Below are 60,948 nucleotides of genomic sequence, written 5' to 3' on the forward strand. Positions count from 1 at the left end.
TAAATTTGAGTGTTTAAACATGCATATTTTTCTGGGAAAGTTTGGTTTGAAATGACTTGAGCCGCACTTTTTCTCGTCTGTGGAGTCATTTTCTTGGAGTAATTGAAAACTACAGGAATACTTAAATATTGTCCTTTCTGACCCAGAAAATTTATTTTGTCCTTTTGAGTGCATTAATGAAAAGTGCTTAGTATTTTTTAAAAAATTCTGTTATTTTATTCTTTTTAGTGTAGATGTATTTCAGAAATAGAATAATGTTACCATCACAAAATGTCACCTCTTTTTTTCAGATTAATGCTTCATACTATAAGGGAAAAAAAACTAAATATGTATCTAAAGCTTAAAGAATTTGGGACTAAAAATTAATCCTTGTTCCCCTCTAGGATTTGTTTGTGTGCTAATTTAATTAGAACCATTTAAATATTAAAGGTTTGCTAAACTAATTCATATTTCCCAACATACAAGTTACTTGTGATAAAGATATTAATATGTGCCTTTACTTAGCCCTGTTTTCGACTACTGGGGACTATATGAAGATAAAAATCCTAAGAAAGCAATGATAGAGGATCAAATTCATGCTCCAGAAAAGCCTTGATTAAAAATGTTTATTATGATTACTATTAACATTGCTGTTGTAAGCATAGACTAATAATAAGAATAGACCGAGTTATGGCAACGCTTTTGCTGCTCATGAACCAAACCATGTGACTGGTGGATATCCTAGCAACAGCAGGCGTTGATCGTAGCAGATGATCAACGCTCGCAAGAAATAAAATAAATGGAATTGATGGAACCCGGAAGAATGATCTTTTATTTAGTCCGATTTGTAAATTTGTTACTCTAAGTTGTAAATATTTTGTTAATATAGTGAGTTTTTCGTTTAGATAGTATTGTGCATTTTCTTTAGTCAATTTCAATAACTCTCTAAGCAATTAAAGATGCAAGCGCCGAAAAAGAATCGGCAAACGGTAAGATTTTCACTTACAATTTCAATTTAAGATACCGATTAGTACATTTTTGCGTTAACACAAAATGTTTACGCCATTACGTTCACGCTAACGCTGATGTAGCAGTTCCGAATGAAATAAAAGTTACTGAAAACTGTGATCAAAAACTAATTACTAATGTCAAAATAATGTATAACTAAAAGAAAAACAGTTCAATCTCTGCACCTGGAAAAAAAAATTATAATGAAAACAAATTACGTCTTAAAATACATGTCGAGTGCCAAACTATAGATAATGTTGCTATCTAGCAATCATGTTGCCAAAGTTTTCGCCAAGCCTCCCACCAGTCATAGATGTATCCATGAACCATTTTTTTCATTAGCAAGTCTGGGAAAGCTCGGTCTACTCTTATCATTAGTCGACGGTGGTAAGGCAACAAACTTTGTAACAATGGGTTTTATATTTAAACATTTAATGGAGAAATTACATGAAATTTGCCGTTTTCCATCCTAACCGAAATAATAATTTTGTTTTAGAATTGCATTTTTTTTTAGCATTAAGTTGTACCTTAAGATTAAACATATTATTTAGTGAAATCTCAAAGTCTCTAAGTTGTGTAGTTGCTGAGAAGCAAAAGCAGGCCCCAGACTTTTCCGTGACAATCAGGCCAAGCAGGGGCGTAGCTAAGGGGGAGGTTTTGGGGACAAAACCCCCCCCCGAAAAGTTAGTCTCAAAAAAAAAAGAGAAAAAGAAGAGAGAAGAGAAAGGAAAAAATTCCAAGCGATTACACACACACACATATATATATATATATATATATATATATATATATATATATATATATATATATATATATATAATATATATATATATATATAATATATATATATATATATATATAATATATATATATATATATATATATATATATATATATATATATATATATATATATATATATAATATATATATATATATATATAATATATATATATATATATATATAATATATATATATATATATATAATATATATATATATATATATAATATATATATATATATATATATATATATATATATAAATAAAAGAAGTAACCCCCCCCCCCCCGAAAGTCGGGTCTAGCTACGCCACTGAGGCCAAGTATAATAAAAGTGCTTAAAAATTTGGCCAATTCTTTACATTTAATAACCATTTCTTAAAATACCAATTTTCATTTCTGGTAATATTTCATAGTGAAATCAGTTTAAGCAATTGGAAAATTTTGTTACTTTTTACACTTTATATTTTAAGTTGAAGTTGGATTTTATTCGTTTGAATCATTTATTCTTTCATACATCATGTTGTTTAAGGAGTCTAAGATCCTTAACCTTCAAAATTTTTGATTTTCTGGAAAAAATATATGTTATGCTTAATCTGAACAATTTGATACCTTATTTATTACCCAAAAAAGTTTCAAGTTATCGTTAAAATGCTTACACTTTCCCCATAGAGATTTATGTTTACAGCAGCTGTTTAAGCCTCTTTTTCTCAGGTGTCGGTTTTTCGTCTTGCGTGCATGATATTTCAGAAAGTTTCTTATGTATTTCCGTAAAACTTTTCATGCATGTTTGTCTGGTTTATTTTTATGATCTGAACCTAAAATTTAACTAAAAAGGAAAGTTAATATTTAAAAAAAAAATATTTTCACCCAAAATTTTGAGATTAACTAAAATTTAAAAAAAAAAAAACCCTAAATAATTTTTAAAATATAGATTAATTATTGATATTTTTAAAATTATTTAGTTTCTTTTTTTTTTTTTTTTTTGAAATTTTATAAGTTAATCTCAAAATTTTCCAAAATTTTGGGTGAAAATAATTTTTTTTTAAATATTAACTTTCATTTTTAGTTAAATTTTAGGTTCAGATCATAAAAATAAACCAGATAAACATGCACAAAACGTTTTACGGAAATATATAAGAAACTTTTTGAGATATCATGCATGCAAAACGAGAAACCTGAGAAACCGGCACCTGAGAAAAAGAGGCTTAAAAATCTGCTGCTGACATAAATCTCTAAGGGTATACGAAGGTTGTATACGATTTTTTTCGATAACTTAAAGTTTTTTGTGTATGGTAATAAATAAGGTATCAAATTGTTCAGAATTAAATTAGGCATAACATATTTTTTTTCCAGAAAGTTGAACGTTTTGAGGTTAAGGGTCCTTAGACCCCTTAACCTTTTCACTGCAACAGGCGATCATAGATAACGTGTGTCTTGCTATGCTCCCTCTGGAACAGCGAAAGCCAAGTACAGTATATTCACTGAATTAGGGGCAGATCTTGGGATTTTTGGCTTTTATCTTGTCTTATAATATTTTAAGTTTATTAAATTTGATGGTAGATGGGTATTGAGAAAGGATAACGTTTAATAACAAATATCTCAGCAGCGAAACGGTTAAGAACTGTATGAGAAAAAATAGCTTTATCTTGTCAAACTACTAAATGTAAAACATATGTTCTTAAAATCTTCTCTGAGGGTGGAAAAGTTTTTGAAGTTTTATAATGTTTAAATAAAACTGTTCAAACATCTTGTTGAAAAATAAATTAAGATAAGTTGTTAACATTCATGGTATATATTTGATTATTTTCTAATTTTAAAAACTACTGTTAACAAAAACTTTTTGCAATCATGTACTAAAAAATCATGATGACAAAGTTTTATTAGTTGATCACATAAAACTTAATACAAATCTTGCTGAAGAAAGAAAAGTTCATTCATAATATATGGAGAACTGTTTTAGAATCATTTACAGTTAGCACAGTTTTATGAAAAATGTCCTACAAAAACACATGAAATACAGTTTGTTAGCATACTGTTGTGATTGCAATGCTTTAAAAGTTTTTAGAAGAACAAATAAAAACGTGCTAAACTATTAAAAATTAAGCTTTTCCCATACTTGGAATTTTAGAGAGATGAATTATTCATTCACTTAGAATTTGTCAAAAAACAGAAACTATAATCGACTTACTTCATTCATCGACAGTTACTTCGTTTAACTGACATAATATTCATAACATGAATGAATAGAGAACAGATTTTATGTCAAGACAAAATCTTGATATAAAAATAAAATGTACACAATCATCAAGGATTGCTTGTATTAATGAGTTATTTGCTTAAAATTGAAAAAAAAAAAAAAAGAAAATGAAAGCAATAAAATTGCTGAAAAGGTTGATTGCCATATTCAATATTTGGCTCAATCAGTATTTTGCTACATCCCCCCATGATCAATTAAGTTCTGAGTAATTTTATCTTATAAGTTTTGTTTTTTTCCTTTTACTTTTATAGTGGAACGCTGCTATGATGTCATTGCCCATTGTCCAGTTCACCTCTGATCTTTGGAACAGAAAACTTATGGCACAAAACTTTAGTATGTGAATTAAAAATTTTAATAACCTTGTCTTGGCATATTCCAATAGTGAGCAATGGTGGCTGTTCTTTGAGTTCAGCAAGCCTCCTATCAAAAAATTTTGTAAGTTAAAATTTGAAGAAGTCCAAATGCACATTTTGTGGATCTATTTATTTCTGATACTACTCAAGAGGGACCATTATTTTCAGAAAAATGCAACTTATTGGAAAAGCATGTGGAGAACTAGAGCAGGAAAACTTCAAATTTCATCAAGGTCTTAGGTTGATCATTTCACACTTTACCAAATATTTTTGTTGTATTTTAGCTATGCATCAATTCATTTAAATATTGTATATTTTTACATGCAGTTTATGTAACACTTGAGACTTGTTTGTATGCTATTTTTTATTTACTTTAAAACTAATTTATGCACTTAAATACTACGTAAATATGGTACAGCTCTTTCTTCACAAGGCATGAAAGAGAAATGAGACTTTCTTTGACCTGGTTTGTGTTCACTGTGCAGTTTAGGACATCAAACTACAATGAAGGAAAATTCAAAATTAGGAAGCATGCAATTTCATAATCATGTCACTGATGAAGGTTACATAAAATATTTATGTCATACATACCATAAGGTACAATGTTCGTAAGATACACGATATAGTGTGATACATCTACAATATTAGTAAGATACAGATATTAGATAGATATTAGCCAGTCTGACCACAGATTATATGGAATTGGTGAACGTCCAGCTCAGGTGAGTCTATCTGAATGAGAGGGAAAAGTAAAAATATGATGCATGTGTTCCACTCATTTGAATGTGGCTCTGCTTAATTTAGAGGCTAACATAATCTGCAAAAGCTTGCATTCTTGAAAATTAAGATAGATGTATCTATTTCCGCCAGTAAACCCAAAAATTGCCTTTCTATCTAATCAGTAGTCAGACTACACAAATTTTTTTTTTAATGTTTTCAAACCATTTAAAATATTTGGACAATTTGGTCTTAGATTAATTTTTGTCTCTAAGGTGTGTTAGATTGCATGATCAAATTAAGGTGTCTAGTGGTTTTCGCTATACATCTCCGATATCTTACTAATATGAAGATAGTAATATAACGAGCATTTTGATGTGAGTTCCTTCAGCCATTTATATGCCACATTCTGCAGTCAGAAATAAATTCTGAAAACTTTTAAACTAAAAGTCTACTACAGTGGAACCTGGGTAAGTTGACCGTTTACGGTACACTACTTTAGTGGTCAACTTATATGATATAGGACTAATTCTGTACCTCAAAAAAGTGGTCAACTTACAAAGATAGTCAACTTTAATGGTTTTACTGTATCTGTGTCTAGGAAGTATGTGAATTGAAACAAATGTATATATGAAAAATACACATAAAGAAACAATCATTTATTTCATTTTGTATATCAAATAATCACACTATTCAGTCAGAATTTGGAATCTGCTCTTCATTGCTTCCACTTGGCTGCTCTGAATTATCAACTTGATCTTTACAATCTTGTGAATTTTCAGAGTTTCCAGCTATAGCTTTTGATAGATTATACCTTTTGTAGTCCTCATACTTTTTCAAAAATCCTATGCAGCACATATGACGTAGAACTTCAATATCAAGAATAATTTCTGGACCAAATACAGTCTGAGACCATTGTGGGAACTTTTTCATTGACTCTCTCACATACCATCGTATATGAGATGATGTCATAAGAGTGTTATGTCGAATATTGCATTCAATTTTATACGTTATACATCGATTTCCTTCTTTTTGAGAGTACTCATATAAAACTGCATCAAGAGCCTTAGCAATATCAGTTGGATATGCTTTACACGTTAGGGATATAGGCTTCACCTTCTGAATGAATCTAGTTTTTCTTCTTTGAGTTTTGAGTACACTTTCAAACATAGCAGTAACTAAGTGTGCAGGATCAAGCAGCTAAATTTGGAAAGAAAGAAAGATAAATAAGTTGCATTCCTTTTTTCAATAAAATTACAAAATATTCCCTACTAGTCTAGTTTTGTAAAATAATTAGTTAAGTAGTTGCCCACCTAATTGCAATTCCATATGAGGGGAATTTATCATATATCTATGCATTAACAAATAAAAAATAAGAAAATTCCCAAATAATTCTTGACAAACTGATTAACACCAGGGGTTCTCAAACTTTTCCTATTCGGGGTACGAATTAGAACTTTTACATCACCCTATTTTATCTCTATCATATACATATCGCAATTCCCTCGGGGGTTTGGAGGAAGCTATGTTGAAACAAACATATTACCAATACAGCAACAATGCTGACTTTCCGAAATATTCGATATATGGACCTTTCGTATTGCGACAGATAAATCTAGGTCTAATTCAGTCTAAAGTCTAATTCTTGTTTCACTTGTTGTAGCATGTCACTATCAATGGTAGAATATGCCACTGTGATCTTTTGGCATTAATCTTGTAAATCATGTTTGTAAATCATGTAACACATGGGGCACGAACTTTTATGTAACTCTATAGAAAAATCACTTGGAGTTGGGTTTGGAGAGCACGCTGGTCACTAAAGAACGTTATTGTTGTCATCATAGTCTCATCCAATTCAACAATTACAAAGCTTGTTATTAAAGAAATGGGGAGCATCTGTCAGATAATGGGGGTGCCCCATCGTGTTGGAAAATGAACGACCATTGCCTTGACATTTTACAGCGAGTGAAATAGGAATTAGTCTTTAAACTTGATATCTGCGGTTATACGAAAGGTGCACATGTCAAACATTTGGGTCACAAAACTTGCACAGCAAAGACACACAAAGATATTTGGGACACAAAGCTTAGAGAATTTCCCCAGTAAAGTCAATGCAGGGTTCATACTCATTTTTAAAAGTGAAATTTAATATATAAATATTTTTAATGACTCATCGGAAATAATTAGATAACTTTGGGTACACCACTTCAAAGCTTTCCAGGGGGGCAAAGTACTTGATTTCATTTTGACACATACACAAATGCATAACATTGTTCCCAAAATGCAGGGAGAGGTGCAATTGACTGCAATGCCACATTATCAGTGAATTCTATTTTTTAACATCATACATCACAGGGATGAGAGTGGTCAAAGAGCAAAAAGGAGGAAATTCCAAAAAAAAAAAAAAAATTAAATCATGCAGAAAAGGGAAAAGATTAAAATAGCTCCTGGAGTCCATGCCATACCAAGATTCAACAAAAAAATGGCTATTTTACCAGTTTCAAAGATAACACAAATTTTTTTCCCTATTAATTATGTTTGAAATAATTGGGCAGTAATTAATACAATACATGGCACACATTGTTCTTAAAGCATAGTATTTATTTTTTAAAATTTAATTATAAAAAAGAACAGGAAAATGGGGATAACTAGAAAATTATTTGTATATTAAAGCATTATTTTTTTAAATTTTAGCATACATTATTGGAGTGAGAGGCAAATTGAGGGAAAAGAAATAAAATATCTTTTCTTCGAGATGTTTAAACTATGGTATTCTTATTATTGCTTTTCATTTATTATTGTTACTAACATCCCCTTTTGTACAAATTTGCATCATTGCACCATTTCTTGCAAGTTGGTTTATTTATATATAAATTTAAGTTTTTCAAGAAAGGCAACAATTTCTATCCCTCCCCTCCCCGAGTCCTCAAATAAAGGGTTGAGGAGCCAGAGTTCAATCTCCGCTGTAGCATTCAATAATATCAATTTTTCATATTTATGCGAAAAAAATATATTTTTTTAATTAAAAACATTTGAATTAAAGATATTGAAAATGAGAACATAAATTTTAAAATTATGTTTATTTGTAAAGTATGAATTTACAACAGAGTGTAAAATCTAAGTTTTCCTTATGCCGTAGAACATACTTTTCACAGCGAAAATTCAAAATTTGGCTCTATAAGCTTCATAATACTATTTCAGGATCAAAAGAACTTGAAGTTGCTTCATTAAATTATAAAATTCCAAAAACAATATACAGGCTATAAAGACTAAACAATTAGAGGTTTACCATAAATATTTTGAACACTTTCTTAAATAAAACGTAAGCATGCCAAGTTTCCATACAATCTGAGACTGGGAGTTGGAACACTTTTTTTTTTTTTTGACCGATTTTTGCATTTTTTCTAAAATAAATTTAAGAAATAAAAATATTATTAAAATAATGAATAAAATAAGCAGATAAAAAGTAGCATATGGTGAAAAAACCGTCTAACATTAAAAATGATTGAAATATTTGCAGGATGCAAAAAGATTGAAAGCTCAAACAAGGCATGCAATTTTCGACGAAACATGTGTTTGATAGTGTTAGCAGCATGTTTCCCAAGCATACGTTTTTGGCATATATCGCAGAGGATAAAGATTTAAGGGGGGAAAATGGAAAAAAAAAAGAAAATGGGGTTCAAAGGGACCTTAATTTTGCTTAATGAAATTAAGGGTTTTTTAAGGAAGTATGAACCCTGCAATGTATAGGAACATTGGTAAAGTGATTGTTTTAATAAGCCTTCCAAATCCCAGAGGAAATTGCCACACACCCAGACACTTTGCAGCACCCAATTTGAGAACCCCTGCTCTGAACACTATAGTGCATTCGAAATGTAATCCCCCATCCCACCCAAGCATTGTCACGGGTGATTGCATGGGTGCAAGACCTTCCTTCTCAAGACGGATTTACGTCTTGGACAAAATTTCCGAGACGGAGGTCGGGACGGAAAGAAATTCGAAGATTTTCCTTCCGTTTTTACTTAAAGATGAAAAATTTAGTGCTTGAAAAATATGCTTTAATTACTGGACCAGTCCATAACCACGATTTTACATCGACATTCTCTCGATTTTCCGCCATGGGCTTCATTTGTTTGCAATGTGCTTTAGAAGGAGTGGCTTTTAGACTCGCGCCGCCAGTGGCGGATACACACGGCGGGCAACCGGGCATTTGCCCGGTGGGTCGGTCATGTTTCGGGCCGATCAGTTGCCCTGTCTACAAACAGTAAAATGTAAATACCGCTACGTAAATTCTCTTTCTTCAATCCCTTACGCATGGGCTCAAGCCCGCGGATGGAGGGTGCAAGGAGGCCGTAGGAGTGCTACACCAGCCCAGTTTTTTCAGAAATGGGGCCGCCAATTTCATTTTAGTAATGCAATAAAAAACAGAAAAACAAGGGCAGTATTTAAAAGTTAAAATACTTTTGTCCATTTTTCAATTTCCTCTATGAATTGCAATTCACAATCACTTTACTTATGAATGGCAATTCACAATTGTTATGAATTGTAGTTCATAACAATTGCAATATAAGTGACGATTGCAATAAGAGTTTTCCAATAAAGCTTTAACATAAAATGCAATCTTAAAACACAATTTGGAGCATCCGAAATTCGGTATTATAAAGATTATTTAAGTAAAGGCCTCCTAAATGTGCGTTTCTAACTTTTTTTTTTTTTTGCGAAAAATAAAATTCAGTTTCTCTCACTCAATATCCCTCGAAGGGTTTAAACCCACGGTTGAAGACCCTTCAGTTTAAAAATAATTATATAAAAAAATATGATTCTCAGGGGCCGCCGGCACACCGACCTTTTCTACCATTTACCTTTCCTATTTTTTAAAACTGAAAAATATCATCCGGAAAATCAGAGTTATGCATATAGAAAAATACACAAGCCCCCGAATTATGGTTTAACTAGGAGAAAAATTAAAATATAGCGAGAGAGATTGGAAATATTGAAACTGATAGTCACATTAGTAGTTCCAAGTGTTTGAATGCAAAAATCGTGTATAAATTGAAAATTGAAACAAAACTTTATCAAGAGATGAAGAAGGAATGATATTTAAAATAAAATAGAGTGAAAAAAAGACCAAAGATCATTAAGGTTATTTAAGGTCACCAAAGCACCAGATCAGTTCAAGAAAAGTTTTTTTACCTGGGGCCACAGATAGCTTGCATTTCATACAAATAAAAATACTAGGCTGGAAATTGAAAATTTTATTATGGGAAATCTAAATGTAAATGGTTTTAAAGAAGAACACTGTTGGTGGGTGTTTCATATTTTTTACCAATAAAATAAATAAAAGAAGTTTGGGATGTAGCCAAAAAGGAGGGAAGAGAGGGATCTAAAAGCTTATATCTTCCTTTTTAGTCACCAAAGTTTGCTTAAAGTGCAGTTTTGAAACTTAGCTTTTTAAGGAATTCCCTGGAAAAACTCCCGAACCCCATTCCCTAGTTTAACGTCATTAAAGATGGCCTATAACAGCGTATTTGAGATTTCAGCTTAAAAAAACTTCGAGGAGAGTATATCCGCCGCAATCGACCTTGAAACGTCCCCGCCCCATTATTAAAGAGCGTCAAAAATCAGTGTCGAAACAATTTCGAAGGGCCCCTTAAGCATCTCCTTCCCATCATATCATCGAAGATCGCCTAAAATTACCTTTTTTGGGATTCATTCTCAAAAAAAAAGAGGAGGAAAACCTCTAAATCCCCAAATTTTCCTTAACATCATGACAGAAGATTTTTTGACCTATTCCCAAAAATTAAATTAAAACCTCAAATTTAAATCTAAACACCACACACCAAGCAATTTTTGGAACTGGCCGTAGTCCTTTCCCTTTCAATCTACTTGGTTTCTTACTTTCAGGTTCTGTATCATGTAAAAGTCCATGTCATGTTGTCATGGACTCACAGGTACACCGGACCTTTATATCTTCCATTGTCTACTTACATCATCTTTCCGCATTAAATATTACCCCTCTAATTTCTCTTTCCGAAGTTTCGATTGTTTACCGGGTGAAAGACCTCGATCCTCTCTTGAATCTACATTCTACAGCATCGAAAAGTTTCAAAGAAAGTCTCCCCTCCCCTCCCCCTTCGTCATCATCAGTAAAGCACGTCAGAAATCTCGTTTTTAATGCTTCAATTTCGAAAAAATTCCAAGGAGAGCCTCGCCATAACTCCTCCTCCTAAAATCATCGAATGTCGCTAAAAGTTTCGTTTTTGGAACTTAACTTTTGAGTAAATGTCGATGTCCTAGTTTTTAATAAAAAAAAAGAGCTTACAATTACCTTTTTTAAGATTTCAATTTCAAAAAAATTCTTGGTGGATGTTGCTCGAATCTCTCCTTTCTCTAGCTTCACCTTTTAAAACTGCGTTTTCAGAGCTAATATTTTGAAAGTTTCCCGGACCCCATTTTCCTAACATAATTGAAGATAATATATAAATGCAAGTTTGAAGTTTCACTTCCGAAAAGTTGCCGGAGGAGGACTTTCGAACCTCCGCTCTCCCTAACATCACCAGAAATCATCTAAAATTTTTTACGACTCAATGTTAAACTTACAATTAGGTTTCTAATGCTAATATTTAATAACTCCCGTATGCAAGAAAATCAATCTACTCCCTATCTCTCTCTGTATTGATACATGTGTTTGGCAAAATTAAGGGGTCACACACACCCCTCGCCTACCTAATAACCTCCCTATTCTAACTGAAGTAATGTTAAAAGACATCATTACGGAAATGATCAATGCAGCACCAGGCAGCGTAAAAATACTTGAAATTATCATAATCACCTCTTTTTTTACAAACAAAGGTTTAGCTTATCTTGTTACAAATGTTCACCATTAAAACACAGAAAAGAACCCCACTGGTTAAATTTTATTTAAAAAAAAGTATTTTTATTTTTTGAATAATTTCCTCATATTTAAGTGATATCGTTTCCCAATCATTTTTGTAAAAATTAGTATCTATAGAAGCTATGGGGTCGCGACATCCCTTTATGCCAGGGCCGATTTCTTTAACCAATCCGCCACTGCTTGACTTTTTTTACAGGTAGCTCTGTTATTTCTAACTCACTGCATTGCAGACCGCGGAGTTGCTCGCTATTCTCCTTGATTTTTCGAATTAATCGTCTTTTCTCTTGCTATTTTCAATCATCCTATAGTTTTTTTTCTTGTTTTTTTTTTGCGAACTTAACATGCATAAATTAAAATTAAGTGCTCTCTTAAATTGTCTTAGAGTTGAATCTGAATCACCGATTGAGGGTGATTGCTGACGGGATGAAATGTTTTCGCCACAGCAAAGGGCGTCCACATACCAGGTAAAACTTGAACAATCAGGGATTGTGAAGATTTTAATAAAAATGGAAATTTTGGGAAGAAGCGGGGTAAAATTTCAAGCTGATTTGAAACACAGATGGGCCACTGTTCCTGAATTTTTGACATGTTTCTAAGACTTGAGGAAACACTAAATTCCAATTTGTTTCAATCTAAAACTCGCTAGAATGGAAATAGGGGGGGGGGGAGGAAACGAGAAAAATAATGGCAGCATGAGTTTGCGAAACAACACTGCTCTTGCAAAGAGGGTAAGTCTGCAAATCAACCCACAATACAGAGGTCTTTAAAACATTTATATTTTGGACAATCTAGGGGGGGGGGGGTTGCCACTCAAGGGCTAAAGAATAAAATATCGAAAAACCACTTTTGAAGTTAGGAGTGGTTCGGGATTTCTCGTCTGCAAACTCTTAAAAATTTATAAGTCAAAAATGTTTAGCCTACCTTTAATGATTTAAAAGTGGGGAGGGGGAGGTTCTAAAAAAAATCGGAAACTGGAGTCTTAAAAAACACTAATTTAGGCAATTTTTGGTGAATTTTTGAGAAATGGTTTCGGTGTTCTAACTTGAAAATGTTTTATAGCTAATGTATTAAAAACTATTTGAGGCTATACTTAAATGACTTAAGAGAAAGGGAATTTGGGAACCTCTCCCGAAAAGTGTTTGTAATCGAAGTCTTAAAACTTTAGGCTGTCTTTGGCAATATCAAGAGGGGAGAGGGGGCTGTCTTTAGGCGAAATTCCGAAACTGGAGTCTTAAAAGAGCAACTATAGACCATCTTGGGGTTCCCCTTCCTTGAAAAATATTCAAAGCTGCAGTATTCAGAACGAAGCTTTAGGGAATCTTTGGGGGACTTAAGAAGGGGGAATTCGAAGGTTTTCTCTCTATAAATTTTAGAAATTAAATTCTTAAAACTTCGGTGATAAAAAGGTGGAACCGCAAATTTAAGTCAAATTTAGTGAACTTAGAGGAAAGAGTTCGGAGGGCTCTCTCCCCCAAAAATTTCTCTATGCTGAAGTATTGAAATGCTGTTTTCGCTGTTTTTGAGTGCGTTAAGAGTTAGGGAATTCGGGGATGTTTCTTGAAACATTTTCGAAATTGAAGTCTTAAAACTATGAGTTGTCTTTGGCCATGTGGGGAACAGAAAAATAAATCTTAAACACAAACTTACACTGCCTTAGTAAACTCAAGGACAGGGGGGCATTCTGCCACCCAGCCAGAAACATTTCAGTTTTTGAAGAAATTTTAAGAACTCTGTTTTGGGATATCTTTGGATGACTTAAGGGGGAAGGGAGTAGGAAGTTTCTTTCAAAACGTTTCTGAAATTAAAGTACTAAGATTTTTAGGCAGTCATAAGTCATGTATAAAGGTAAGGGCGTACTGTTCCTAGAAAAAAAATTTAGAAAATCAAATTAAAAAACTCATTTGTGGTGAACTCAGAAGAAGGGGTTTGGGCGTTCTCCTCCGAAAATTTTTAGATGCTGAAATATTTAAAACACCACTTTAGGTTATATTTGAGTGCCTTAAGAGGAATGCGATTTGGGGCCCTCCTTGGGGTGAGGATTCAGTTCCCCTATTGCTTTTTTTAATTAATGAATATTGGAAAGTGTACCTCGTTTAAAAAATATATCTACTTCACTGAAGCGATTTTTTATTGCTAATTTCACCATCTCCTACCTTATAAAATAATTCTTTTTCAAATGAAGACTGTATGGGGAATGGTGCCACTTCATTATCATTAGTCGCCCATACCTTTCCTTCTTTTCTGGTTTGTTGGCGCTACCTTGGGTAAAGGTCAAGATTCAGAAAATTTCTAAGTGGCCAGTGGCCACTAGACCCAAAAAACTTGGTGGCCACAACTCTCGCTGAGTGTTGAAGAACAAAATGGGAGGAGTTTTTACTAATTTCATGAAAAAACAAATGAGTAGAACTGAACAGAATTACATTTTAAGAGCTAGAAACATGCATTTTGGGGGGTTTTTTTCTCTAAAATAAAAAGATAAAATAAATCCAAGCCTGGATCTGCATACGCGCAGACTGCTCAATTCGAGAGGGCCCACCTCCTTAAGGGGCACAACGGCTCAAGAAATTGAAGAAAAAATGGAAACAAACTAGCACTAAGACTTATTAACGTTACAAATATACACTGCTAGCCTCTGGGTAGGGGCCCTACAAATTTTGTTGCTAGGGAGACCATCTTATAGATCCGGGCCTGAATAAATCGATGCAAAGTTGGCAGGAAACTGCATTTTAGAAAAAATACAATTTTGCTGACAAAATTTCACTTTTCCAAAAAATAACTAATTTATTAAAAAAAAAAAAAAAAAAAAAAAAACAATTTCTGGCCTTTTTAATGTTATTTTCAGTAGTTTGCATTGAGATAGGCATCCAATTCTGTTTTTAGAAACTTAGGCAATCAAATAGTCTTGTCTGCTTCCATCTTGCAAATGACCAAACACGGCGACTAGCAAAAAATTTTGGATATGAAAATAATTTTAATAATTAAAAACCCCCAAAAAACAATAATTTAGATGAAAGAGTCAGTTTATAGCACATTAGCGTCTAAGCAATACGGATAAAGTAATATTCTGAAGATAAAATTTGAATGAAAAAAATTTTGCTTTTTTCAAGAAAATATTTAATTATCCAGGGGGTGGGGGGGAAACGCGGCACATTTTACCGAATGTTCAATAGTTTGCATTGCATTGCAATAGACATTCAACTCTATTTTTGGAAACTTAGGAACTTAAAGAATCTTGTCTACTTCCATCTTGGAAGTGACCAAATGTGGCGACGGCGCTAAAAATTAAGATTTAAGTTTTTGAATTTGTAACAAAAAAATAATTATAAAATGTAAAATCTTCATTAAACATCAATTCAATTGAACTATTATAGCTTTTAGCACATTAGTGTCCAACACAATAAGGATAAGATGAAATTTTAATTACAAAATTTTTCATTTCTCAAGAAAACTGTTTTAAATAATAAAAAATAAATAAATAAATAATTAAAATGCTTACAGAACATTTTTGCTTTATTTTTGCAAACTTAAGCGCTTAAGTACTTTGCCTACTTCCGTCTTGTGAGTGACCAAATATGACGTCTATGTTTCAGACACAACTATTGCAGTTCTGGTTAAAAAACGATCTTCCTTGATGTGTTTATCCTCAGGCATATGCTTCCAAAGCAATTTATTTTCTTCCACCCTCTTGAGTTTGTACATAATTCCTGTTCATCCCAAGATTTTTTTTTCTAGGAACAACGGGGGGGGGGGATGGCGACTGAGGACGTTTTTTTAAGTCACTACTTGTTCAAACTAGGTCGCCACGTGGCGAGTGGCGACCATGAATCTTGACCTTTAACCTTGGGTAAACTTTCCGATCAGAACTGATTTATGTGGCAAAAGTGAAAATCTTGTGCGCCAAGCGATTTTATTGCTGCAATAAAAATGTTTAGGATCGGCAAAAAAACTAATGGAGGGGAGCCTCGAATGCTTTTACCCCTAACGTTATCCATCATTGTCTAAAATTGCGTTTTTAGAACTTCAATTTCGAAATACTGCCAAATTAGAGTTCCGGAACTCCGTCCCTTCAATTATGCATTCAAAAGGGTGTAAACATTATGAAAGATGAAGTACAAGTTCGTTTTTAAAGTTTCAATTTCGGGGAGAGCCCAGGGCCCCCCCCCCCCCCAGGGCTCTTTCTCTAATACTTTTGGGGGTCGCCCAATATTGTGATTTTAGGACTACAACTAAAACTGAAAAAACTGATGTAAGAGAGTCCCTGAACCCCTCCTTTCCTTGAACTTTACCAAAATAGCCTACGATTGCATTTTTTGAACTTCATTTTAAAAAAGATTCGGGAGAAGAGCCCCCAGACTCTCCGTTATGTGTGGTTTTAGGTTTTTGGAATTATGATATCAAAACTCTTAAATATTACAATTTAAACTAAGGTTCATGTTGTTAGAAAAGTCAAAGCCTTGAAATTCAAATCAAACACAGATTCAAAAACTAGCGTAGTTCAAATCTACAACATTTATACACATACATTTTCTTTAAGCTTGCATGCATGCGGGTGGAGGGGGGGCGGAAAATATTTTCTGTCTTGAACACATCACCAAACTTGCACCCATGGGCGATTGTGACTCCATGAAAAAATACCTGAACTTTTTTTCCAAGAAGAAAAATTGTTTTGATGGGTGTATATTTTCACATTACGTGTATGTACACATTATATTATGTATATAAATAGTTTATATACATAATTATTTGTTGCGGCTAAAACTCGAAGTTTTAATTGGACTTAATACGTCCATGTGCAAGGTGGGAAATAAATTCTTTTAATTTTTCTCATTTCTTAAAAATTTTCAAAGAATGTTTTATTTTCCTCCTTTGTATCTGAATCCTTAACTATTAATTACATTCATTTATTAATACACTAAAGCCTAATACAACAGCATTTTTTAATGATTCCCGGTTTCTTTTATGAGTATTTGTAGGAGAATGTTGCAATAATGCCTTCACACCATCATTAGCATATGTAAAGGGTTTGTTGCAAGAAACACAAAAACAAAATCCAGCCCTATCATTTTTTTATACTATATTTCCATCTTTTCATTGTAGGAATCCATTCTGTTTAACCATTCACAATTAAACTTGGACTTCTTTCTTGTATTGATGGAGCCAATATCTTCAGATGTATCCAGATACCTCATTTTTTAAATGAGAACATGCAAAGTTCAAATGAATAAATTTATCAAGCAAAAAAAGTAGCAAAATGAAAAGTAAGAGTAAACTAGTAAAATTTAATTAAACAAACTAATTTATATTTACAAGGAGCATATTAATAACGATAAAGTATAGTTAGAGTTAGTTCAACAACAACAGAACGCACGCAGATAAAGATCATAAACCAGAATATAAAATAAAGAAAATATTTGCATACGATATTTGCAATTCCTCCAACTGCCATAAAGAACAAAGACAGGAGTCGAAGCTCTTATCACTTTTCTCTTCCTACTTTCCCCAAAAGAAAATAAAACTGGCCACCTATTTCACCCCTTCCCAGTTTGACCTTGAAGTACATGTGAAGGCATCATCCGAAAAATACCGCTTCTTTTGCAGAAAAAGAAGAAAAATGTTAGGAGGAATTCTGATGAATCTTTTTCTTTTAGATACACGCGTGCCACAAGTTAGAACAGCTGACTTCAGCAGGGGAGGAAAATTGTTTACTGCAACCCTTCCAGCAGGGGAAAAATAATCTATCCAGTAACCCTCCTTCCTCTTCTTATCTAGCCTTTATTCCATCCCCCACCCCAGCTGTTCTTCAATAATTACCATAGAGTTTACAAAACATGACCGTAGTTTACTCTTTATACCAAACAAAACGTCTTCAATTTGGACTTTTGGCGTTCCTTTAAACATCGCCCTAAATTTTACAGAAGTGGGTTTTTCTGAAAATATAGAAGTTTCAGTATTTTCGTAGATGAAGATACCAGAATTCAAGATGAAAATACCGGAAATGCGGTAAAATACCAGAACACAATCACCCCTGAGGGCTCTGCCTCAAATATTGTTTTTTTCAGCTACTTTGCATTTTCATTTCACTCCGCGCAAGCTAACCTAAAATGTGCTCCTCTCTCCATTCCTTTTAAAAGAATTAGCCTCCCCCTCCCCTCTCCACACATACACAAATACAAAATTTCCAACAAGTTGACGATTATGTTGCTGCACACTTGGTTGTTCTAACTGATATGGAAATCATAAATTAGACAATTATAAGATTGAAGATAATGATCATAACATGGGGTTGTCCACAAATTATGCGGTAAATACAACAACTAGACAACTACAATTCAGTTTTTTTCATACTGCTTTAAGAAAAACTCAAAGAAACCATATTTTCCATGTTTTTTGGAGAATGTGAAGAGATGAATTAAATGTTATTAAAAGTACTATTTTTAAATTTTGTTTGTGTATTCTTTCACACAAATTTATGTCTTCTTTATTCTTCTTTCTTTGTGTCTACTTTCAAACAAAAATTTAGAACCAAAGTGAAACATTTTACTTTGCCCAATAGTTAACTAGTTCTAGTAAGCCTATGAAATGTCATGCTTCGAGGAGTGGGGAGGAATTCATGAAATTTCAACAGTTTGGGACAAGGAAGTAGGGGGGGGGGGGGGCAACAAGAAGTTGCTTTACTCTTGCAGGATTTAAAAAAAAAAACAGGTAACAACAGTGATGCACTAGTGGTGACAGAAATTGAAACCATTTTCAGCATGATTATGAACGTTTTATAAATGGCTTGCTACGTAAAAGTAACAGGCAAACAAAAATTGACGATTTCTTTTCTGCAAATCAATAGTTTACATACTGTATTATTGGATATGTTTTCCATGCTACTGTAGTTTATTCCCATTGGTGCATTCATTTCATTACCAGAACACATGATTTAAAAATTAGCCACAGAAAAGAACGTTCAGTGTTTATTATAACCAATTGGTTATCGTTATCAAATCATTTTTTCCCAAATGTGATAACATAAAGCAGCACCTACTGCATATGTATATGTACATATACAAAGGGGGCCATAAGTCAAAAAAATTAGATGACTTGTTAATCTAAATTTAATGTTACAATGAAAAATAAGTATTATTTATGAATAAACTACAATTTAATTAATAAATGCGTAAAAAAATCCTTACAGTTGTGCTGATGAACAAAACACCTTTCAGCATTGTACGAACTTTCAAAAATCTTTGGTTTGATTGGACAGTTTCTATCTCTTTTGCTAACTGCTCTTCTATGTCAACTTCATCTGAAATAGCATCCTCACCATTCTGAAAAACAAAAGCCATTGATTAAATTATAAATAGTGCTACCCTCAGGCATTTTTAAGAGACCCTCAAAGTTAATGTCCCTTTAAGTTAATGTTCAATGTGTCTATTTTTACATTTCTCAATATGCCCACTTTGCTCTTTTGAAGTTTTAACAAAACATCCTTACAAAAGCAAAATTTTCTTCGAAAGATACAGATCAAAGAAAGCCTGGCCTTGCAACGTAACTACCTTGCTTCCCTAATCCTTACTAATATTATAAATAGGAAAGTGACTTTGCTTATTTATTACCTTTTCATGCCTTCTCAACTGATCATGAAATTTTTTATGGATGTTGTCAGGGTTGCCAGGTTGAACATAGGGTACCTTTCATATAGAAAAAAATATTCCAATATTTTTTTTCCAATTTTAAAGAAAATCATAGATTTGAAAGTATCTCATCGAAAAAAGATCATATTTGTTAAGTTTTTGCAGCATGTTAAAGCCCTTAAAATGCTGCGCAATGTGAACTTTGCATGAAGTTCGAGGGACAGTTGGAATGCCCCCTAATTCTTCATTTTAACTTGATTTCATAAAACGAGACTTATTTTCATTTTTAAATTATCATCTGTGATTTCTGGTCATGGAATTGCTCCGAGGTCAGTTTTAATTAGCGTGAATAAAATCATAGATCTGTTACAATTTTTTTCTCAAGTGTAAACAAATAAAATTCTTACTTTTGGTTTCAGGATTTTCCTGTGATCGGGAGATTTGACAACACATACAAATATTTAATGCAGAATTTAAATGTACTTAATGTTTGCTGTTTTTTACTTCAATTTTCTAGTTTAGTTTTAAAAATATTAAACTTTAAACATGAAAATAAATGCTTATTTTTAAAAAATAAAATTGAATTTGTAATAATTTTTCACAAATTAATTACGAGCATGTGACAGTAAAGCATATAATCTGGTTTTTTTAGTTTATGGAACTGTAAGTTAGCAACGACTAATGTAAGAAGTCAAGCTTCGCACTGAATAAGAAGCTATAATGTAAAATAATCCGCCATATACAAAAAGAATTCGGTAAATAAAGTGAAAATCTCAATTAAAATAGCACGCCATTTAAATGAAACAATATTAAAAATTTCAGTAAAATGTTAAATTATCTGTCAAATAAATATTTCATAATAAATTAAGAAAGACATTATTGCCAAAATGTAAAATATTGGCTAAAAAAATGACTTAAAATATTGTAATATTAAAGTAACTGTACAGAAAAGGGTGTTGAAAACATTAGATCTAGCTGAGCCACATCAGTTAGATCTAACACATGACATTTTCTGGCTGCAATCATTGGTCAGTTCTCATCGATAAGTTACAATAAGGCATTCATCATCCACCAACCAGTTTTAGAATATAATAATAACAATAGATTAGATTGTTTCTGAAGTCATTGTATTCAAAATGCACAACAGATTCTCAAAAAACTCACTTTATCAGGCCAGTGGCTTTTTTCAAGCAGGCTTAACCAAAAAAAACTTGGGTGAATTTTCTCGGGCTGGGCCCAGTTTGGTCAACCTTGTTAGCCTACTTTCCCAGTAAAAATCAGAGAAAGAAGAAAAAAGCATGAAAATATCACAAAAAAAAAAAAAAAAAAAAAAAAAAATCCAAAATAAATAATTAAATAAATATCAAAAAATTAAAAATTGGAAAGTAGGGTATTGAGATAGGGAAAATGTCTGTCTGTCTCACCCCCACCCCCAATAACTTTTAAATGAATGGTCTGATTTGAACTTTTTTTTTTTGTTCAAAAATTCTAGAAAAGGACACCTTATTCCCATGTTTCCCTTTTTGATTTGAACAATTTTTTGTTCAATTTTGAACTGTTCAAAAAAAAACTCAATATTAGCACCTACGGGGAAATTCAAGGCAATCCCAAACATAGAGGCGAATTTACTTCAAAAAACTTGATTGAAAAAAGCTTTTAATGAAGAATATGTATAGAAAATATCTTTTTGATTTGAACAATTTTCCGTTCAGTTTTAAACAGTTCAAATCTCTTAACATTAGCGTCTACGGGGAAAATAAGAAGTCAATATAGATTTTGATCTTAAAGGCGGATTTACTTCAAACAAATTTTGTTAGAAATAGCGCTTGACTAACGACTCGGACTCCCGACTCCTGTGTTGAAAATTAGTCAGACTCTGACTCCCCGACTTGAACTCTGACTTCGTAGTTTTGGCAAACATTTTTACAGGGAAGAGAAACGACTGACTCTGACTCTCGAAAATTGGACTCCCGACTCCTTTATCCCAAATTAAGTCTAACTCTGACTCCACAAATATTGGCAGAGTTGCGGACTTTAGGGAAAATGATGGATTCCAACTTCGAGCCTTTGAATTAAAAACCTGTGGCTTCCCGAATCTGACTCTTTTGTCCAAAAATGAGATTGACACCGATTCCACAGCCATGGTTTTTACATTGAAATAATTATTGTTAATATGATTTGTTTTTATTTTCATGATAAGGTTTTTATTTATCTATTCAGTGTTTGGCAGAGAAATTCAGGGTCCTTTATGTTTCTATATAAAGATATGCGCAGATGATTTTTATTTATTTTTTTATAATGAAAATTATTTCTTTAAGTTGATATTCTGTCATGTTTTATTTATTTTGAATTAATTCTTTTTTGGCAACGGGAAAAGCAAATGATTTTCTTTTTTTTTTTTTTTTGATATGATGTATTTATTTTAATGAGCTTATTAATTTTAACTCCTTTTTTTTAAGTGGTTAAAGATTCTTTTTAAATGGAAAAGTGTATTGTAACGGATCCGGCGAGACTTCCAACTTTCTTGAAAGGACGACACAGTTCTTGATAAAAACACAGGAGCTTTATTTACACTATGTACAGGAGAAATCGTTAACAACTGCTAAATTAATCATCAGCAATTAAACAAGTATCACTCAACACCGTAACTCAACGGTTACACACGTATTTACTTCCAAATACGAAAACAACACAGCGAAATGCCTTGCAATAAACAGAGCTAATACACTCTCAGTACAAATTCTCAATCGAAACTAACTTTTTATCATGCCGGACGCTTTTATAAACATCGAAAGAAATCTCTCAAATATTCCACAAGATTCCAAACGCTTCTGGAAAACAGTTGACCGTTATCAAATTTTATCAATGAACAAAAGAGAAATAGGGGGGGCGTATACTTTAGCCGAATGTATAGGGGTTGTATATTCATTACGGGAAACTATTTACAGGTTACGTTACTACAATAATTACTATTTACAGAATTTGTAACATTGCCCCCTTCCCAAGGACTGCACGTCCCGGGCAGTACAATCCTCAGAAAGGGTGCCAAACTTCTATCACAAGTTCACAAATACACACATTAAAAAATAACCAATAATGGATAGGAAACACAATAATAACAAGAAATATTACTAAACATTAAAAGCAAAAAAAATTATCTACAACTTTTATGTTATCAACCATGGTTGTTTACGTAATACTCATGAACTATGGCCATAGTATGGGGCTAACCGATCATAATGTACAACCCTAGGTTTTGCATTAGGTGATTTTTGGATCCTCACTACGACGTCATTCAGTCGGTTAAGGACTTTATAGGGTCCATCCCAATGCGACTGCAACTTGGGTGAAAGACCTTTCCATCGGATGGGATTCCATAACCAAACCTTGTCGCCTTCGTTGAATTCATGTCCAGTAGACCTTATGTCGTATCGGGTCTTCATCTTCTCCGCCGCGATGTTGATTCGCTCTCGTGCAAAGTTATGAACGTCTTCCAACCGGCCTGGAGATCCTGGATGTACTCCTCAGGCGATGAAGGCGCATCTGGATTACGACCGAAGACGAGATCACAAGGTAGCTGAAGCTCTCGTCCGAAGAGCATCTGAGATGGGGTAAATCCAGTAGTCTCGTGGACAGCACTGCGGTAGGCCAGCAGGAACAAAGGTAGCTTCTTGTCCCAATCCTGTTGATTTCTGGATACCACAAGCGAGAGATTATTCAGGATTGTGCGGTTAAATCTCTCTACCATGCCGTTCGATTGTGGCTGTAGTGGTGTTGTCCTAGTTTTCTCAATTCTGAAAATTTGACATAGGCCCTTAAACACAGCAGAGATGAAATTCTTCCCTTGATCGGAATGAATCTGCAAAGGTGTTCCATATCTCGAGATCCAATGTTCGACTAGAGTCTCTGCTACGGTGGTAGCCTCCTGATCTGGAATGGGATACGCTTCGGGCCATTTGGTGAAATAGTCGATGGAAACAAGAATGTATTTGTTCCCATCAGCAGTTCTTGGTAGAGGACCCAGGATGTTGATCCCAATTCGTTCGAAAGGAGCTCCAATGTTGTACAGATGTAGCTTCCCTCTGCTTTTTTCTTCGGTCCTTTACGAGCAGCACAGGCGTCACAAGAATGGCACCACTTCTTCACGTCATCCTTCGCCTTGCTCCAGAAGAAGCGCTCCCGAACTTTAAGGGTTTTCAAGACACCAAAATGTCCTCCAGTCGCACTACTATGTATTTCTTTCAGAACATCTGAAATCCTTGATCGGGGAAGTAGTAACTGCCACCTAGACGTTTTGCCGTCATCAGATTCCCATTTTCGGTACAGCACGCCGTTCCGTAAATGGAGCGAGTTCCATAAAGCCCAGTATCTTTTTGTTGCAGGACTGAAGATGGAAATGTCCTGCCAGCTAGGTTGCCGACTGTCACTCTCCATGAACTCCAAAATTGGTTTTATGTCGGGGTCTTCAAGTTGATCTTTCCGAACTTGGTCGTCACTCCATGGATCAGGTTCTGATGATGTTGGAGTCACTGTCACCTGATAGGCAGTAGGGTTAGTCGTTCCATACTGTTTCTCGATTCGGGAACAATAGTAGCAGTTCTCAGGGTCTCCTTGATAAAGCGTCAGCATTACCGTGAGAAAACCCTTTTCGGTGTTTGATCTCCATGTCATATTCTGGAGTCGCTGTATCCACCTGGCTATCTGGCCTTCCGGATTTTTGAAGTTCAAAAGTCAAGTTAACGAGGCATGATCTGTCCGAAGCAGAAACTTTCGGCCGTAGAGGTAATGATGGAAGTGTTCTACAGCTTTCACTATGGCCAGTAACTCCTTTCTGGTGACGCAGTAATTTCGCTCCGACTTTGATAAGCATTTGCTCCACTAAGCGATGACTTGTTCATTGCCGTCAATTTCTTGGGATAAAACAGCTCCGATGCCCTCGCGGCTCGCATCAGTGTCTAGGATGAAGGATTTTCCAGGCTGAGGATATGAGAGAATAGGCGCTGATGTTAAAGCCTCCTTCAGTCGTAGAAATGCATCTTCGCATTCTTTGGACCATTCAAACTTTTGCTTGCTCTCCGTCAGCTTATGCAAAGGTCGTGCAATGTTGGAAAAACCCTTTACAAACTTCCTGTAGTACGTGCAGAGCCCCAGGAAACTTCGCAGCTGATGGATGTTTTCGGGACGACTCCAACTCTTGACCACAGATACCTTTTCTGGATCGGTTTGTACACCTTCAGAAGAGATGATGTGACCAAGGTAGTTCACTTCCCGGCGGAACAAATTACATTTGGACGGGCTTAACTTCAGATTGGCTTCCTTAAGCTTTTGCAGCACCTTCCTAAGATTTGCCAGATGTTCTTCGAAACTGTGTCCCACGATGATGATATCGTCTAAGTAGACCAGACAGGATTCGTAGGAAAGTCCTCTTAACACTGTCTCTATAAGACGCTTGAACGTAGCTGGTGCATTGCAGAGGCCGAAGGGCATCACTTTAAACTGCCATAAGCCCTGTCCAGTTGTAAACGCTGTCTTCTCTCGGTCATCAGGGTGTATCTCAACCTGCCAGTAGCCGCTCTTCAAGTCCAGGGTCGAAAACCACTTGCGTCCGGAAAGAGTGTCCAAGGTGTCGTCTATCCGTGGAAGAGGGTAACTGTCTTTCTTGGTGATTTCATTCAGCCGTCGGTAATCGACACAAAATCTGGTGGAGCCATCTTTCTTTCGGACCAAGACGATGGGAGAGGCCCAAGGACTGGATGACGGTTCGATTACATCATTCTCCTTCATCTCTTTCAGGAGGGTCTCAACCTCTTCCTTCTTGGAGAACGGTAGTCGTCTTGGATGCTGTTTAATAGGGGGGTGTTCTGAAGTGTAAATCCTATGCTGCGTTAAATTCGTACGGCCAACATCCTCCAATGTAGATGAAAACAGATGCTTGAAGTCATCCACCAATTGTTCCGCAGCAGTTCTTTGATCATTCGATAACAGCGCACTCCCAATTAACTTCGATGTCAAGGACTCGGAAGACACAGTCTCAGGGGAATTGATTCTTCTAATGATGCAGTTTACTGGAGTACAAGTTGCCAACACTTCACTTTTCCGGATATTCCTTGGCCTTTCACTCACGTTGACGACTCGCACAGGAATTACATCTTTAGAAAGGTCCACAAGCGTAGATGCTACCAGCACTCCTTTTGGGCTATTGCTTAAGTTGGGGTATTCAATGAGTCCAAATCGAAAACTATTGCTTTCTTCAATGGAGCCAGGTATTAATGATTCTGACCTTGAGGGAATCAATAAATCTGTTTGGGCTATTATTTGATGAGCGGATTTTACATCACTTTCTGCAGGGAAAACGGCTATGTCTTCTCTCATCGAGTGCAGCTCATTAGTCTTGAAGTCGAGGTTGAAGTCATACTTCTGTAAAAAGTCCAATCCGAGAATGAAGGGGTCTGTGATAGCAGCAACGAATGCCGTATGATGGTAAGTGGCATTTCCAAATACAATTTCTAAGTTCACTTCACCTTTAATCTCAATCTTGTCACCTGTCACAGTTTGGAGGGTAACGCAGGGCGGCGTCCATAGAATGTTGAGTCCAAATTGACGAGCCACATCTGTTCTAATGATTGTAACATTGGCTCCAGTGTCAATAATCAGTTCGCAGGGAAACCCGTTTAAATATGCGTAAACAAACAGTCCATTACTGCCGCCACTTGTCGATGAAATCTGGAAAACTTTAAGATGGGGCTCATTCCAATTTGGCGACCTCCGTCCCGCGAGATTGCCATGGCTTAGTTTTCCTGGACCTGCGAGGGAGAGGTGCTCTTCCCTCTGGTTTCTTGGCGAGCTTCACAGTTTCTGTTAGGCATAAATGCCTGTTAATAACAACAGTAAATAATCCTATCTCATCACCTCACAACATCAAGAGTAAAATGTTTTTCCTTACTTATAATGTATTACCAATCATTCTGCATGACTGGGGTAAAAGATTCTTATCAGCACTCATTCACATTGGTCGAATCGACCGAATGTTTGTTTCACTTTCGTTCACCTTTGGCGGGAACTCCGTTGTGGATGACGTCATAGAAAGCTTCTAGAAGAAATCTGATGGCACGTGTGCTTAACGATAGCAGTGATGTGTCCGTTCACGTGACTCTGATATGCTAATGACCCGGGGGGATATTTAAACTGCTCGCGGCTTTAGTTGGGTCTCTTCGATCATCTCTTGTTGTAGGCGGTCGCTCGATCGGTATGCGAACTTGCTTGTTCGTGCCGTTCGCCCTTTATTAGAAATGATGAGCTGGACTTAGCTTATTTCCCAATGGGTTTACTTCATCGAAGTTTTTAGTCAAAAGTCATGCAGTTTGCATTGCAGTGTTAGTTATCTCATGCAAAAGTAGCATGTAGAGAGATTATATTGTTAGTATTTATTTTTATCATTTACAGCGTGTTTTTAACTATTTACTTTATTGTTTAAATAAACTTCATGAAAGTTAGAAATAGTTTGTCAAGTCTTATTTCCGAACTCACTCTGCTAGTATCAAAGAAACATTGGGGAGATATTATTAGATTAGAAATTCTCCCCAACACGGGTTACGGGCCCAGTCCCTTTCCTGTGCAGACCTAGTGAAAATATTTTTGGATAAGACTAGGAAATGATAAAGAGTGTACATGCATCTGTAAAAAGGCGGGGTTGTACTGCTGCCAAAAGTACATGTACCGTTGGATGGTGTACATTTCGATATTTGTCAGAATTTTTGAAAATTTTTTTTGGAAGCTGCAAATTCGATGACCCATCTGAAGATTATTGGAATGTTGAGATGGGGGGGGGGCGACCAAGATAGAAGCGACTTAAAAGATTTTACCAAAATTCAAGAATACTAAAGTTTGAAAAAAAAAGAAAAATGGCAAATTTCGCGATTCAGATTGAAAAGCTCAACAACAAGAATTACCTCGAATGGTCGACGAATATGAAGTTCCTTCTCATGGAACGGAATGTATGGGACATTACTAACGGAAAAGAGAAAGAACCAGTCATTAATGAGAAGACGAATGTAACAGAAAAGGATGTGAAAGAATTTATTGTGAGGAAGCGAACTGCAGTCTCTCTAATCTTCTTGAATATTGAACAAAATCTAAGAAAAATAGTTGAAACTATAGAAGATCCATGCGAATCTTGGAAGAAGCTAAAATTACATTTTTTTCCGGAGAATAGATGTATAAGTATGCAACTCTTCATTGAGCTGAATCAATGCAAGAAAGAGAATGGAGAAAAGCTGAATTTATTCGCGACGCGTCTGCAGAGAATTTTCGACAAAATCAAAGTTGCTTATCCGAATTTCCCGAAGGACTGTATTTCATTTAAATTACTGCAAAGTTTACCAGAAACGTATGATCATCTGATTCAACAGATTTTGATGAGGAAAGATGAAGATTTTACATTCGAGAAAATCCTGGTTGATCTAATTATTGAAGAAAACCGTCAAGAAATGAAAGAAGAGAAGACAAATGAGATGCAGGTTTTCCAAGTTAAATCTAAAATTCGATGTTACAAGTGTCATGAAGATGGGCATATAAGGAGCAGATGCCCTTATGTCAAAAATGAAGACCGTCAAAGATTGACTTCACGAGAAAGAAATAAAAGAGGAAACCAACACCAATCCCGGAAAGAATGGAGGGATGAAGGTACGAGCACAAGGAGTAGAAATCGCCGATGGAGTTCTAGAAGGAAGTTCCAGGAGCGTCGCCGATCACCTTCAAATAATAGATGTGAGTATCCTTTGTATTTCCTGTCAGAGGCAAATCTTAGTCAGACCCAAGATAAAGGGAATACATTTATTTTTGACACTGCCGCATCAAATCACTGTTGCTCAAATAAGAACTGGTTTAGGACATTTGAACCCCTAAATGATGTAAACATGGCTGTTGCCGTGAAAAAGCAAACTTTCCCGATTGAGGGAAAAGGGGAAATCAAAGTTAAGTTCGGTAAAAGAACTGTTATTCTCAAAGATGTAATGTATTCTCCCCGTTTGAGACGAAATATTTTGTCTGGCACCAAGTTTGACCAGGGTGGTGCAAAATTTAAAGGTGGGAGAGGTTTCGTGGAGGTACCCGACAAACAGGGATTAATTTTTAAAGCTGAACTCAATAATGGAGTTTATAATGGTAATTGTAAAAAGTTTAAAAATTCTCCTAGTTCTAGTCATGTAAATAAAGAACCTTCTATAGAATGCTGTCAAAGTGACATTGAAACTTGGCATAAACGCTGTGGACACGTCAACATTGAAAGTATTCGTAAAACTAGTAATCTTTCAGCTGTTCGTGGCCTACCTAAGTTTAAACATGTTAAATTAAACTGTGATGTTTGTAAATTAGGAAAATTTAAGCGTGTTAGTTTCAAGTCAATTGATAGAGTAAGAAGTACCCAGCCATTGCAATTATTGCATATGGATGTTTGGGGAAAATGTGAAGTAGAGGGTAGAAACGGAGAAAATTATTTTCTTTCTATTATTGATGACTATTCTAAAAGGTGTTCATTGTATCCTATTAAGTCAAAAAGTCAGGTTCCGGGAATTGTAAAACAACATATTCTGAGAGCCGAAAGATTTATCGGCAAAAAGGTTGTTAGTATCAGATCTGATAACGGGACGGAATTTGTAAATCAGGAACTAGACGGGTTCTGTCAGAATATGGGTATACATCATAAACTCACAAATGTGTACACACCAGAGCAAAATGGATTAATTGAAAATTTTAACCGTACAGTAACAAATAGTGCACGCGTTTTGTTAAAAGAAAGTGGTTTGCCAAACAATTTTTGGCCTGACGCGATGTTATATTTTGTATACACATGGAATAGGATTTGTCATTCAAGTCAAGAAAAGACTCCTTTTGAACTTTACGGCGGGAGAAAACCGTCTGTAAGACATTTAAAAGCATTCGGAACTACTTGTTTTGCCGGTATCCCACGACAATTAAGAAAGAAACTAGACCTAAAAGCCGAAAAAGGCGTTTTAATCGGATACGCGTTCAATCGTAAAGGATTTCGCGCTTATCTTCCAGACAAAGATAAAGTCATTGAAACAATCAACGTATCTTTCAAAGAGAATTCCTTTTTCAAGGACGAATTTACTTCTGAGCAGGAATCGCGCAGAAAAGAAAATATCCTTTTCTGGCCTCTTTCGCCTCAGGCAGAAGATAAGAATTCTTCGGAAGAAAGCGAAGATTCGAATCGCTTCAGAGAATTAGATGTTGAAAGTTGCTCTGAAGGGGGGCGGAAAGTTCAGACAGTGAGGGGGATGATTCTAGTCGCAAACCAATGCGGGAAGCTAGGTGGATTCGGAAATTTGTCCCTAGACCTGATGGTTCAAGAAACGACGTATATTATTTTGAAAGGGGGAATAGCAAAAGATTAAGATCGTTGAATGATGTTCAAATTATTGTCTTCGTGAAAACATAGCGTATGATCCGGAATTATTTAATTTTAAAGGCAATGATGATTTTCAGGGTGAAGTTTCAAATCAATCTAAAATTTTAACTCACGTTTCCTGACTAGACACAGAAATTCAAATCCCTAGAACATATAAACAGTCATTAAAATCTAATGAAAGGGGGGAATGGCAAAAATCAATGGAAATTGAAATAGGCACTATGCGTAAAAGAAATGTTTGGAATTTAGTCAAATTACCGGAAAATGTTAATCCTATCGGATGTAGATGGGTTTATAATTTAAAGAAAGGGGAAAATGGTGAAGTTTATAAAAGTAGACTAGTCGCTCAGGGGACTAATCAAGTGAGGGGACTAGATTTTGATCTAACCTTCTGCCCAGTAGTCTGCTTTAGTACCATTCGCTTTTTCTTTTCTTTGTTGGTATCAAGAGAAAATTGGCTACATATCCAATGTGACGTTAAAAGTGCGTACCTATATGCTCCTATTGATGAAATAATATATATGAAGCAACCCCCAGGTTTTATTGAGAAGAGAAAAGAAAATTATGTGTGCAAATTGAATAAAGCTATATACGGCCTGCACCAAAGCGGTCGTCTGTGGTTTTATGAAATTGAAAATATATTGCTTAAAATTGGTTTTCATAAATTTTTATCATGTAATTGTGTTTATTATACTGATAATGTGATTTTACTCTTATATGTGGATGACATTGTGTTATTCAGTGAGAAGGACAGGGATATTAAAGATGCTTTGAATTTACTTCAAAAACATGTTGAAATTAAAATTTTAGGTAAAACTAAAAAGCTACTAGGTGTAGAATTTGAAAATGAAGGATATGGCTTAAATTTACATCAAACTGAATACATTTGTGTAGTTTATGAAAGATTTAGTAAATTTAAAATTCCTATTTCTTCTTTACCTATTAGTAAAGGATGTGTTTATTCAAAGTTAAATTGTCCTACTATTCAAGCTGAGATTGACGAAATGTCAAAATACCCATACAAGAGTTTATTAGGGTGTTTATCATTTATTTCTAGTAGAACACGTCCTGATATATCATATGCTGTTAACATTTTCAGCCAATTTCAAAGCAACCCAGGAATTGTACACTGGGATGGATTGTTGAAATTACTAGGATATGTTTACCATACTAAAGAATTAAAATTAAACTTAAAATGTGAAAATGTTCAACTTATAACTTTTTCGGATGCTGATTTTGCCACAAATAAAGATGATAGAACCTCATTAGGCGGTCAACTTGTTTTACTTGATAAAGCTCCAATTGAATGGCGCACGTTCAAAGAACGAAGCGTTAGCCTTTCAACGATGGAAGCTGAATTTATTGCCATGACCGGATGTGCAAAAGAGCTCATGTGGTTTGATCGTATAATTGACGAATGCATCAAAATAAAAATTGCTAAAAGTTGTAAAATTAAATCTATTTTGTATGTGGATAATCAGGCTACGTTAGATTTTGTTAAATCGCCTATCGAAAATCATCGTAGTAAACACATTGATATCAAATTGTTTTTCATTCGGGACTTAGTTCATAAAAATATTTTTAACGTGAGATATGTCAAAAGCAAAGATAACATGTCGGACATATTCACGAAACCTCTCACCCGATTAGAAATTCAAAGATTTATAGAAAAAAATTTTTGTACAAATATAATATAATTTAGAAACATTTTTAGAAATTTTTGAAATTGTATTGTGTACTTTAAATTTTTCTTTGCATCATGTTTTGTGAAATGTTTTTTTGCAAGTTCTAACAATTTAATTGCCCACCTGAATTTTTCAGTGGCTTTTTCTCCCTATCAACCGGGTTGCGAACAGCTTTTTGTTACGTCTCGTTAAAAGTGAAAATGTAATTGTCAGAGTCTTCCCGGGAGTTAGAATAGAGGGAGTTTATTGTTGCATGAAGGTCTATCGCGGGTGTATTTGTTTTTCATTTCGTGAGACCCTATTTTTAAATATTGGAAACACCACTAGTTCCCGTTAGATTTTGTAATTTTCCTTCATTGAATAAATAATGGTGCAAAAATGTTATTAAAAAAAAAAAATTTGAATTGGTAAAAATGAAATTTTAATCAGTTAAAATTATCATACAGTCTTTAAGTATAGAAGGGGGCATTTTTTTTGATGAAGATTTTTAGTGATCTATTTGTAAATGAAATGATTTAGTGAGAAATGTATAGTTAGTAAAAGAGCTTATTTACATTTCGTCATAAATATTTCTCAATAGATGCTTATACTATACTATTTTCTAGACTGTGATATTTTATATGCTGATTCGAACAGTTACTGTGGGTTTTTATTTTATATTTCAGATTAACCTACTGTCATCGTTATAAATAAAACCGGAAAAATGATTGAAAAAAAATTATAAAGGACTTTGATCAAGAATTTGTTTTCGAATTTTTGATGAAAATTACGTGAAAACGTACTATGAGTTACGACGTACGAGAGAGTACGAAAGAAAAAAAAAAGGACATTTCAAGATGATTGTTCTTTGAACTTTTGAATTTTTTTTCAGCAAAGTGTGTTGCATGTTGTGTTTTTCTCAATTTTTCAGATCTAGATCTATATTGGAAGTTCGTAATATAGAGTCAAGTTTATATTTTAAATTTTTTCATTGTTTTTCTCATATAATTATTAATATGTGGAAATTGCGTTAAATGTCTAAAGGAAGTTAAAAAAAAATTTTTTTGAATGTTTTCATTGTGAAATGATGAGAGGGGGGGCCTTGTTAGGCATAAATGCCTGTTAATAACAACAGTAAATAATCCTATCTCATCACCTCACAACATCAAGAGTAAAATGTTTTTCCTTACTTATAATGTATTACCAATCATTCTGCATGACTGGGGTAAAAGATTCTTATCAGCACTCATTCACATTGGTCGAATCGACCGAATGTTTGTTTCACTTTCGTTCACGTTTGGCGGGAACTCCGTTGTGGATGACGTCATAGAAAGCTTCTAGAAGAAATCTGATGGCACGTGTGCTTAACGATAGCAGTGATGTGTCCGTTCACGTGACTCTGATATGCTAATGACCCGGGGGGATATTTAAACTGCTCGCGGCTTTAGTTGGGTCTCTTCGATCATCTCTTGTTGTAGGCGGTCGCTCGATCGGTATGCGAACTTGCTTGTTCGTGCCGTTCGCCCTTTATTAGAAATGATGAGCTGGACTTAGCTTATTTCCCAATGGGTTTACTTCATCGAAGTTTTTAGTCAAAAGTCATGCAGTTTGCATTGCAGTGTTAGTTATCTCATGCAAAAGTAGCATGTAGAGAGATTATGTTGTTAGTATTTATTTTTATCATTTACAGCGTGTTTTTAACTATTTACTTTATTGTTTAAATAAACTTCATGAAAGTTAGAAATAGTTTGTCAAGTCTTATTTCCGAACTCACTCTGCTAGTATCAAAGAAACATTGGGGAGATATTATTAGATTAGAAATTCTCCCCAACAGTTTCTTCATAAGTGACCCTCGCCGCCACATTTCCAGCACTTAAGTGATTGTCCATTTTGGTCCTTGGGAGCCGAAGTCCTTTTGAGGATTCCTGCAATTTCTTTTATTTGCTTTTCCAGTTCAGCAAAGCGTGACGAAACCGGATCAGGCTCATCAGTTTTCACGCCGCGGATTGAATGGCGATCCTTGCGGGTTGCTTGCTGGGCGGCCTCCAACTTCATCACATACACAACAGCAGAATTCAGGTCTTTGACATCCGCCATCCGTAGAGCTTTCTGGATTTCCGGATCTCGAACCCCGTCGATGTAATAGTTGAGTGCCAGATTGTCTCGAACATCCGTAGGACAGTCGCAAAAAGCAGGATGAGACAGTCTTTCGACATCCGCCGCTATATCTTGCAGGGTTTCCCCGGTTTTCTGGAAACGGGACTTCAACTGGAGTCGGCTGAAATCTTTCTGGCACTTCTCACCGAAGCGAAGCTCCACTGCAGATGTGAGGGGGGCGAAATCCAGGCGCTGGCTGTCCGGAAGAGTCTGAAGAATGTCCACTGCGTCACCTCTCAGGGATGCTGCAAGATGGCAGGCCTTGGTAGCAGAGTCCCATCCGTTCGTTTCCGCCACTATCATGAATTGAGTTTTGTAAACCTGCCACGAAGTTTTCCCATCAAATGTGGCAAGTTTAATGGACGGTCGAGCAACCGATGTGGGAGCGCCAAACTGTACAGAGCTGCTTTCCGCTGTCGCCAATCTCCTTTCCATGTTTTTAATTTTCTCATCCACATGATTTTCAACTGTTGCGATACGGTTTTCTACTGTTCCAAGTTTTTCATCAAAAGCATCAACTCGATGCTCTATCTCATTAAATTTATTTTCCATCACAGTCTTTACTGAAGTAAGGTCGTTTTTAATTTCCTCTTGGTTAGAAGCTAAATCATTTTTCAGCACCATTAAATCACTTTTCCATTGTTCTTGATTAGCCGCCAATTCATTTTTCAATTGTTCTTGATTAGCCGCCATATCATTTTTCAATTGTTCTTGATTAGCCGCCATATCGTTTTTTAATTGTTCTTGATTAGCCGCCATATAATTTTTTTAATTGTTCTTGATTAGCCGCCATATCATTTTTTAATTGTTCTTGATTAGCCGCCATATCATTTTTTAATTGTTCTTGATTAGCCGCCATATCACTCTTCACAGAGTTGATTGCGTCAAGAAGTTGTTTTAATTGTTCATCCATTGCGCGAGTAATCACCATAAAAATAAAGTCCTAATTCAAAAAAAGTCTTTATGAAAAAATGTCCAAAGTCACACTTACTCCAAGAAAGTCCTGAAGTAGCCCCACATTGGGCGCCAATTGTAACGGATCCGGCGAGACTTCCAACTTTCTTGAAAGGACGACACAGTTCTTGATAAAAACACAGGAGCTTTATTTACACTAAGTACAGGAGAAATCGTTAACAACTGCTAAATTAATCAGCAATTAAACAAGTATCACTCAACACCGTAAACTCAACGGTTACACACGTATTTACTTCCAAATACGAAAACAACACAGGGAAATGCCTCGCAATAAACAGAGCTAATAAACTCTCAGTTTGAATTCTCAATCGAAACTCTCTCTTTATCCATCGCTAACGGCTTATGTACACACCGAAAAGAAATCTCTCAAAGATTCCAGAAAATGCTACAACGTTCTACAACTACACTTTCATTGATAAAATCAGTGAATGAAATAAGAAAAAAAGAATAGGGGGTTGTATAATTTAGCCGAATGAAAAGGGGTTGTATATTCATTACGGGAAACTATTTACAGGTTACGTTACTACAATAATTACTATTTACAGAATTTGTAACAGTATTAACTGCTTTGTTTAAAAGGTGCTATTTTTTTTTAAATTAATTTTAATGTATCATTAGGTAAGTAAAGCATATTTTATTCCTAAAAAATCAGTTTACAATATTAAAAAATTATGTTTGAAACAATTAGCAATTTTAGCTATTTTTGAGAATATTGATCCCATACTAGACAGTCGATATTGGTATACGGGAAAGTAGGCTCATTTAGTTCTGGACGGAACTTCTTGTGTATAACATATATTTCTCAATATATAAACAATGCACTTTTGCATAGGAAGGAATAAGAATTAATTGGGACTTAATGAAAACCACCCATAATGTAATTGACTTATATTCGAGTGACAATATGTTAAATAAGTTATTAATTCTTAAAATTCAGAGTGGAAAATTTAAATAAGTCAATACACTAATTTTGAGACTGATTAAACGAGCTGGTGTGCACATCACATGACTTTAAATATTTTCACCCCAAGTTTGTTGCAACCCGAAGTTAAAAATTATACAGATAAATTTTCCCAATATTGGCAATTTTAATGTGATTTTAACGCTCTAAATATGGCCAAATTGGAACCAGATATAAAAAAAAACCGCCACATTTGTCGTTACGTTGGCGACAAAACTTGGCGATATATCGCCAAGTGTTTGCCAAATTATAACATCACTTGAATTTGCATTGAAATTAACAATGATTCCCCCCCCCCCAAAAAAAAGGTGTAAAAGACCCTTTTTGGAAAATTCGAATGCACCAAAAGGGGAGATGCACAACTAGACCCCACTAGGAGTCTACGTACTAAATTTCAACTTTCTAGGACATATCGTTTTTGAGTTATGCGAGATACATACGCACATACATACAGACGTCACGAAAAAACTAGATGTAATTAACTGGCGGATCATCAAAATGGATATTTCTGGTGTCTATATGTTCTTAGACATACATCCACGTGTGGTCGGGTTGAAAAAAACTCAACATTCATTAGGAGGTGAGCAAAATGGAAATTAAGAACTATTTTTGGGTAAAAAAATTTTCATGAATACAATACTTCCTTTACTTTGTAAAAGGAAAGTACAAAAAAAGGGAAAGAATTGGGAATTGAAGTAGATTGGAGTAATTAAGTGAAAAATGGCAGCAATATATGTTTTTTACAAAGACTAAATTCAAGGACTAAAGATATATTTTAAAATCTTTCAAGGTAAAATTCATGTTTAGTCTTTGAAATTTTTCAAGGTATTCAAGCACTTGAAAATGAAACTTTTAGTTTTAAGCAGTTTTCAAAGTTTTTTAAGAGGTGTATGACCAACCTGGTATTGATTATGATAAAGTGATTGATATGTTCGGACATTTTACTTCCTTGCCTATATGTGGGTGATTTGAATTATATGAAACATGAATTTCATTTTAATTGCAAGTCTTACTGTAACTTGTACAGGTTATAAGATATATATACTTCAAAAAAATTTAAAAATGAAATCTTACTCCCAATTCAGGTCCATATAACTCATCAGCAAATTCATTGAATAAGTTCAGTGATTCTTCAATACAAGCCTGTTCCTTGTGGCAATCGCCAGTAATCAAAAAGCCTTTCATTCCAGGTTCTAAAAGGCCATATTTCGGAGTATAATTAGACACCCAATACTTTTTCTTATTTTTCTTTTTTCCCTTGGAACGACCCATTGCAAGTATTCTAAAAGAAACAGAAGATAAAGATTCAGAGTAAATAACAAAGTATGATAAGCATTTTATCATTTCTAGACATTATTTCAACTTACTTTTGCTCCACTAATTAAACTACATACTACATGTTTCCTTGAGCATGCATTATAGATATTGTAAGTAATATGAGTACGAAATTAAAGTAATCTACGTAACATAATCTCATTCCTTAACAGTGAGAAAATACTTCTTATTTATTGATCTTTTATTGTTATCATCATTACTGTTTCAGTGCTTTTTTTACACAAATATCATTTAAATATTCCAATATTTATATCCTGTAATATCGCCCACACAATTATCTGTAGCTCTTGTTTATTGTACGATGACAGACAAAAGATAAACACAGTGAACTTCTTTAAAAAAAAGAAAAACTTTTACAAATATCAATGTCGGAAAGTTCCGACATTGATAGTTTTTTCAGTTGACAAAGGATACTTCCTTAAACGAAAATAACAGTAATAGAATGCTATCTAAATTCAAACAAAATCTTAAAAACAATGTTTCAAAGATATCACAGTTTTCATTTTTTCAATGTAACTTTCAAGAAGGCTGTCACTCTCTGAACCCTGATTGTTTGCATTCAGGTTTTTCTTGAACCAAAATAAAGTCAAATTATTGTAAATAAGTGTTTTTATTTTTTTTAAAGGGTTTTTTCTTCTGTAACTCAAAGATTAACACACTACTCATTCCACCCCTCATGACCCTAGTGCCCAACAGAGGTGTAGGAAGAGACTGGCATCGGAATAGTTGCTAAGGGTCCCAAAATGCTTGATGCACCGTGAGGCACAAGCTTTGCGAAAACTTAAAATTTAATTAAAAAAGGAATAAGAAGAGGAGAGAAAATCAGGCGGCCATAAAACGCTTGCATTACAAGGGAGAAAAAAAAAGAAAATCAACCAAGCAAAAATTGTGGTGGCATTGAGGCACAGACTTTACAAGAAAAAAAATCGTAACTAAGCAAAGCTTGGGAGATATCTAGGTATCAGGGGGTGCCCTGATAGGCAGTCCTGAGAGATAATTGTGATCTCCCAAAAAAAATCCCCTTATTCGGCAGTGTTGACATCTACAACCATCCTGCTGCGAGAATTAGTTATAACTTCAGTGAACAGCAGGTGAACATTTTCGTATTTTAATTATTATTACATTATTGAACCATGAGTATGCAATTTGAAACCATCATGAAACAAAAAAAAGAAATGAATCTTACTTTTAAATGCATAATTAAAAAATGCTTTATTATGCATTAGCATTTGAAAAACTCTTTAAACAAGCTGATGTACGCATCACATAACTTCCTTTTACAACAAATGATAATAGTGCCTTGGAGTAAAGCAAGGAAACATCTTAAATATTTTCACCCTTGTTTGTCATGAGCCTAAGGGAAAAAAGTGTTTTATTGAGATTAATTTTCCCAATATCGAAAACTTTAATGTGTTTCAATGGATAACTCACTAAACATCGCCAAATTGAAACTAAATTCGAAAAATAATTTTTTTGGCCAAATTTGTCCTCGACTTGGTCGTATATCTCCAAGTGTTCGCTAAATTATAACATCACTTGAGTTTGCATTGATATTAACACTACATTTCCCCTAAAAAGGTGTAAAAGAACCCTTTTGGAACATCCGAATTCAACCAAAAGGGGAGGTGCACAACTAGAACTAGACCCCACTAGGAGTCTAAACATCAAATTTCAACTTTCTACAACATACGGTTTTTGAGTTACGCCAGATACGTACGTACATACATACACACTAACAGATGTCACAAGAAAACTCATGGTAGTTCACTCGGGGGATGGTTAAAATGTCATACTTCGACTCATTGGGATGAAATTCTTCCTACAGTGCTTTTGGGACTCCAAACAGCTTACAAAGCTAACCTTTCAGCAATCGCTGCCGAAATGGTGTACGGCTCATCTTTGCGTCTTCCAGGAGAGTTTTTCCAGCCAATGGACACCAGCATAGCTCTTGACCTTACCCAGTTTGTACACAAGCTGAAAGACTGTATGTCCTTTTTAAACCAGTGCCAACTAGTGCTCACAGCAAACGCAGTGTGTTTGTGCAGAAGAACTTGTTGACGTCTACTCATATGTTTCTTCGCATGGACTCCCTACGAAAGTCTTTGGAGCCAACTTATTCTGGTCCTCATGAAGTGGTGTTTAGACAGAAAAAGACTTTTCGCATTAAAATTAACAACAAAGAGGCAGTTGTGAGTGTCGATCGGCTAAAATCTGCTCTTCTTAGGGTTCCGGATACTATGTCGACCCCATCATCTCCAGTACAATCTGAAAAATTGGCTCCAGCATCCTTGGAACAACCTGCTAGTGCTCCATCAAAAACCACCCAAGAGTTTTACACCATGTGATCAGGGCGTCATGTCCGGTTCCATAAGTATTTATGAAGCATATCATTGTCACTGGAGGGGGAGCACTGTGGGAACTCCAGGACATGTTATGGTTCCACGTTATGATAATTTCGTATCTCGCCAATTGGCTTGTGGGCTTGCGCTCATGCTACGGTTCCACGATATGATAATTTCGTAATTTACTCATCCGTCTTATAATAATTTTGTTCTTAAAATTGGAATAGAAAAAGAACCACATCGAATTTTTCGAAAAATCTCTTCAAGGTGCACACCCCCATGCAACAAACTAACTTTGTGCCAAATTTCATGAAAATCGGCTGAACAGTCTAGGCGCTATGCACGTCACAGAGAGCTTGACAGACAGAGATCCGGACAGAGAGAGATCCGCGCAGAGACACTTTCAGCTTTATTATTAGGAAAGATGCACATGTGGTAGGGTCGAAAAAGCCACTAAAAATTCATTTGGGGATGAGTAAAAATTTTAAAAATTCGGCCAAAATTTGAGGGAAATTTTTCCCGCAAACACACTTCCTTTACTATGTAAAAAGAGATGCTAGCAAGAAAGAAGATTGTTGATGGTACACTCTCATGTTTTATCTCCCAGGGAGGATGTCATCTCCTTGATTGCCCCCTCCCTCCCACCACAAATCCTTAAACTTTCCGAGGGCCAAGCCCCTGTATTTAAGGCATGTGTGATATAAAAAAGAAGCCGTCAATTTCATACACCTTCCTACTTTTTTGACCTCACAATGGCTCTCAGAGTCGGACCATGCTGCATGCAGCAACCTCTGCCGGAAAATATTTACTGCTGACAGAAGTAGAGTTTAAAATCCCTTGACAAGACCAAAGAGTGTCTAAAATTGCATTTTATGGCCTTCAATTGTGGACAATTTAAGGGTCAGAGTTTCTGATCCCTGCTATCCTCCCTAATATCACTCACTAAAGGAAATTTCAAATTGCATTTTTAGAATTTTGATTTCAAAAGTGTACGGGAGGACATCATCCGATTACCTACCCCTCATGCCGTCGTAACTTGATCAAACATAATTTAAAATCAGATTTCTGGGACTTTGATAATATTCCCTACTAACATTTTAAGCAGGGGAAGCTCTTAAATTTCCATCTACTTCCTGTAACCTCACCCAAAAAAAAAATATGTAATCGAGTTTTTAAAGTCTCATCGTCAAAATTCCGAGAACTCCCGACCTTTTCTTCTTCCCAAACAACATCAAGCACAGGCCTTATAACTTCAAAAAAATTCCAAGTTAGAGCTACCCTAAATGACCCTAACAAGTCAACTCATTACCCAAAATTGCATTTTCAAAAATTCAATATCAAAATTTTTCCGGGTACAGTCATAAATTCATTTTTACGATTTAAAAATTTTAGGCGGAGCTTCCACATACTAACATTTTCCTCTGTTATGTTATTACCAAATATAGTCCCAAATTACGTCTTCAAAAGAAATGTCTTTTGAAATTGCATTTAAAGTGAGATATTGAGCCCAGTGGCAGTTTGGCAATGTATTTCAGAACACTGAAAAGACTCCTAGGTCTACTCCTCCTTTACAATTTTTTGCATGACAGGAACATTCAAGTTATGTAAGAAAACAACCTATAGACAGCGAAAGACATTTAAGCTATGTAAAATAAACATACAGGCAGCAGTAACAGTATCTTGGAGAATCCTACTGTAAATACTGAGGTTCAATGTGTTGTTGTTGAGAAAAAAATAAGAGATAATTCGCAACTCATTGACTTTACTTTTTTAACACCTGATCTGCAGATTATATACAAGAAAATACGGGATACCACTTGCCCCTCTTTTAGTTTCTTCCTAAATATTTTTCATTTTTCTGCTCTGCCTCCCCATACCCCCATTTGTCTATCAATGCACATGTTTCAAAAATCATAGCAACAGGTGACTTTATTCTCTTTTTTTATTGATAAATTTTCTTCATTGTGCCCCCCCCCCCCAAAAAAAAATCCTGGCTACAGGCCTGCATCTTTTGGTTGCACTATTGGTCATGTGCTGTTATTCAGAGGAAAACACTGCGCCTAATACAATGAGATACTTGGACATGTCAAAGTGTGTGGAAGAGGAGAATGGAGACATGGCACAGGGTTTTACATTTTGTCATGTGCCTGAAATTTTAATTTCATGCTCTTTTTGGATTAAAGACTAAGCACTGAACAAATAAATAAAATGTTCCTTCAAACTCCCGTTAAAACTGCCCTGATTTTAGAATCATTGTTTTTGTAAAAGGCCACGTTTCTCTGTGCATAATTACATTTTGTTAATTGTTATATAATTTAACAATGTGTTGAAAGTAAGTTTATCATGTATGAATTTATCTGGCAGAACAATTTTGGTCAAATGATTTTGCATTGCAGAACATCACAAAGTATATTCTGCTCTGAGTGATCACAATGTGTGAAGTATTGACATGGTCTTTGTCATTTTCTTATTTTTGTATTTGCATTTTGTGTTACGACTGGTTCATTATAATTTGAACGTATTTGTGTCTATTACAGATTCCGTTGAGGGTGGTTTTTCCTATTGGTGTTTTTCCTGCCTGTTGGATCTTTTGACAACCGTTGGTGTTGACTTTTTAGTTTTGGCCATCCCTGTTCTGGGGTGATGGTTTTGTTTTCATCCTTTTGTGTGGCTTTGCCTTTGTTTGTCTATGTTTCTTATTCTTTTCTTCTGATATGTTTTGTTAACGGTGCAGTATTGTTTGCCTACAGCCTACCGGATTATGATTTTTGGATCATTAGGGAGAAAGCAGCTTAAGATAAGTGTAGCAAAAACCCTAATAGAAGAAGAGGGTAGCTGTCATAATGTTGAATTGAAGCCGTCGCTTTTTTCTACCAAGCTGTGTGAAGGGAACTGACTCTCTCCTCGTGCGTTGTTATTGTGAACTGGTAACATCATAGTATGCCGGCTATGATCAAAGTATTTTCATTTTCATTAATAAATCATTTGTAACTACTGCTTGATTGTTTATTTTAATACACTGTTAACACATCATTTTATTTTTTATGCTGAAAAAATAAGATGTTATGGTTTTTTTGACCTGTAATTCCCTTATCTGACCCAAACTAAATATATAGGGTCAGGTGGGGTGAGCTGGGGGGGGGGGGGTAGTCAAAATATATGGTTTAAGAAACAAATTATTTTAAATTAAATTTGCATTTTTTTGAGTTGGACAATATACTTGGCAATCTGAATTCTATGTCACAAAATATATTTTTTCAATAGATTATTATTTATTGATAGTTTCTGGGTAGTCCATACTTTAAATCTTAATATAAAAAAATCTTCTGTGCAGACGTTTGTCACCATAAGGCTTTAAAACGGCTGGACCGATTTTGATCAAATTTTTTGTGTGTAATTAAGTTGTGGCAAGCATGGTTTCAAAGCGCGATGGATCGAATCGGAAACGTTTTTGTTAGTTAATTAATTTAAACATTGGATGGTTATCTCCCTAATCATTAATATTTATTTTAACCTATTGTTGAGCGAGAACTGAAATAAATATTTAACATGTTGCCAAAGAACAATAAGAAAGCCAGCTCTGCTTTCTGTAATGAAATTTTCTGCTGGGATATGTCAATTGAGAATAGATGAAACATAGAAAGAGAGTAACTAACTAAAGTACTGGAAGAAATTGGCTAAATGTGTCTTCTTTCGTCGTAGTTGAATCATGTGGTCGGATTGGTGCTTTAGTTTTCCTAACCAAATGATCAGAAATACTGTACCTAGCAATATTTGTTTCTCAGCTCAAATCCATCTGAGTTCGGCACTCACTTCTTTTAAAAGCATATTTTCCTTTAAATGAATATTAATTCATTTGTGGTTAATTTAAAGGGTAATTCCATGCAAAGGTCAACCTTAGGTCCAATTTTAAAATTTTAATTTAAATAATTTTTATTATTACCATTTCAAAGAAAAAGGTTGAAATGGTATGAAAACATGACAATAGTTTGTTACATGTATTTTTCAATATTTTTATAATCCCCTTTTATACAGTAAGAAAGAAAAAGTGTAGTTAAGTAATTTTGAAACTAATTTAACTGCTCTGTTAAGCAATAAAATTCCAACAATTTTTTCTTCTTTGATTTATATGTTGTAGAGTAACTCTTTATCTTTAATTATGATAAGAAAATTTATTGAAAAAAAGTTATATTTCCTATAACCCCTAAATGTAATCATAGATATCATGTCATGTCCGTCACAAAAAACTCGAGTTTTTTAGTTTTTTACAAAATGTATTGGATGTATGCACACAAGGTTCTCATTTCTCTTTATTTACACTAAAATGAAAACTTAACAGAAAATTAGGAGAAAAATTTAGATATCTAAGTAAGAAGAAAAGAATTTAAAATTTGTCATGTCTGTCACACCAGTCATGTCTGTCACACCAGTCATGTCTGTCACACTAGTTATGTCTGTCAAACTAGTCATGCAATAGATGAAATGACAAAATAAACAATTGAAAGTTTCTATACTAGTGATGGTATATCTAGTCAAGCTCCAGGTCTTAAAAGAGTTCTGCATTATAAGGAATAAAACTGGTAAAATGAAAAATGCAAAAAAGGTACTTACAACTAACAATCAGTGAAGCATATCAGCTTCTTAAAGAAGAATATCCCTTAAGATTGGATTTTCAAAGTTTGCAAGACCAAAACATGTTTACTTAAGATCAGATACACCTAATAACATGTGTTTGTATCGACTACAAAAATATTCAGTTACTCTTAGCTTCATCAGTATTGCTACCAAACACATCAACGGAATTAGTAAAACTTATAGTTTGCAATGATGAGAAAAAAGAATGTATACTTCAAACATGCAATGAATGTAAAGATTTACAACTATATAAAAGTTTTGTAGAAAACTTTGATGAAGATCAACTTGGATTACAAACAGTAGATAAAGTCTGATGTTGAAATCCTTGTAAGAAGCAAGCACTCAGCTCTTTTATATGATGTTTTGAACATGTTAGAAAAACAGCTGAAATATTTTTTGTGGCACATTTATGTGACACGTATATAAGCTAAAGCCTTCAAAAACTTAAAGGAAAATCTACCTTATGGATATTTGGATATATGGATGTTTTTATTTCAAGTGGATTTTAGCGAAAATTTTTGCCATGCATATCAGATTGATATTCAGTCTGCACACTGGCAGAACACTTCATCTACATTATATATGACGAAGGTGTACTACCGTCAAAATGAGCATGCTACAGAAGTTAGTGCTGAGCCTTACGTAGTCATATCAGACTATTTACAACATGATAAGTATGCAGTTATTGTTTTCAATAATGTAGTCATTGAGAGCTTTTATGAAAAACCACCCAGTTTAAAATAATGAGATTAGAGTTTCAATCTGATGGAACTGCTCAGCACTTCAAACAGAAATATACAATTTACTCCACGACTACAAATAAACTTCCAACAGCCTGGCATTTCTCAGCTACCTCACATGGGAAAGGATGCATTGATGGATTAGGTGGCACAATCAAATGAAGAGTATGTGATGCTACCCGAGCAAGAAATATAGATCCCAGAACCTCAGCAGAATTTGCTAAAGGCTAGAGATGAAAACAGTCGGGGAAAAAACCGGAAAATTTCCGAAAAAAACGGGGGGGGGGGGGGTTTCCGAAGGAATAAATTTCCACTTTGGAAAAATTGAAAAAAAAAAAAAGAATTTTTTCAACTTTTCAGGGTTTTAATTGAAGTTTTCAGCAAAAAGTGATTAGAAATTTCTCACGCTTAAATTCTGATGCAATTTCCTCCCCCTCCCGTTTTATGTTAAAATACTGTCTAACGTAAATGCAAGTTGTTGTATGACAATATAATTTGCATATAGATCAAAAAATGTTTAATAATACTTTTTACAAAAAAGCTTAAACCAATAACCTTAGCAGGGTTGGTAAGGTTTTGGACACTACGGTAAAAACCAGGGTAAAAACCCTGGTTTTTACCGTCCTGTCCAAAACCCTTGTGTCCAAAACTATATTTTTAAAAAAATTGCATTCTGTGAGAAAGTATCAAAAACAGAATAAAATATATCGAAGTAATTTTTTATATTGAACATTTATTCAATGGAGAACATTCAACTTATTTATGCAGCTGATTTGAATCTAGTTACATAGAAGTTGAATTCTTGATTAACATTTCAATTCCTTCGCATTAGTTTGTTTTGATAATAGCAACCAAATTTCCCTATGTTTATGCATGTGTGCAAATTAAAGCAGGGTTGGCAAGTTTTTTATCATCCTGTTCAAAGCCCTTGTGTCCGAAATTGTCCAAAACTATTTCTTGAGAAACTATATTTTGTGAGAAAATATCAAAAACCAAACAAAATGTGTCAAAATTATTTTTTTGACTATTTAATATATTTATTCAATGTGAACGTTCAAGTACGAATACATATGTAGTTTATTTATGCAGCTGATTTTAATCTAATTATATAGAAATTAAAATTCTCATTAAAAATTTCAATTTGTATGCAGGAGTTTTTTCCCCCTCCATAAACCAAATTTTTCGAAATTTATGCGCGTGTGCAAAAGAAAGTGTTCAAAATACAGTGCAATAATTGACTTAAATGCAATAAGTTACAATTTTTTGTAGTTTCAGAATGTATTAAAAAATATGAACTAAAAAAAAAAGAATAACACAAGTTTTGAAATATAAGTGTTTAATCATCAATTTCTTGTTCTTTAATCCATGATTTAAAAAATAATTTTCGTTAAAACATCACGTAAAACTTATTTGCAAAAAACATTTAAAAAATTAAGCTTTGTTTTTTCACCTAAATATTGCGCATTTAATAATATTCCTTTCAATTATAAATGGAACTGTAATTACTTGTCTTGGTAGTGTTGTGAATTTCCTCTCATAACTCTACCAACTGTTACATAAAGGAACAGTTAGTATAGGTTGGATAAGGAAGTTTTTATTTAGTAGTTATTGCCAATTTTTTTAAGTAAAATATTTTTTTAAATAACATTTTAGGAAAAAATATTATAAAAAACTCATTAATTAAACCTCGGTTACGTCTATATTCATGCATTACGAATATTGCAGTCAATACGACTTGATCAGATTACACACCTTTAACTTTATCATAGTTTTGGACAGTTTAAGACAGTTTCGTATACTTTTGGAGTTTTGGATGGTAAAAACCACCTGTCCTGTCCTAAACCAGTTTTGGACAGTCCAAAACCCAACCCTGAACCTTAGTGAAGAATTTATTTTCCTTCTTCATAAAACAAACAAGCATAACTTTAATCACAAAAATATGTTTCTGCTGACTGTGAACCAAATGCACAGGGTGCGGCAAAAAAACCCCGGGCAAGCAATTTTCCAAGAAACTTCATTAAAAATAAATAAACTAAGAAAACACAAAAAATAATAATATGAGAAGACCTTAGCGATCATTAAATTTAATTGGTTTCAAACTAGCAACCCTTTGCAGTAACAAAGAGATCAGGGTTTAAGCTGGGTTCAAAAGTTCTTTAGCATAAAAGCTAAAATTGATGGAAAAATGTTAGCAAAATGCTAAAATGTTACACATTCTCATATATTTATATATGCCTCAGTGTGTTTCATCGCCGGTTGAAAATAAAATTCATATTTCATTTGTGACATCCTTGAAGAAATAAGTACAACAGCAATTTTTTTTAAAACATAAAATAAAAAAAGAAAACATGATTGGTGTTTAGAATGTTGCAGTCCCCTCCTCCTAATAAAGCAGTTTTTGGGGGGACATAATGCTGGATAAGACTAATAGTTATTGAACTTAATTGTAGTTTAAACATCTTAGCTAAGATTTAAAAAAGATTAAGTTGATTATCGCCATGCACGCTTCCTCTCTAGGATCATACATTTCTTCTTTATTTAAAAAACTAATTTATTTTTTATTTGAGCAAAAAAACGAAAATGCATTGCTTTATTTTCGCAATTCAGATAGTGTTTTCGCATTATGCGAAAAATGCGACCGTAGCGGAAACCCTGAAAGAGATGCAACTGCTTATTGAAATTTTCATTCAAGGGCAGCAAGTCCTTTTATCAATCCTATTCCCTATAAAGCAATTGGTTTAGAAAGTTCAATTTTATGTGTAGCTTAGGGTATACCTTGGACTCTAAAATAAGCCATACAGTGTAATAAATGGGATTGAGGTCGAGCGAGAAGAGCATCCACTCAAAAGATATCTTGTTAAAAACAACGCACTTTACACCACTCTTGTCTTTTTGGCCATATGAATCAGTGTGGAGTTAAAGGAAAATGTCCAGTCTACAATGCTGAAATGCTCTTAGGCCCACAGAAGTACAATAACTTCTAAAATACATAATAGTTCCTTATATTATAATGTAGGAAGATTAAAAGACAAATTTTTAAATTCCCAGAACAAAATGCAAATGTATGTGTAAAAATTGATTGAGAAATATATAAATCTCCACATATAAACTACACTCTCCATTGTTTTTTTTTTTTTTTTTTTTTTTTTTTTTCGGATTCTGTGTGCTCAAAAGATTTTGATTGGCTACACCTATGCTGCTTTATGACTATTGGGTGAAGATAATTCTTAGTTTTTTTCCCCTATTTTGTTCATTGGAATTGGGATTGGGATTTTGGTATTTGCTTTGCCTTAGCTAACCTGTGCAGTTTACAAAAGTTACTTACTCATATTGTTTTAAAAAGAATGTCTAATTCTGGTAGAAAAAAAGACCTAATCTGGCTTTCATTTGATGAAATCAAAAATGAAGCCAGTATTTCGTATCATAAAGGGTCTATATATACATGTATACTAATATGTTAATCAAGTCAAACATTTCAATCAATATTTCACCGCAGAAAGCTATTTTAATTATTTAATTTAGTTACAAGATTTTGTTCTAATCTCTTTAATTAATCAAGAAATTAGGTGTAATGTGACTATTGAATAACTGTTAATTACATGGAACCTTAATTACCTTCCGAAAATTAATTGTTTTTCTCGCAAATCGTATTTAAAACAAAAAAAAAACCGGGTTTAAACCAAAAAAAAAACGGTTTTTTTGGTTTTTTTACCAACCCTGCTTTCCGGACATCGACTATCATTTCCAAGCAAATTGCAACGGCATGCCGTTTCAAATACTGTTTGTCAAGGCACTTCAAGCAAACGAACTGTCGTTCTACTTGGTTAAACAACTTAAAATAGCAGGTATTTCGCTTAAAATTGTAAGAAAACCGAAAAACAATACATAAACTAGGTAATATATTGTAAATTATTTTGTAATAAAGTGAGAGATAAAAATAAATTAGGTACTCATTAACATGAAATTACCTTTCTTCAATTCGATGATACAATTTTTGTCCAATATTTTTTTTACTGCACCCTGTATACTGCCGTGGTAAGCAAAAAAGGGGACTTTGCAGTTGGGCTCAAGCTGAGATATTGTGTTTTAAAGTGCGGCTTTTCCATATATTTAATTCAGATGGTTTTTTTTTTTAAAGAATTTTTCAAAACAATTGCTCTTGATCAAATGACCGTAAGACATTTTATTTATTAAGTAAAATACGAAACAGAGAACAACTTGGTTATAATAACTCAAATTTGTTCAAAAGGGCTGGTATGACTACTTTTACTACAGTGCTTAGCACGGCCGTATGAATAAACTTAAACTCCAGTTTAATTTTGGTTCAGCTTAAGAAAAACCGATTTAGTTTTGATTTACTTAGACTGTATTGAAAAAAATCAAAACTCAATAGATTTCATTTTCAGACAGTAACATTGTATTATTTTTCTTCAAAAGAAAAAAAAAGTATCAATCATGTTTGAAAGTTGAAAATTTCAGAAGTTTCAAAGGCAATCTAAAATAGAAAATGTAATTGTTATGATTAGACACACATTACCCAATATTATTGGTTGAGTGACTACTTGACTTATTTCTGGGTTTGACCATGAAAGCCCTCTACTCAGTTATGGGTCGTTCCATGTCAAATCAACGAAAAAAATGACATTTTCAACCTCACCTTCTCAAATTTTTTTGATATTTGGCTCAATTGTTAGGTTTACATAAAAAGGAATAAATACACAATAATAAGTCTCTATCTATTTTAGTTTCTGAGATAATTCGATCCAAAGATAAGCAAAAAATGTAAAATTTTGCATTTTGCTAATCATATAATGAGTCACTATTTGTTCCCGTATTGTCTCAGAACATTACTTTTGGTGTTTTTAGAAAGTGCTTGAATGGACCTTTTATTTGATATGTGACATGCTTATATTTCTTCATTTTTTAATTTCAAGGTCAAACACTTTGACCTTTGACCTTCGATATTTCAGAAAGTGCATTTTCACTTTTCTTTAATAAAAAAAAATGTTATTCCTACATCTATTTTTTACAATATACGAGCATATAAACATGGGATTGCCATGGGATGCTAAGTTATAAAATAAAATGTAACTTATAATTTCAGTACAAAATCAGCATTTAAGTTTTATTTTATATACATATTTTTAAAAAAATCAACCATACTGCAGCAAATATTTATTTAATAATATATTATAATTAACACATTATTAAGGGGTATTATATACTATACATATGTACTGAACATAAATTAAAATTAATATCGATATTAAAAAAAATTAGTTTTATTATATGAATTTTAAAGAAAAAAATTTGCTGGCACATTTATTTTTGAAATGGCATAACATTTTTTTTTTTAAATGAAAAATATATTTTTAGTACAGTAAACTCCCGATTATCCGCGGAATTGGGTGGCACAAGTGCCGCGGATAATAAAAATCGCGGATAACCGCAAAAAGACTAAAATGGGGGACAAATCAGGTAAAAATTGTCCTATCTCAAATTCTTAACTGTATTGATGCATAACACTTTCTGCAAACAGTGAAAATATATATAGAGTACAGTACAAATGTTTTGTATTTTTGCACGACCGAACTTAACATCAATAACAAACAAGTGTATGTACGATGAAGAACGCACAAACATAATAATAATAATAATAATAATAATAAAATTAAATCAAATCAATCAATCAAGCAAACAGAATTCGATAAGTGAAAAGAAATAATGGTCAATCAACTGAAAAGAAAATTACCACCATATATCCGTGAGAATTTTGTTGATGATTTGCATAACATGACACAATTAAATCGTAACTCAGAAATTAGAAAAATCGAAACAGAAAATTTTTAAATTAACCGATTCGGGAATTCGAGAGAAATACATCAGCTACAAATGGAAAACAATAAGCGCTAGCCAAGCAAGGCAAAAAAGTATCATCTTCTTTCGATAATAATGTCATATTGAATTTTCTAGCATTAATTGTTATTCTTGTCAGGCCACAATTATTATTTAGTTTTATCAAGAATTGATAAATATCGAATTCAACATCGTGGAAATAGCTGCTTAGAACTACGAACTACGTAGTTTGCATTAATCTTTGACGTTTAGTAATGCTTCTTGAATTCTCATTTCTTCCTACGTGGGCCAGAATATCCACAAGACTTTGAAAATTAATTTAAAAAGAATAAAGCGAAAAAATCATACGTACGAACAAAAATCACAACACTTTTAGCATTTTCTTCGTTACCATGTGCGTTTGTTTTAGTTTTTAAGTCCGCCATTAGACAGTGACTTCAGTGCCCCCTATAGTTCGTTGGAGTTGCGAATACGCTTTTTACTGCGAAAATACATGTTCGTGATTGTTGGTTGATTCGCGGATAATCCGACCCGCGGATAAACCGCTCGCGGATAATCGGGAGTCTACTGTATCATAATATGTATATCTACTAAAAATAAAATGAATTACATGACTTTTTAATTCTAAATTTTTCACCTCCAGTTCCTTTTCATTTTAAATATTCCTTTGCTCTTATCATGCACTAAACAAGAACAACACTATGATCAAATAAATATGTTGTTGGTTTTTGAAGTATACTAGAGTTTCCCAGTAAACCACATGGCCCTACAGGGCCATGTATGAAGATGTTATGAAATATGCAGTTTGCGAAAATCCTACTGAAGCTTGTTACTTTGGAAATTGTATAAATTGTCCTGGGTTTGAAAGAGTCAAAGAAAGAATCGAAGAAGCTTTTGAATTCAACTGCGCTGAAAACATCACATATAAACAGTGGATACAAGTTGAAAAAAGAACATCTCTCGAGACATTAGTGATAACTACTAAAGAATTCATCAATATATTTTTTGAAAATCTCCCAAAACTTCTTCACTCATTTCTTGCAAGTCAACAATCGAGTTATCTCAATCGTTAAAAGAAAGTGAATACCTTGTAATCTGCGACTTTGCAGAGAATTATTCTTTTATCCTCCAGGATGCTGCCCAAGGTTTCCATTGGAACAATGCTCAAGCTACAATTCACCCCTTCACTATTTATTTTCAGGACGCTTCCACAAAAGCAGTAATGAATACATCTCTAGTAATAATTTCTGATTGCCTTGTACATGACACAACAGCAGTCAATCTTTTTCAAAAACATCTAATTTCTTTCATGCAATCTCATTATAACACAAAACCAAACTTAATTTATTACTATAGTGATGGTGCTGCTTCTCAGTAAAAAATCGATTCAATTTTCTGAATCTCTGCTACCATGAGTTAGGCTTTGGTATCAAAGCACAATGGCAGTTTTTTGCAACATCACACGGCAAAAGTGCATGCGATGGTGTAGGAGGCATTGTGAAAAGACTAGCAGCGAGAGCTAGTCTTCAAATGATACATAGTGACCAAATTATGACTCCTCGACAGCTGTATGAATGGGCAAAAGATCACATTAAGGCAATGCATTTTCAATATAGTACAACTGAAGAACATAAACAAGAGGAGACTTTGAAAAACAGGTTCATGACCGCAAGAAGAATACCAGGTACTCAGAAACTCCATTCTTTTATTCCACTGAACATGAATCACATGGAAGTCAAAATATTTTCATTTTCAAAAAATTCAAGAATAGAATATGTAAGAGCTGCTCGGGATTGTATTGAATTCGCAGAAATGGTCGGGTTTTTAATCTGCAGGTATGATGGACACTCGTGGTTAGGTTGTGTTTTAAACTGATGAAGAAAATCAAACACTTAAGATAAAATTCTTGCATCCACATGGACCTTCATATTGTTTTTACTATCCAGACGTAGAGGATATTCTGAATGTACCTGTAGATGATGTAATATCAGAAATAGGATAAATCTCACAGGAAGAGTTTATAACTTGTTGAAGGAAGAAATGGACAATGCTAACCAAAAGTTGTAAAAATAACTTGTGTCCTTCTGTAAATATTTTCGGAAACGCTACAAATTGCATTTAAGTAGTAAGTAGATATGTGTTCAAAATTTTGTTTTACCATGATCCCATTGCAATCCCATTATGAAATTTTTTCCACATATACAGTGCATTAGTGGGTAAAAAATATTTTTTTTCAGATTTTTAAAAGATACACTTTTTGAAATATTCAAGGTCAAATTATATTTTTCGTGACCTTGAAATATTAATGACCCCAAACCTTATAATGTGACATATCCTATAAAAGCCCATTTCAAAAGCTTTAAAATAAAACCAAAATGAACTCTTTAGGTCCAATAGCAGCTGAAAAAATCAACTTTTTGTAATAACCAAAACCTCGTTTTTTGCATTTCCCCCCCTTTTTTACATAGCCCTACAAAAAAAACGGGCAACTTAAAAATCTGAAAAAAATATTTTTCTGTATCATTTTATATATATAATCAATCCCCTGAAATTAGTTGGAATCCGTGATGGTCAAGTTATGAGGCTCGTTGATTTGACATGGAATGACCCTTATAAAACAAAAAGGTTTTTTCTTCTAATTAATCTTACCTTTGTGTGTATTTCTGTCAAGCAGAAAAAGAAGATGTGTGGATAGCATATATTTTTTAATGCTTAACCCTTTATATGTTATAAGAAACACAGAGCTTTTAAGAAACACAAATTTTATTTATTAAAAAAATCATTTTTTCCATTTTTCCCGAAAAAAACCGGTAAAAAAACTGGGTTTTTTCCACCACTTCAAAATTTCCGGAAATTTTACATCTCAACTAAAGGCACAAAGACGCATTATCCAGGGATTAACATATTATATACTTCAGAACAAAGTATATTAGGAATGAAAGATAATCTGGACAAGACATGGATTTTCGAAAATAATGAAATAAATGGAATGCCAGCTACACGAAGTGCCCATTGTTTTCTTGTTGTTCTTCTTCTTTCTTCTGTTGCTGAAAGTCTTCTACAGCCTCACATCTGAATGTGAAAGAGGCACAGAATTTGATTTTGAAACAGGAAAATGTGTAACTGAATGTGAAAAAAGAGTCTACCAATGTCAATTTGCAATGTGGCCAGTAACAGTTATGTATGACAACTAGAAGTTTCATGGACTGATAATAGAGATTGCAAAAGGACAGTTCAAGATAAAATGTTTGGAGCAAACTACATCTGGGCAGCATAAATTTGAATCTGATAATAATGCTGAGTGGTATAAAAGAGAGGAGATAATCGCTAGTGCTTCCACTCCTACTTTGGTGAACTCTTGCGGTTTTTGTAAGCTTTAAAGAAATAAATATCAATTTATTTATAATAATTAACTAATGAAAACTGCTGTCACAAACATAATTACATGTTTTAATCATTGTAATTAATTTTTTCAAAAAAAATTCAAAAGTGTCATGTCTGTCACAAAGAAGTGTCATGTGCCTGTCACATTGCAAAATACTTCTTTTTACAATAATTTATTTTAGAATTCATGTTTTTTATATGCTTTATAATTAAACTAGCTCTTATCTTAACTATAAACAACTGTTTCTTATTTGTTATACAAATAACTTCAGAGCTTTTCTGTGTTTAACAAACATTCTCTAAAATGATGTCCGTTTGTTGTCATGTCTGTCACGACTGCTTTTTTTCCCCAATTATTATTAACAATAATATTTTCTCACTTTTTCTCTGGTAAATATGTTGTTCACATCCGTCTGTATATTTTTATGAACAATGGAAACCTTTTACTGTATAATATTGGATTAGAAAGTTGTGTGAATGTCATGTTTGTCACTATAGAATTAGCCTAAAATGATTTAAACATAAAAATATGCAATGCCATGATTTTATAAAATAAACTTTGCTCTATCATAATAAATAAAAATAAGCCAGAGGTATACTATTCTAGTGTTTGTGTTCACTTGCACACAAAATAACAATTTCCTCAGAATATGCTGAACCAGATTTGCTGGGCCCAGCCTATTGCTGGTCATCACATTTGTATTTGATTGCAATCAGATGCTACCAATTTCTTTAATGTACCCTTTAAGTTCTCAGAACACATCCTCGGTTTAATCCAAAAAGCATTCCTCACAAAGCACGATTTTGTCACCTCATAAAGATTTGAAAAGTGCAATATTGTCAGCAATTTTACCATGAGATTCAGATTTAACAACTACCTGCATGAGTTATTTAAAACAACACCATAAACATGTGCTGGCAAATACAGGAAGTATTGACAAAGATGTTTTAGAAAGGCTAAGAGTTGAAAGTGAAAAACATAATTAATTAAAAAACAAGAAAATAAAAAAATTGAAGGAAAAGAAAGTTTTTATTCAGAGGAAATTTTATAGGATAGAAACTGCTAAAAATGTGCTTTATAAAGCAAAGTTTAGCCATGGGTGCCTGGGTAAAAGTACAGGGATAAAAATAGCCCGAAGTCAAAAAAGAGGAAAAATTGCGAGACTTAAAATTTGAATATATATATATTTTTTACATTAAGTGAAATTATATCAATACTATACTGTCTTTTAAATATTAATAGATAAATGTTGTTTTTTTTTACTAGTAGAAATGCTAATAAATGAATAAATAAAATAAGCTTGCATTTATTTAAGATTTTAACAGATATATCAATTCCATTTACCACTTTCACTTTCCCATAGCTCACAAATCAAGTGAAATTAAAACTTTATAATGTGACATATAATGCTATAAAACTTCCATATAATTAAACACTTAATACAAGCTGAATCATTGGACACTATGATTACAAAATGACATTATCAGTGTAGCTAACCTTTTTGTGGAACAACTGGGTATATTCTATAAAAATCATTAAAAAACTAAACCCAATCTAAAACTTTTTGAGCTTTGATGGTCATTTTAAGCACTAGCATAAAAGTGATTATTTTTAAATTGATAAAAAAATTTTAAACACTATGTCATGATTTGAGAACATAAGCATCTTTAATTTGCTATATTTACATGTCTGTTATAATAAAATAGCACATTATAATTAAAATAAATTTGAATGTATTAAGATCTTTGGTAAGCCTGATAAGCATTAAAACTAGATTTGAAGAAATGTCGGTTTAAATTAACTCGGATGGAATAGAATAAACATATTTGAATGGGCGTAGCAGTCATCATAAAAAATAAATAAAGTATAAGAAGGGTTGAAAATCTTAGTCAACAAAAAGGTATTAATGTCTAAACAGTAGAATGGCATAGCAGATAAAAATGAGAGAGTGTAACAGAAACGGATGCAATCGGATTTCAAAAGCTACATCTAACGATTGCACCCACCATCACTCTCCAGCATTTCTCCCTCCATTCCTATTTCACCCTCTTCACCAACACAGCAAAAAGTTCCTTGCTTCTTTCTACTCAAGAAAGAATGTATGCCTCAGCAAGAATCCTGATGGGAAGGTCGGGGCAGAAGGGAGGTTAGGGGGTATTTGCGCGATCACTAGAAACTGACTGTGAAATGGGCGTGGCAAAACAATGAGCATACAAGTCTTCAGCAAAAAACAAAATACATACAAGAAGGGTTGAAAATAATAGTCCACAAAAAGTTATAAAAGTTCAAGTGATAGGATGGCGTAGTAGACAAAAATGAGCGAGTGTTATGGAAGCGGGTGCAATCGGATCCTTCTTTCTACATTAGAAAGAACACGTGAGTCAGCAAAAATCTTGACGGGAAGAACGCGATTCCTGGAAAATGCTCTGCGTCCGGGAAATGAAAAAAATACAAAAAGCGGAAAATCGCGGAAGATTTTCATCCTTGAAAGTATAATGCATCAGGGAAAGGCAAGAAAGAATGGAACAAATCTGATATACCCCCCTCTTGGCGACTTTTTCCTGTTGGCGCCAAAAAAGCGTCGCCAAGAAAACTATGTATGACGTCATATGTCATACATCGTTCTTAGCGATGCTTTTTTAGCGCCAACAGGAAAAATTCAAATTATGTCATTAATTATTTAATGAAATTAATGCATTAATTTTTTTCCGTTGTTTCTCCGGGATACGAGCCCTCGGTCTCATAGTACTTTCGTAATGAGACCTCGGCTCGCCGGCCCTGCCTCGGTCTCATTACGAAAGTACTATGAGACCTCGGGCTCGCCAGGACCTCGCTGCCGCTCGGTCCGTTATCCCTCCGACTTTTAATATACATCACAGTCGGATATAAGTCACAGATCTCCTCCGTTCAGTATACAATAAAGTCACAGATTTTATGTGAAATTAACACCATTTTTGTGCTACAAAAATGCCAACCAGACCAAAATACAAACTACCAGAAACGCACTAAAAACACAATAATTCAAAATATGTTCACTTACCTTTTTTACTTTTCTTTTACTTCCTCACGTGAGGCAGTGCACATATGTTCCGCTCTTAGGGAAATTATCCCATTTTTTACTATCATTACTTTACAAAAATATTTAAATATAAAATATATATATAAAAAATCTATTTAGGACTCCGGTACGTCCAAACGTTGGACGACCTGACGAAAAAGAAAAAGAAGATTCATTCAAAAATTTCAATTGATACATTTGGACAACATCACAAACCGAACTCATAATTAAAATAGAAAATTCAACTAAATTAACATTAAAAAACAACAAGAAAAAGAATACTCTAAAATAAAGTTTGAATTGAAACTTTATTTTAGAGTATTCAACTTAAAATCTCCCTAAGAGCGGAACATATGAGCACCTAGCTCCTACCATACACACACGTGCAAAAAGACAGACTTCGAGAAACTACTTTCCAGCGTTCAAGTTGCAAAACCAGGGTTGCCAAGTTATCGCCTTATTGGCGATTTTCGTATCGAGCGAAAAATTAAAATCTCGCCAAGAGGGGGGCATATCAGAGGAGAGCCGAAAGAATTTATTGGCAAATATATGGCTGTTGAAAGAAATATTATGAGATGAAATATTTGTAAAAAATCCGAGATGGAGGATTTTTCCCCCTGGTGTAGACGACACGGATTTCATTGAAGAACATCAAATAACAAGAAATTTTAACAAGCCACAATTTAATAATAGAGGCCATTACTTCTTTTAAAGAATGACAAGTATGGATATCATGCGTTGAAAAAAACCTTAATATTTTGTCAAATTTACTGTTTGCTCTATTTTTTTTAAATTAAATAGTTAAATTTTGTTAATTGACTCTTAAGTCTATACTAACACACTGCATTGAACAAATAGTATGCTTTTTTTTATCACTTCTTAGACTTTAATACCAATTTCACCCCACAGGCTACCCATTTTCACCTGCGTGGGATAAAATGGGTATACAAAACATGTAGTCATAAACACTCCTCTCAAAAATCAATTTGTATCAAATTATGTGTGAAAATCAGTTAATTCTACTCTCAACATATGTAATGTATACATTAAACAAACAAAAAATTAGAATCGAAATATTTTGACAAAAATGCATGAGTGAAAATCCAAAAGTAAGCTATTTTATACCATTTTACTCCACCTGACCCTAACCTACAACTCATAGTTAATAGCAGGAAAAGTGTCTTAAGACAAATCAGGTTCACTTTCGCCCAACCAACCTGAAAATGCATGTCTTTCGGCTCTTTTTTTTTTTTTTTTTTTTTTTTTTTTGTGCTTGATTTACAATGTTGATATTGATTTTAGTTTTTTTGCACAGGTACTTGTGTCCATAACATCGGATTCTTAAAAAACTGCAAAATCACTTAAATTTAAAAAGAAATTTGTAAATCTTGTAAGGTTACACAGGACATCATTTTTAAAGTAAAAAAGAAAAAAGTTGATCTTTTTTTTGAAAAATATTTTATTTAACAAATATTGGGCCATCCCAAACATCATTTGAAGCTAAATTACAACTTCAAAGATCAAAAATTGAATATAAACAATATGAACCAAATGACCATGATAAGTTCGTTTTCAAACTGAGCTAAAAACAGGTTTGAAATATGAAGGTGATAACTCTTCATCAGACAATGAACTTAAAGACTGAAGAGACAACTCGTCAAAGTTTTTCTCATCCAAATTTGGGAATGACATATTGTTATTCACAGGATCTTTAATAGAATGGAGCACGCTTTCACACGGAACATAAGACTCTTTTTTGTTACTATGTTCATCAATTGAATCTACATGAGAAGACAGAACTGACGCATTATCTTCATTTGCAGTAAAAGAAAATTTAAAATTTCCACAAATATCATCATCATCACTTACAGTTAATCTAGCACTTTCTTGCTTTTTAGTTTCATGGGTTTTAATTTTAGCTGAACTTAAATTAATTTGTTGCATTTTATACTGAGGTAAGTTCATTTCGCCAGATAATTTTTTCTTTCTGGATTTTTTAAATCTCATTTTAGCCAAGGTTTTACGATCTGCAAAAGAATTAATATTATTGTATACTTCTATAAATTTTTTATCTTTTTTGCACATTAACTCCCTGTCAGTTTTTAGAAGTTGCATTTTTTTCTTATATTTAGCTGTAGAGATTCGATTTTCACTGGGTGAAATACCAAGACTTTGCAATTTTTGTTGAAGAAGACATCTTACATCTGATGGATTGTTCTCTGGCACAATATCCATACCACCTATTTGATCAGTTGACTTGTGCAGTCTTTTACTAATGCCTTTACAAGTTGATGCCAAAATTTTAGAATGCTTTCTTGTATACTTTGGAATTGTTTTAAAGTTCTGCGACGACTTTGAATTTTCTATTAACCAACACAACTTCTTTTCAAAATTAGTTTCTAACTGTTTAAAATAATCTGGTGAGTTTATTTGTTGGTAGTTATATTGTATTGCACAAGAAAGTTTGTTCATTTCAGTTTTCAAATCAGGATATTTTTCTTCCCAAGAAGATCTCTCTTCAAATTTTTCCAGTAAAATATGCTGCAATTCAGACATAAGAGTTTGCTTTAATTTTAAAGTCTCAATTTTCTGAGTTTGAAGAACTTTAGTTTCATTAAGAGAAATTTCCTTTAGTACTTCTTGCTTAAATGACATGTCATCCTTTACAACAATCTGAAGCTGTTCCATTTGAGTACATAAATCTTTAACAAAGCCTTCTATTTCAAATATCTTCGTTTTCACTTCATCAAATTCTTTGCAACTTGTAAATGACGTACTACGTTCATCGTAGGTGACTTTTTTACTTGCTTCAACTGCATCACTTTTAACAAATGCTGTCTCGCTTGTCGTTTGTTTTAACTCGCTACAAGATTTATCAAAAATATTTTTAGCCACATGCTGCTTCTCGCTTTCACGTTCCTTTTTGGTGACGCCGAAATATTCACTTAAGATATCAATGATGCTCTTTTTAGATGTATGCTCATCATTTGATGCAGATTTCAAAATACCAGCTAATTTATCATGTAATGACAACAAATTATCAGTATGTCGTCGCAGAATATGTTTTATTAAATATTGTGAGTTCACGAATACTTTAGGGCAATAATAACATGAGCAAAATGACTCAAAATTACCTTCTTTCAGATGCAGAACACTATGTTCATCCTGCTTTCCTAACTTCACACCAGGAAATAACCGAAAAGTTTTTTCACGCACTTTATCCATCGATGTATATTTTTACTAAATTACATGAACAAACAAAATGGTTCCGATAATTTGAAGTGTCAACACTACCGGACATAATAAACATGAAATTCACATTTTACAAAAGTAAATTTTTAATACTTTTTGGATAGTAACGAATAAAATAAATACAAATCATTAGACAATCATTGAATTTTGTAACAGTAACTTACGTTTGTTTATCGGTTTTCTTTTCTGTTTGTTTTGTTATTGGCTAGTCGTAAAAGAAGAACTTCAATTTCCCATGCCAGATTCAAAGTGAAAATATTCTCAAAAAATCAAGTGCTGTCAAAGGACGTTGCTACTACTCCTCGAAAATAAGCAGCTATGATTGGCTAACGTAGTCTACTCCAGTAGGGCCTACTTATTAGCAAAATAATCGCTCATTTTGGCGAAAAACTTCTAATTCTACAGGAAATAAATTACATGACGAATTATACAGTTGAGTAATATTGTCGGTTGCCATTTTTTTCTTGAGTGCAGAGAAATACGCTCGGAATCAATGTTACAAAAGCTTTGAGGCTTTGTCGTAAGCGAAAGCAATTTAAATGTTTCCTTTT

The 60,948-nt window shown here is 33.8% G+C and overlaps 1 protein-coding gene across 1 annotated transcript; it reads right to left on the bottom strand.

Annotated features, from left to right (window-relative positions):
* Positions 1–5,741: 5,741 nt before the first annotated feature.
* On the bottom strand, positions 5,742–60,648 carry LOC129225546 (THUMP domain-containing protein 1-like). Its single transcript, XM_054859991.1, has 4 exons — positions 60,562–60,648; positions 36,869–37,076; positions 19,171–19,305; positions 5,742–6,297 (listed from the first exon to the last, which is right to left on the bottom strand). The coding sequence occupies exons 2-4, from the start codon at positions 37,064–37,066 to the stop codon at positions 5,791–5,793; spliced, it is 840 nt and encodes a 279-aa protein (XP_054715966.1). The 5' UTR covers positions 37,067–37,076; positions 60,562–60,648; the 3' UTR covers positions 5,742–5,790.
* Between the last annotated feature and the right edge of the window lie 300 nt (positions 60,649–60,948).

This window comes from Uloborus diversus, chromosome 7 (genome assembly GCF_026930045.1).
Source record: "Uloborus diversus isolate 005 chromosome 7, Udiv.v.3.1, whole genome shotgun sequence".
NCBI classification, from domain to species: domain Eukaryota; kingdom Metazoa; phylum Arthropoda; class Arachnida; order Araneae; family Uloboridae; genus Uloborus; species Uloborus diversus.

Excerpts from the sequence above, each read along its gene's own strand:
- LOC129225546 (XM_054859991.1), bottom strand. The coding sequence starts at position 37,066 with ATGGGTCGTTCCAAGGGAAAAAAGAAAAATAAGAAAAAGTATTGGGTG. Across the intron at positions 19,306-36,868 it reads TATATGGACCTGAATTGGGA|AATGGTGAGGATGCTATTTC; the intron begins GTAAGATTTCAT and ends TTTGTTTTTCAG. Across the intron at positions 6,298-19,170 it reads TTTTGTTCATCAGCACAACT|CTGCTTGATCCTGCACACTT; the intron begins GTAAGGATTTTT and ends TTCCAAATTTAG.